The sequence below is a fragment of the Brachionichthys hirsutus genome, chromosome 20, assembly GCF_040956055.1.
Source record: "Brachionichthys hirsutus isolate HB-005 chromosome 20, CSIRO-AGI_Bhir_v1, whole genome shotgun sequence".
Classification (NCBI taxonomy): Eukaryota; Metazoa; Chordata; class Actinopteri; order Lophiiformes; family Brachionichthyidae; genus Brachionichthys; species Brachionichthys hirsutus.
Window position 1 is genome coordinate 10850910 of NC_090916.1, and position 70891 is coordinate 10921800.

At 46.1% G+C, this 70891-nt stretch overlaps 2 protein-coding genes across 3 annotated transcripts; both read left to right on the forward strand.

Moving 5' to 3' along the window:
* Window positions 1–2646: 2646 nt before the first annotated feature.
* Window positions 2647–13213, forward strand: nus1 (NUS1 dehydrodolichyl diphosphate synthase subunit). Its single transcript, XM_068753838.1, has 5 exons — window positions 2647–3061; window positions 3598–3699; window positions 4851–5003; window positions 12016–12115; window positions 12730–13213. Exons 1-5 carry the CDS (start codon window positions 2674–2676, stop codon window positions 12818–12820), a joined length of 834 nt encoding a protein of 277 aa, XP_068609939.1. The 5' UTR covers window positions 2647–2673; the 3' UTR covers window positions 12821–13213.
* A 591-nt stretch (window positions 13214–13804) lies between these two features.
* LOC137909007 (serine incorporator 1-like) lies at window positions 13805–44157 on the forward strand. 2 transcript variants are annotated; one of them, XM_068753408.1, is made up of 10 exons: window positions 13805–13930; window positions 16084–16245; window positions 17573–17766; window positions 18855–18934; window positions 24150–24287; window positions 29760–29929; window positions 32995–33085; window positions 34784–34925; window positions 35095–35319; window positions 42002–44157. In XM_068753408.1, the coding sequence occupies exons 1-10, from the start codon at window positions 13892–13894 to the stop codon at window positions 42138–42140; spliced, it is 1380 nt and encodes a 459-aa protein (XP_068609509.1). In that variant the 5' UTR covers window positions 13805–13891; the 3' UTR covers window positions 42141–44157. The 2 variants fall into 2 exon arrangements, with proteins under 2 accessions (XP_068609509.1, XP_068609510.1); XM_068753409.1 differs by lacking the exon at window positions 24150–24287.
* Window positions 44158–70891: the final 26734 nt, after the last annotated feature.

Genomic DNA, 70891 nt, shown 5'->3' on the forward strand with positions numbered 1-70891 from the left:
CCCCCTCCTCTACTGTCTCCTCTAGAGCCTGGTTGATCTCCTCAAAGCGCAGCACAAGAGCAGACATCATGGGCTGAAGGGACAATTGAGTCTGGGCAGCTTGGTCAAGCAATCCCAACAGAAGTTCGTATTTAGAGATGTTTGGGTTCAGGAAGGCATACGCTGCCTGGTGAGCCCTCACCATGTGTGGGGAGAAGTCCACCTTGTCTTGAAGAATGGAGGCCCTCTTCTTTGCTGAAGACCTCTGTTTGCCCTTTTTCACCTTCATTTTTTCTGTCTTTTTTACTTCATCAACAATTTTGTGGTCTGTCATATTCACCTCTCTTTCTGGAGTGTCCTTCATATTTTGTTGGTTGGATGCCATCTGCAGCCCTGGACTCTCCTCAGTAGGATGTCCGTCAGTGGCCACTGGAGTTTCTTCTTCTTTTTCATCAGTCTTCAGACATTTCCTTTCCTGCAGTTCGTCCGTCAAAGGAGCCTTTTGAGTCCCAGGGTTCTCTGGTTTTGAAAATAATTTTCCTTTAGATGGAGTGCAGCCCATTTTTTCCAAATTTTGCAATAAATATAAAAAAAGAAAGCAAAGAGAAGACTTAAAAACAAAAATTAAGGATTATTGGTTAAAAACAGAGACTAAAAAAAGAAAGAAATGCATTTTAAAATCCCCCCAAAAGAATCTACCCCCAATGCCATGTTCCATATGTTTTAAAATATTTTGCCTCAGACTTTCAGAGCCCTGCACCATGTTGAGCAAAAGGACTACCGCATGCACCTTGTGCTCGGGGAGCAGGGAGGATAAGACACACACAGATGGTCCTGATAAGCGCATCACCACACACACGGTCTCCATGGAAACCGTTAAGCTCATCAGGCTAATCGGAGTGGCGTCTGTCTGAGGTTGTTTTAAGCCTGATCCGCCGAGCTATTTACATCAGCACCTGCTGCAGTCGGAGGCGTGGCCACCGAACGTTACGCACGATGAGTTACGTCTGCATGGTCCGAATAATAGAATAAAGACATCAAAGAATGTTATGCCAATTAATTGATGTAAGTTGTTCAACATTTTTCATGAAAATTAAAACAGGAATCATAAGATAAAGGTCATTTATGCTTAATTTCATTGCATCACCGTGTAATGACAATAAAGTACTATTCTATTATATTCTATTTATCTGCCTGACCTATCCTCAATATAAATATGCTAGACAGATTTTGATGCCCTAACGGCCTCGTTATCACTAGATATATAATTTAATGGACTCACACATTTAGTACAGCTCTGTGAAGACACTGATAGAAAAACTTCTCAAATGAAAGATGAAATCTTAACACCTTAATTAAAGCTAAGTTGGTCAGGTGGCGTTTAAGCCTCCTCCGCTGCACGGTACGTCGACCGCTCACATAAATGCTTTATTTATCATTATCTGTCACACTTTCTACACTGCAACACACAACCAAATGGCGTTTCACCCCCGAAACGACCACACACTAACACGTGCATCGGCCGTCAGAAGATGGAGCCCTGCTGCCCCGTGCCCGGCCGTGCCCGTCCAGCGTCCCACCATGTTTATTCTAGTGCGATTTCTCCTGCAAAAAGTGACTGATGGGTGTCGGTAACTCACCATCAAAGGTAAAACCACTTTATAAAACCACATCAGCAGATGAAGATGGGAGGAACAAGTCCTTTTCAGGGTTCAAGGAAAGACGTGGCAAAATAGAATATACACTTTCAACATTTTCCGAATGTGACACTTGAAAGATAGAGAATAATGGCCTTGATTGTTGACTGGAAAACAACATGAATTTTATTTTGTCAGCATTTAAAACAAGTTAAACAAGGTTTGTCGTCACGTGTCTTGTAACGTGCAAACGGAGTTGCGGTTTTAAGGGGAGAGGGTGTCACGTGGGTGTCAAATTCACCTGTACCCTCTTAAATACTCTTTGGTGAACTACTGCGCTATGGCGACGCCAGTCCCCGGGTCACGTGACCGGGAACAGCCACTAGGATAGCTTTAACGCTCAGAGGCTCTTCTTCCGCTCGACCCTGTTTGTCTGGTTCCTCAAATATTGATCATTCTAAAATACAAACATCAGATTAATCATAATCATTAATCATCAATACACCACGTTAGAAAAATAATGTATGACACAGAGACAGCTCAGAAATGTATTGGATTAGTTCAAGGTATTACCTGGTACTTATACTTAATAGTACGTGTGTGAAACTTAACGGGTGCTTTCACATCAAAATATTATATTAGGAGAAATCCTCAAAAACAAAAATAATTACTTTTTGGTGAATAATCTCATGATTAGCCTGCTCTGAGGAATGAGCTGTCCCTGTTTCTGAGACAAATAAATAAACGGGTGTAATTTATTCAGCATTTACCCGTTTGTATTTATTTATTTTCTTATTAGTGGTTTTATATTCCTCACTGTTAGATGCGAATGTGAGTTTGTACTGTGAGTTATGTTAATAAAGTTTTACAAAAAAGCGCAACAATAACGTTGCATGACCTCAGCGGCACGAGAGGGTCGAAGGGGCGGGGCATGGCTTCCATTATCCAATCAAATCGCTACGTGTATCACGGTGAGGGTTCAAAGGTCAGGGGCTGCCAGAGAGCGCCGGAAGTCGGCGCTGATGCTAAAAACAGTGACGTAGAGCACCGGGCAGCGATGGCGCCGCCGCGCGGCTCGTTCTGGCGGCTCCTGCTGGTTCTGGTCCACATCAGCAGGGCGCTTCTCTTCTGGGTTCGTGTCCAGCTTCGCAGCCTGAAGGGCCGCCTGTGGGAGCGGGCGATGGGTGCTCTGCTGCTGCCTGCAGCCCTCGCTGGGTTCCCTGGTCCTAGTGCTAGTGCTAACGCTAGTGCTAGCGCTAGTGCTAACGCTAGTGCTAGCGCTCGCAGGGCGCAGTGGCTGTCTGACGGCGAAGCTCTGGACAAGCGGCCCTCCCACATCGGGCTGCTGGTCGCGGAGAAGGAGCTCAGCTACACGGACGTAGCGAACCTGGTGGTCTGGAGCACGGCGGTCGGGATCTCCTACGTCAGCGTGTACGACCATCACGGTAAGTCGGGGGGGGGGGGGGGGGGGGTTCATAGAACACGTATGTGCGTCTACACGCGCACACACACACACACACACACTCCCGTTCAAAGGTTTGGGGTCACTTAGAAATGTCCTTATTTCAGAAAGAAAATACAAAAAGAATACAAAGCTAACTTTAAACTAGTCAGAAAGACTCTACGCTGCTAACGCGGTGAACGACTGTTCCATCTCCAGATGTGTGGTTGTTGGTGCAGCATCTGCATCGGTGTCTGGAGGCCCGTCTCCAGCAGCACCACTGCAGGGTTCTGATGATGCAATCATGTTAGCACAGCTGGACTCAGGCTAGCTGCTCAGAAGTTCTGGGACTGACCTGGACGACCCGGAAGCAGGAACATGTGGAAGACGTGGTTTTCGTCCGTTTGGACTTTGTTGGTTTCGGTGGCTGTGCGTGTTTCGGAGACGTTGTTCGGCGTTGGTGATTGGCTCCGGGTTCGGAGGACACGCTGGGAGACGAGCTGCATGTAGTTTCACTTTCACTATTTTATTCCCCCCCAGGTTTCTTCCAGAAAAACAATTCCAGAATGCTTGAGGAGATCGTGAGGCAGCAGCAGGACCTGCTGGGCGTGGATGGATCCGGATGCAATACGAGTCACCAAGGTGAGGTCATCTGTACTACGCTGACATGCATGATACGCAGTACACACAATGAAAGTACTTTTACATCCGGCCCATCGAAACAATCATGCTGCTTGTATAATCAGAATATTGTCATTTATTTCAGTAATGCAGAAAGAAACTTGTATATTATGTTAATGGTGTGTGTGTGTGTGTGTGTGTGTGTGTGTGTCTGTGTGTGTGTGTGTGTGCTGTGTGTGTGTGTGTGTGTGTGTGTGTGTGTGTGTGTGTGTGTGTGTGTGGCTGTGTGTGTGTGTGTGTGTGTGTGGCTGTGTGTGTGTGTGTGTGGCTGTGTGTGGCTGTGGCTGTGGCTGTGGCTGTGGCTGTGTGTGTGTGGCTGTGGCTGTGTGTGTGTGGCTGTGGCTGTGTGTGTGTGGCTGTGGCTGTGTGTGTGTGGCTGTGGCTGTGTGTGTGTGTGTGTGGCTGTGTGTGTGTGTGTGTGGCGTCTGTGTGTGTGTGGCGTGTGTGTGTGTGTCTGTGTGTGGGTCTGTGTGTGTGGGTCTGTGTGTGTGGGTCTGTGTGTGTGGGTCTGTGTGTGTGGGTCTGTGTGTGTGTGGGTCTGTGTCTGTGTGTGTGTGGGTCTGTGTCTGTGTGTGTGTGTGTGTGGGTCTGTGTGTGTGTGTGTGGGGCTGTCTGTGTGTCTGTGTGTGTGTCTGTGCTGTGTGTGTGTCTGTGTGTGTGCTGTGTGTGTGTCTGTGTGTGTGTCTGTGTGTGGCTGTGTGTGTGTGTGTGGCTGTGTGTGTGTGTCTGTGCTGTGTGTGTGTGTGCTGTGTGTGTGTGTGGCTGTGTGTGTGTGTGTGGGGCTGTGTGTGTCTGTGCTGTGTGTGTGTGTGCTGTGTGTGTGCGTGTGTGTCTGTGTGTGTGTGTGTTTGTGTGGCGTCTGTGTGTCTGTGTGTGTGTGTGTGTGTGTGTCTCTCTGTGTGTGTGTGTGTGTGTCTCTCTGTGTGTGTGGGGCTGTGTGTGTGTGTGTGTGGGGCTGTGTGTGTGTGTGTGTGTGTCTGTGTGTGTGTGTGTCTGTGTGTGTGTGTGTGTGTGTGTGTGTGTGTGTGTGTGTGTGTGTGTGTGTGTGTGTGTGTGTGTGTGTGTGTGTGTGTGTGTGTGTGTGTGTGTGTGTGTGTGTGTGTGTGTGTCAGTGCTGTCCTGGAGGCCCACGGTGAAGGTCCTGTCTCCTGAGGATGGGAAGCTCAGCATCATCCAGGCAGCGCAGCAGCTCTGTCGCTCTGTGGAGAACAAAGAACGGACCTCCAAAGACATCAGCGTGTCCGTGCTGGACGTAACGCTCAGAGGTACCAGATATTTGATGTTTGATGTAACGCTCAGAGGTACCAGATATTAGATGTAACGCTCAGAGGTACCAGATATTAGATGTTTGATGTAACGCTCAGAGGTACCAGATATTAGATGTTTGATGTAACGCTCAGAGGTACCAGATATTTGACGTAACGCTCGGAGGTACCAGATATTAGATGTAACGCTCAGAGGTACCAGATATTTGACGTAACGCTCAGAGGTACCAGATATTTGATGTAACGCTCAGAGGTACCAGATATTTGACGTAACGCTCAGAGGTACCAGATATTTGACGTAACGCTCAGAGGTACCAGATATTAGATGTAACGCTCAGAGGTACCAGATATTTGACGTAACGCTCAGAGGTACCAGATATTTGACGTAACGCTCAGAGGTACCAGATATTTGACGTAGCGCTCAGAGGTACCAGATATTTGACGTAACGCTCAGAGGTACCAGATATTTGATGTTTGACGTAACGCTCAGAGGTACCAGATATTTGATGTTTGACGTAACGCTCAGAGGTACCAGATATTTGATGTTTGACGTAACGCTCAGAGGTACCAGATATTTGATGTTTGACGTAACGCTCAGAGGTACCAGATATTTGATGTTTGACGTAACGCTCAGAGGTACCAGATATTTGATGTTTGACGTAACGCTCAGAGGTACCAGATATTTGATGTTTGACGTAACGCTCAGAGGTACCAGATATTTGATGTTTGACGTAACGCTCAGAGGTACCAGATATTTGATGTTTGATGTAACGCTCAGAGGTACCAGATATTTGATGTTTGACGTAACGCTCAGAGGTACCAGATATTTGATGTTTGACGTAACGCTCAGAGGTACCAGATATTTGATGTTTGATGTAACGCTCAGAGGTACCAGATATTAGATGTTTGACGTAACGCTCAGAGGTACCAGATATTTGATGTTTGACGTAACGCTCAGAGGTACCAGATATTTGATGTTTGATGTAACGCTCAGAGGTACCAGATATTTGATGTTTGACGTAACGCTCAGAGGTACCAGATATTTGATGTTTGACGTAACGCTCAGAGGTACCAGATATTTGATGTTTGACGTAACGCTCAGAGGTACCAGATATTTGATGTTTGACGTAACGCTCAGAGGTACCAGATATTTGATGTTTGACGTAACGCTCAGAGGTACCAGATATTTGATGTTTGACGTAACGCTCAGAGGTACCAGATATTTGATGTTTGACGTAACGCTCAGAGGTACCAGATATTTGATGTTTGACGTAACGCTCAGAGGTACCAGATATTTGATGTTTGACGTAACGCTCAGAGGTACCAGATATTTGATGTTTGACGTAACGCTCAGAGGTGCCAGATATTTGATGTTTGACGTAACGCTCAGAGGTACCAGATATTTGACGTAACGCTCAGAGGTACCAGATGTTTGATGTTTGACGTAACGCTCAGAGGTACCAGATGTTTGATGTTTGACGTAACGCTCAGAGGTGCCAGATGTTTGATGTTTGACGTAACGCTCAGAGGTACCAGATATTTGATGTTTGACGTAACGCTCAGAGGTACCAGATGTTTGATGTAACGCTCAGAGGTACCAGATATTTGATGTTTGACGTAACGCTCAGAGGTGCCAGATGTTTGATGTTTGATGTAACGCTCAGAGGTGCCAGATGTTTGATGTTTGACGTAACGCTCAGAGGTACCAGATATTTGACGTAACGCTCAGAGGTACCAGATGTTTGATGTTTGATGTAACGCTCAGAGGTACCAGATGTTTGATGTTTGATGTAACGCTCAGAGGTGCCAGATGTTTGATGTTTGATGTAACGCTCAGAGGTGCCAGATATTTGACGTTTGATGTAACGCTCAGAGGTACCAGATGTTTGATGTAACGCTCAGAGGTACCAGATATTTGATGTTTGACGTAACGCTCAGAGGTGCCAGATATTTGATATTTGACGTAACGCTCAGAGGTACCAGATGTTTGATGTAACGCTCAGAGGTACCAGATATTTGATGTTTGACGTAACGCTCAGAGGTGCCAGATATTTGATGTTTGACGTAACGCTCAGAGGTACCAGATGTTTGATGTAACGCTCAGAGGTACCAGATATTTGATGTTTGACGTAACGCTCAGAGGTGCCAGATGTTTGATGTTTGATGTAACGCTCAGAGGTACCAGATATTTGATGTAACGCTCAGAGGTACCAGATATTTGATGTTTGACGTAACGCTCAGAGGTACCAGATATTTGACGTAACGCTCAGAGGTACCAGATATTTGATGTTTGACGTAACGCTCAGAGGTACCAGATATTTGATGTTTGACGTAACGCTCAGAGGTACCAGGTATTTGATGTTTGACGTAACGCTCAGAGGTACCAGGTATTTGATGTTTGACGTAACGCTCAGAGGTACCAGATATTTGATGTTTGACGTAACGCTCAGAGGTACCAGATATTTGATGTTTGACGTAACGCTCAGAGGTACCAGATATTGGATGTTTGACGTAACGCTCAGAGGTACCAGATATTTGATGTTTGACGTAACGCTCAGAGGTACCAGATATTTGATGTTTGACGTAACGCTCAGAGGTACCAGATATTTGATGTTTGACGTAACGCTCAGAGGTACCAGATATTTGATGTTTGACGTAACGCTCAGAGGTACCAGATATTTGATGTTTGACGTAACGCTCAGAGGTACCAGATATTTGATGTTTGACGTAACGCTCAGAGGTACCAGATATTTGATGTTTGACGTAACGCTCAGAGGTACCAGATATCTGATGTTTGACGTAACGCTCAGAGGTACCAGATATTTGATGTTTGACGTAACGCTCAGAGGTACCAGATATTTGATGTTTGACGTAACGCTCAGAGGTACCAGATATTTGATGTTTGACGTAACGCTCAGAGGTACCAGATATTTGATGTTTGACGTAACGCTCAGAGGTGCCAGATATTTGATGTTTGACGTAACGCTCAGAGGTACCAGATATTTGACGTAACGCTCAGAGGTACCAGTTGTTTGATGTTTGACGTAACGCTCAGAGGTACCAGATATTTGATGTTTGACGTAACGCTCAGAGGTACCAGATATTTGATGTTTGACGTAACGCTCAGAGGTGCCAGATATTTGATGTTTGACGTAACGCTCAGAGGTACCAGATATTTGACGTAACGCTCAGAGGTACCAGATGTTTGATGTTTGACGTAACGCTCAGAGGTACCAGATGTTTGATGTTTGATGTAACGCTCAGAGGTGCCAGATGTTTGATGTTTGACGTAACGCTCAGAGGTACCAGATATTTGACGTAACGCTCAGAGGTACCAGATATTTGATGTTTGATGTAACGCTCAGAGGTACCAGATATTTGATGTTTGACGTAACGCTCAGAGGTACCAGATATTTGATGTTTGATGTAACGCTCAGAGGTACCAGATATTTGATGTTTGACGTAACGCTCAGAGGTACCAGATATTTGATGTTTGACGTAACGCTCAGAGGTACCAGATATTTGATGTTTGATGTAACGCTCAGAGGTGCCAGATATTTGACGTTTGATGTAACGCTCAGAGGTACCAGATATTAGATATTTGATGTAATGCTCAGAGGTACCAGATATTTGACGTTTGATGTAACGCTCAGAGGTACCAGATATTAGATATTTGATGTAATGCTCAGAGGCAGAGCCGGCTCTAGGCATAGGCGAACTAGGCGGTTGCCTAGGGCGCCACCAGCTGGAGGGGGCGCCACTCCAAGCCTCGAAAAAAATTTATATATATATATATAAAAAAAAGAAAATAAACTAATAATAGTTATACTCTATTGCCCCAACGGGCGCCCTTTTCTCATGCTCTGCCCTAGAAAATAAAAAACAAACAAATACAGAAAAAATTAAAACCAACACCCCCCCCTCGTTGTTTGTCATTCTTGGTATGACCTGAAACACAATGCCTTGACCGTCCAAGGAGAAGGGGGGGGGGGGGGGGCGATTTATCAGTGCGCACCTCAGCTAGACCGAGACAGTTGCTGCTGCAGCATACCTGTCAACCAGTACGGTTTTATGCATTCTAAGACGTGTACGGCGTAGAAGAACATCTGTACGGGAAAACGCACACTTGTAGCGTCCGTCAGACGCTGAAACAAGGACGAGATGGGTCTCAGAACAAGCTTTTATTAATCGGTAACCCCGCCGCGAACAGGACAGATATCCCGTCCCGTCTCTCTCACCCCCTCCACGCTCACACACACCCCGCCCCTCCTCCCTGATGCCTTCACTGACTCCCTGCAGAGTAGGAATTACGATCACGAACACGAACTGTTACAGTACCATCCGGTACGCACCGAATATCAAGAAACGTGAAAAACATGTTTCCCAATCACAAGCCAGCAAAGGTTTGTATTTTCTGTCCCTGTTTGAAATTTAAATTACAAACATCATTGATCGATACTTAAGTTTGGTTTACAAAAATAAAAATGCTAACGATTTCCCCCCCAGAAATATCTGTTCCTTATTTAAAAATTTAAATTACAAGCATTATTAATGGTTATTTTAGTTTAGTTAAAATATCAAAATTAAACTGTATCCTAATTAATAATGTCCAACTATGTACATAAATAAACGCATTTGAAAAAAAATATATGGTGTAAGGTTATTTTGTATTTTGTAAGGAAAAAATCAACGGTTTGTAAGGCCATGGAGCCGTGGAGGTTGACAGTTGCTGCTGCAGAGAGGAGCTTCTCCAAACTAAAGCTTATAAAATCTGACCTGAGATCCACGATGTCACAAGAGCGTCTCAATGGACTCGCTTTAATAAGCATAAATCATGAGCTTTCAGACAGGTATCATTTGATGATACCATCGATGCCTTTGCTGCAAGGAAGTCCAGACGTGTAACATTTTAAATGTAAGCTATCATGCTAAAGTATTTGCTCTGTATCTGTTTTGCATTGTTTGTGTGGAAGCTGTCAGGACTTTTAATTTCCTCTTAATCTGAACAGTAACCCTGTTTTATTTCTGTTTGTTTATTTTATTATTATTTAATTATTATTTGTATTGTGTAGCGTGTGCTAGTTGTTTTGAAGAATAATTAAACTTTTAAGGTCCGTCATATGGCTGTTGTTATTAATGTTTTATATATATAATGTTTGCCGTTATGGGGGGGCGCAAAATCATAATCTCGCCTAGGGCACCAAAATGGCCGGCTCTGCTCAGAGGTACCAGATATTTGATGTTTGATGTAACGCTCAGAGGTACCAGATATTAGATGTTTGATGTAACGCTCAGAGGTACCAGATATTTGATGTTTGATGTAACACTCAGAGGTACCAGATATTTGATGTTTGATGTAACGCTCAGAGGTACCAGATATTTGACGTTTGATGTAACGCTCAGAGGTACCAGATATTTGACGTTTGATGTAACGCTCAGAGGTACCAGATATTTGACGTTTGATGTAACGCTCAGAGGTACCAGATATTTGACGTTTGATGTAACGCTCAGAGGTACCAGATATTTGATGTTTGATGTAACGCTCAGAGGTACCAGATATTTGACGTTTGATGTAACGCTCAGAGGTACCAGATATTTGATGTTTGATGTAACGCTCAGAGGTACCAGATATTTGACGTTTGATGTAACGCTCAGAGGTACCAGATATTTGACGTTTGATGTAACGCTCAGAGGTACCAGATATTTGATGTTTGATGTAACGCTCAGAGGTACCAGATATTTGACGTTTGATGTAACGCTCAGAGGTACCAGATATTTGACGTTTGATGTAACGCTCAGAGGTACCAGATATTTGATGTTTGATGTAACGCTCAGAGGTACCAGATATTTGACGTTTGATGTAACGCTCAGAGGTACCAGATATTTGATGTTTGATGTAACGCTCAGAGGTACCAGATATTTGACGTTTGATGTAACGCTCAGAGGTACCAGATATTTGATGTTTGACGTAACGCTCAGAGGTACCAGATATTTGACGTTTGATGTAACGCTCAGAGGTACCAGATATTTGATGTTTGATGTAACGCTCAGAGGTACCAGATATTTGATGTACTCTCTCTATTTAACTTCCTCTGCAGGCCAGCGTCTCAAAATGAATTTCATTTGTTTGAAATGCGCTGCTCCGATTTTAAGCTCTGAGGTTTTTCTAAACCGAGTAAATCCTTGTCGAGATTCTCTGACTGAATGTTTGCCTCTGTTAGTGCTCGACCAATGTATACTCAGTTTATATATAACTGAAATACTATTACCCATATTGCGTTCTGATCACCGGTTGTGTACTTCTCGGTGAAGGAAGCCGTTGCGTATGGCCGACAGAGTTGCATTGTGGGTTACTGTTACGAAAAGGACAAAGCCCTCTATACACATCTTGGAGTGGCACCGTTTACTTTGAACCAGTTTGATACGAGTTCTATTTAGTTATGTACCTTAGTGTTCCATTCAAGTACTATTACTATTACATTGGCCGCAGTATGCTGCCCAATACAAGTACTCGACAGAGAAATGCCGTTCACTGCCAAGGCGCGTCGTGAGGCGGGTGCTCGAGTGAACTCCATCAAGATGTTTGTCTCCGTTCCGTCTCTGGTCGTCTCCCTTGAGCTGGAGAGTCCGTTCCTCCTCCGACCATCACAGCAGATGCTCCTTCTCATGATCATTGATCCTTTCTCTGCTCCGAGGGCAAAGCGCCTCGAGCACCTTATCCCCTGAAGAATGTGCCAAATCCCTCTCCGCTATCTGCTGCTGAAAATGTTTCGCAATAAAAGCCTTGTTTGGAAATGCAGCGGATGTCGGGCGGATTGTTCGACAGCGTTGTGATTGTGCACAACTCCAGAAATCACAGCAAAACCGAGAAGCACCACAGGGTGGTGCTGCTGAGTTACCAGTTACCCGACTGGACTCCTCAATAATCACGGGAGAGATAGCATTTTTCTGGTGTACTTCAAACTGTTCTTCTGTTGCTGACGAGTCCACATTGTCTGTCTGCTCCATCCAGAGTTGAAGAACATCCCGGACCCGGAGCTGGTGCTGAAGTTCGGCGCCGTGGACAGCACGCTGGGCTTCCTGCCCTGGCACATCAGGCTCACGGAATTCATGTAAGCTCCTGTTTCTGAGAAAGTCCTGATCCAAAATAATGCGAACGCCACAGCATGGATCCAAGCGTCAAGCAGGAGAACTGTTTCACTACGTCCATGTCTCTTCTCCTGGGTCGTCCTCTAGCCCTGTCCTTTGCATCGTCCTCCCAACACCAGCCACTCTCATGTCCTCCCTCACTACGTCCATGTCTCTTCTCCTGGGTCGTCCTCTAGGCCTGTCCTTTGCATCGTCCTCCCCAACACCAGCCACTCTCATGTCCTCCCTCACTACGTCCATGTCTCTTCTCCTGGGTCGTCCTCTAGTCCTGTCCTTTGCATCGTCCTCCCCAACACCAGCCACTCTCATGTCCTCCCTCACTACGTCCATGTCTCTTCTCCTGGGTCGTCCTCTAGTCCTGTTCCCTGGCAGTTTTAGCCTAATATGGGAGAAAAAAGATACGACTCCCATCAAAAAGACGAGATGGATATTTAATACAATTATTCTAAAGCCTGTTTATTTTGGTTTTTTCTTCTTGGCGATCGCATGCGTGCTGTGAACCGTCTCGGTTCCTCTTTGTGCAGCGGATCGTTGTCGGCTGTGTGTCGGTTGACATTTGTCATGGCTGTCTCCTCAGCTCCTTGCCCACTCACTGGAATGTATCGTACCCGGACTTGTTGGGCGTCCTGCAGCAGTACGGAGCCTGTCGGCAGCGGCTTGGCCAGTGAGCGTCATCGCTCCGCTCCGAGCTGCCTCTCAGCAGCCTCTCCTCAACTCCGTCACGGAAGTTACTGGATCTATGGCAGGTTAAAATCTCAAAGAGCCAGGACTGCTGGAACCTGCTCGACAAGCCAAGAGAGAACAATGACTGGAACGAAGCGCTGCCATGAGGAGACCGGAGAGGTTCCGTAGGCCTGGTTTTATCCTTCAAAGAACTGGAACCCAGGGCTTGTTCTATATTCGTGGAGCAGCTGACATTAAGCTCAGAATCGTTAATGTGTGAATACGAGGCATTTATGCGGCTGTTTTATTTTTACATGTTCGGTGTGTTCAAACACATTCAGAGGTTTGTTCAAGGCTCCTGTGAAGCTGGAGAAGTGTTAAAATAAAATGCTCTGACACATGAAAGCCCCGTGTCCATTTTATGTCACGTCACGGATAAATTAATAACAAAATTATGTTAAACCAAATATCAATCTTGACTTAGAATTAACACATTTAATATATGAACATTTACCTTTTTGTACCAACTTGTTTTGGGGATAGATGACGAGCGTGGAATGGAATGCTTTTATCATCACAGGTTTGGTGAGTGGGCGTCGGCTGCAGCGGTTAAATCGCGCCGCTGACGACTTCCTTCTTGGAGGAGGTGCAGAGAGCAGCAGGTAGACGGGACAACGTGCTGGGACTGCTTCTCATCTGTTTCTATTTTACAACTTGGCTTCATATTCCAAGATGTAAATGTGAATGGTGTAAAATACAAGAACCCCCAAAGCACAGCTTCTAGTCACTCTTTGCAATATGCTGGAGGTGAAGGACAGAACCCCAAATAGTGTGCTCAGGTGATCCAATCAGATCATCCGTTATTCACTGGAGAAGGGAGACTACGGACGTGCTATAATCGCGTCGGAGACCGAGGGGTGATGTTGCAGTTGCCCTGTAGGGGGCAGCAAAATGCATGTGTGCATGTAAGTGATCCGAGTTGCGTCGAGAAGAAGTCGGGAAAGCTTAGCTTAGCTTCCCGTGGACGCGCATCTTCTGGGACGGTGCTCCGGCAGATTCACCGATAAGCAGCGAACATGGGAGCCGTGCTGGGGTTGTGCTCTATGGCCACCTGGGTAGGTCGCGCGCGTGTGTGTGTGTGTGTGTGTGTGTGTGTGTGTGTGTGTGTGTGTGCGTGGCGGTCCTGGTGTTTACTGGGTCGAGTTCACCACGTCCGTCATGACTGCGCAACAACACGAAGCAGCGGGCCGCCGGCGCTAGCCTGTTAGCGGGTGCGACATGCTAGCAGCGCAGCGGGCCGCCGGCGCTAGCCTGTTAGCGGGTGCGACATGCTGGCAGCGCAGCGGGCCGCCGGCGCTAGCCTGTTAGCGGGTGCGACATGCTAGCAGCGCAGCGGGCCGCCGGCGCTAGCCTGTTAGCGGGTGCGACATGCTGGCAGCGCAGCGGGCCGCCGGCGCTAGCCTGTTAGCGGGTGCGACATGCTAGCAGCGCAGCGGGCCGCCGGCGCTAGCCTGTTAGCGGGTGCGACATGCTAGCAGCGCAGCGGGCCGCCGGCGCTAGCCTGTTAGCGGGTGCGACATGCTAGCAGCGCAGCGGGCTGCCGGCGCTAGCCTGTTAGCGGGTGCGACATGCTAGCAGCGCAGCGAGTTAGCATTCGTTCCCGTATGCTGGAATTGTCTCGCGTAATTAACGCAAGCAACGAAGAGCTGAAAGAAACGGCTCGTCTCTGTTCCACGAACGTTGCTGTTGTTGGTGACGTCAGCATTAATGACGTAATGCATTCAGTGGCTAACTAAAGCAGGATTAGCCTGACTCGTATCGGTAAACATGCAGGTCGATGACGTCATCACTGCAAACACGGAGAGCGGAATCCGTAGAGACGCCGCGTCTCCTGAGGACAATGACAATTACTATTGTTATAATATTGTTACAATGACAATTACTATTGTTATAATAATGATGGTGAAATGTGATGACACAGGTAGCACCAGGGGCGGGTCTAGAAAATATTTCTGAGGGGGGCGGCCATTTTTAAGGGGTGGCAACATATGACTGAGGGGGGGCACTAGTAGGAGGTGAGTTAGAGGAGAAGGAGAAGTTCTTACGCTCCACAGGTAGGAGGTGAGTTAGAGAAGGAGAAGTTCTTACGCTCCACAGGTAGGAGGTGAGTTAGAGGAGAAGGAGAAGTTCTTACGCTCCACAGGTAGGAGGTGAGTTAGAGGAGAAGGAGAAGTTCTTACGCTCCACAGGTAGGAGGTGAGTTAGAGGAGAAGGAGAAGTTCTTACGCTCCACAGGTAGGAGGTGAGTTAGAGGAGAAGGAGAAGTTCTTACGCTCCACAGGTAGGAGGTGAGTTAGAGGAGAAGGAGAAGTTCTTACGCTCCACAGGTAGGAGGTGAGTTAGAGGAGGAGGAGAAGTTCTTACGCTCCACAGGTAGGAGGTGAGTTAGAGGAGGAGGAGAAGTTCTTACGCTCCACAGGTAGGAGGTGAGTTAGAGGAGGAGGAGACATTAGCAACACTCCGGTGGCTAGTGATCAGGTGAGAGGTGATTGGAAGCTGTTAAATGATGTGTCTGCTCGGTACCGCCGATCCGTCCTCTGGTCCGTCCGTCTGGTCCGTCCGTCTGGTCCGTCCTCTGATCCGTCCTCTGATCCGTCCTCTGGTCCGTCCTCTGGTCCGTCCTCTGATCCGTCCTTTGATCCGTCCTTTGATCCATCCTCTGATCCGTCCTCTGATCCGTCCTTTGATCCGTCCTTTGATCCATCCTCTGATCCGTCCTCTGATCCGTCCTCTGATCCGTCCTCTGGTCCGTCCTCTGGTCCGTCCTCTGATCCGTCCTTTGATCCGTCCTCTGATCCGTCCTCTGGTCCGTCCTCTGGTCCGTCCTCTGATCCGTCCTTTGATCCGTCCTCTGATCCGTCCTCTGATCCGTCCTTTGATCCATCCTCTGATCCGTCCTCTGATCCGTCCTCTGATCCGTCCTTTGATCCGTCCTCTGCCGGGAGAGAGACAGAATGAATGACAGGAAACCTGAAACCCTGACGCCGCCACGCCCCATATCACAATAACGGCGCCATGCTGGGTTTGCGCCGCAGGATGGGCCCAGAGGAAACCATCGTCCGGCTTCTGCTCATGTAGAATTTAATTCGGTAAACATTTGGGTATTAAAAAGTAAATGAGTAATTTTTCTCTTTTCTAAACGCGTCTGAGTGATGGTTCAGTCGGATGTTGCCTGCTATCCGTCGTTCTGATGGATGTGTGTCTGCAGGTCCCCTGCCTGTGTGGCAGCGCCCCCTGCTTGCTCTGCCGGTGCTGCCCCAGTGGAAATAACTCCACCGTGACCCGCCTCGTATACGCCTTGTTTCTGCTGCTGGGAGTGGGCGTGGCCTGCATTATGTTGATGCCTGGAATGGAAGAGCAGCTGAAAAAGGTTCGTTCTTTCAATGACGTTCATGCAATTGACCAGATTATGTATGAACTGTGACAGAAAATGTAAAGGAATGACGAGAATGTGAGATGGTCTAAACCCAAATATAAAGTATTACGATGAAATTACATAATACGCTTGTTTTACACTGTCTATAAGGTTCTGAATAAATTCATTCTGTAAATATGACGGATCTAGTTAGCTCAGATTTTACGTAGTACGATTGTACGAGCTTTAACTCAAATTGCTTGTGTCAAATCCTATTTTCATACACACACACAAAATGATATAATACATGAGATACAGTATTACTGTGATATAAAATGTAGTGATCTTTATTTTATTTTAGTTATTATCCATGTACATAAATGTTTTAAGGCTGTAAAACCCCTCACCACACACTTTATACACGTTTAACAGGCAGGCATTAATCTAAATAGATTGTTTCAGTATTATAGAATGAAACCAAAGATCAAAACCTTTTCAGAACTAAACATTTGTTTGAGAAATATAAATATATAGTACGTACAGTAAACGTTTTCCTGTTAATAATGTTAAGGCGTGCAGGTCGAGGAAAGAGCCGCTTGGAGTGCAGAAGAACAAATATTCTACTCGTGCTGTCTTTAGCCTCTCATGCTGCTTTATTGGATAGCTTAGCACAGCGGAACGGCAGCGGCTACATGTATCAACAGGAAGAAACAAAACCCAAAAGGGATGTGACGTTTATGCTCCTACAAAATAAAAGCCTCTTTTTACACAGAGAATAAGAGCGCTATTAAACAAACGCTTAACAAATAAACATGATAGCTTTTAGAAATAACGAATTCAATTTTAATGATGAACCTACGAGGTTGAACACATAAGAAGTTATTAATAGCGACTCTCGCGTATTTCACAGTTCCTCCGACCGCACCCTTTCGTCTTGCGCCGTTTCAATGCGCGTTCAAGTGCAAAAATAAAAGAAATCTGAAAAATTGCATTAAAACTCCACGAAGTGGCGGAAGATGAACCGCATTATATCGAGGGACGACTGTATTCACAGAATACTCAGATACAGCCAAAATCAGTGAATGAATGAAGTGTGATTGGAGCGTGCACAGCGCTCGGCCAGCCAGCGTGCGCACGCTCGGGTCTCAAAGCAAAATATTTCTCGCAGGCTTGCTTGTATCTCTGAACACTCATGTCAAAGCAGTAGTATGTTGAGGTATTACTGCATATATGTATATAATGTGACAGTCTGAAGCCATTTCTGCACAGAAGAAGCTTAAATGTATTTATTTGTTAGATGATGGTTAGAAACTAACATTGTGGCTCCTTCTGTATGCTGTAGATTCCAGGTTTCTGTGAAGGAGGAATGGGTTCAGCTTTTCCTGGTGTGGAGGGTCGTGTGAACTGTGACGTAATCGTTGGCTACAAGGCTGTGTACCGTGTCTGTTTTGGCATGGCCATGTTCTTCCTACTCTTCTCTCTGCTCATGATCAAAGTCAAGAGTAGCAAAGACCCCCGAGCTGCGCTGCACAATGGGTGAGCTACATTAGCTGAACGTCTAATAGAGCCTTCGGGCCGGCCGGACAGTAATGCATTTCAGTAATCCAGTCGGGAAGTTACAAAATCACGGGCAACCTTCTCTGCATCTATTTTGGTGAATGGTAGGGATCGGCCCATATTCGGAATTTTGACACATATTTTTATTAATCCGATGGCCGATAAGAGATCAATGTAAAACTGTCTATTCTGGCTCTGCTGCAGCCACGCCTCTCCGTCTGCGGTCGCTGCTCTGTGTCCAGCATTGTCCCACCCACAGCACCGTCTGATTGGTTACAAGCAGAGCCATGGCCCGGGTAAAACAGCCAATCAGCATTGAGCTAACCCTAACCCTCATGGAAACTCCGGAGAGCACGAATACTGAACTCTATGAGCGCAGGAGAAGCGGAACTTTCCTTTATATATCCCAACTAATAAATGTGACTCACATTTCTGTAATACATTTATATAACTTTGTTTTATTTACTTTGTAACTTTATTTTATGTAACATTTCAGGAAGCTTTTTATTTGTTTCATGTTTCATTTAACTTTATTAGACGTGCTGCTGAGCTCCCGGCACTTTGTTACAAGTTTCAAACAAAGATTTGTTGATTATTGTCTAAGATTAAAAAAAAGCTGTTAATAAACATAATGCTTAAAGGCGTTTAAACGAAGTTAAGTGTTGGACTTCCTATTATTCTAAATTTTAACGCCAATATTTTCACTTTTACTGCAAATAAATATCGGCTCCAAATATCGTTATCGGCCTCCTTGACTACTAATAATCGGTATCGGTACCGGCCATGAAAAGCCATATTGGTCGATCACTAGTTAATAGGTGCCTGATTTTTAAAATGTTGCGGTGAAACAACGCAGGCCTTGAAATATGCTTTACCTGGGACTGAAGGGAAAGGTCCCGATCAAAGATAACCCCTGATTCTTGATGGTGATCTCACCTGAAGCCAATTCGGTAGTTCAACACAACACTCAGGATCCTTCCGTTTGTATTAGACTGATTATAGAAATATTGGAAGTGACTGCTTACTATTTTACTTTGTTTTGATTTCTATTTTTGTCTTTATTGCAGGTTTTGGTTCTTTAAGTTTGCTGCTGCTGCTGCAATGACAATTGGATCATTTTTCATTTCCGATGGTCCCTTCACAACTGGTAACCATACCTCTCTATTGTTGTCCTTTATCTCTGAAATGTAACTGGAAGTGCTTGTACATCTTGGAAACTGAATACCAGGTCTAATATGAATTAATCTGCGTATTACCGTATTGGCCCGAATATAACACGATGTTTTTTGCCTTGAAATTAGGCTGAAAAACTCGGGTCGCGTTATATTCGGTATCTAGACATTATACCCATTCAGAACGCTAGATGGCGCCAGATATCTTTACAGCGAATGCTGAACACTATCTAGGCCACAGAGCGAACGCCTGTCACGAAGAAGAATATAAAATAAAAATAGCTGTAGCACGAAGAAGAAAAATAAAAAATAGCGGTAAGAAAGAAAAAAGAAGAAAATAAGAGAGGAGATAACAGAAAATGGAAACGTAGCGACAATCTGGAGAAAAGTGGGTCGAAGATCGGCCAGGTTAACCGGCAGCTGAGGAGAAGTTACGATGCCAACTTCAAGATGATGGTGATGAATGAGGCAGAGTCCTCAAACAATTGCAAAGCGGCTGTGAAATATGGTGTCACAGAGTGTACTGTACGGGATGGAGAGCTCAAAAAGATCAGAGAAAAGCTTCCCGTGGTCCTCAAAGCGGCCGCTTCCAAGAGCTCGACAGGAGGGTGTGTGCGTACGTGGACGAGAAACGAGAGGACGGGATGCCCATCAGCAGAGCTGTCATTCGGCTCAAGGCCGTGGAAATAGCCAAAGAGCTAAAGATACCCGCCGCTGACTTCAAAGCAAGCCTCGGCTGGTGTAGGAGAACGATGCGGCGTAACGGACCTAGCCCAGCGCCTGCCCTCTGACACGGAGAGAAGCTGGTGGCTTTTCAGCGCTGTGTGATCAGCTTACGGAAAAAGCACTCTTACCCACTGGATCAGACACCTGTGTGTTTTAACATGCCATCATCTGTCACTGCACACAATAAAGGTGAGAAATCTGTTATGATAAAATCCACTGGAGATGAGAAGAGCCGCGTTAGCGTCATGTTAGCCTGCCTCGCAGACGGAACCAAACTCCCTCCGTATGTGGTTTTAAAACGTAAGACATTACCTGAGGAGGCGATGCCCAGGAGAAGGGCTGGATGGATACCGAGCTTGTAGTGGACTGGCTCAAGGTTCTGTGGGCAGACGGCGTGGGGGACTCAGAAAAAAGAGGAACATGCTGATTTTGGATGCATTTTGCGGACACTTGTCTGATCCAGTAAAAAAAGAAGTGAAGGCGATGAACGGCGACTTGGTGATCATTCCGGGGGGGGTGACAAGTCAGCTGCAGGTGTTGGATGTTGTGGTCAACAAACCATTCAAAGAGCATCTGCGAAAGAGATACACAGAGTGGCTCCTGTCTGGTGATCAGGCACTCACGCCGACAGGAACGGTTCAGAAGCCTCCGGTACGTTTGCTCTGAGTGGATCCTCAAAGAACGTCATCCACGGCTTTAAAAAATGCTGCACATCAAACGCCCTGGAGGCAGTGAGGATGACGCGGAGCCAGAGGATGGGAGTGAGGAGCAATGTTCTGATCTCAGCTCCTCTCAACGTTAAACCAGTCTGCATTATTGTTCCATATTCATATTTGTTTCAAGACTACAGTTACAGTTATATATTGTTAGAATCATTTGTTTCAGATGTACTGTAATTCTTTTCTGTATAAAAATTAAATTTGTTGTTCAAAAAGTCTTTTTTCAAACTTGAGTCTTGAAAAAGAGGGGGTCGTATTATATCCGGGGTCGTGTTATATTCGGGCCAATGCGGTACGTCGTTGAATGGAATGTACATATTATGCTACCTCAAAGTACTTATGCAGCCTCTCTTCACTATGTCGAGCTCAAAGCTTGTCCTCTGCAAAGATGTGATGCATCCAAAGAGAAAACCAGGCCTGTGCTCAGCTCGTGTTCAGACCGTGAGGTTGTTCATGTGGGGCAGCGCTGGTTGTTCTTTCATGGAGGATTGGGAGCTGGCAGTCAGGGTCATCAATAACTTTTACTTTATAATGCAATTTAAGTGTTCAATTCAAAACTCACATTTTGTCAAATTGATTATTTTTTCATTCATCTACTTGAAGACAAGACGGTTACGGTTGTCTCGTCTTCAGCCGCTTATCTGTAGTTACTGGTCAAGGGTTCCGCTGGAGCCAGAGCTGAGGTACACCCTGGATGAGACGCCAGCTCTTTGAAGGGATCATTTTCATCTGCAGTTAAAACAACAGAAAGCAATAATAAATGAGATTTTGATGCAAGGCAGGTGACGGAAGTTAGAGAAAAGTATACTTCAACACAAACACACACATAATGCAGTACTACATAATCACAATACAAGCTCACAGCCACACAACATGATGATTGCTAAGGTTAGAGTCACAACAATCTGTGGCTATAGAGTTGATCGTCCTTCAGCAGGTTTATCGGGGAATGCCGTGAACTCTTTTCTGTCTGCTGCAGTGTGGTTCTATGTTGTGAACTCTTTTCTGTCTGCTGCAGTGTGGTTCTATGTTGTGAACTCTTTTCTGTCTGCTGCAGTGTGGTTCTACGTTGTGAACTCTTTTCTGTCTGCTGCAGTGTGGTTCTACGTTGTGAACTCTTTTCTGTCTGCTGCAGTGTGGTTCTACGTTGTGAACTCTTTTCTGTCTGCTGCAGTGTGGTTCTATGTTGTGAACTCTTTTCTATGTCTGCTGCAGTGTGGTTCTACGTTGTGAACTCTTTTCTGTCTGCTGCAGTGTGGTTCTACGTTGTGAACTCTTTTCTGTCTGCTGCAGTGTGGTTCTACGTTGTGAACTCTTTTCTGTCTGCTGCAGTGTGGTTCTATGTTGTGAACTCTTTTCTGTCTGCTGCAGTGTGGTTCTACGTTGTGAACTCTTTTCTGTCTGCTGCAGTGTGGTTCTACGTTGTGAACTCTTTTCTATGTCTGCTGCAGTGTGGTTCTACGTTGTGAACTCTTTTCTGTCTGCTGCAGTGTGGTTCTACGTTGTGAACTCTTTTCTGTCTGCTGCAGTGTGGTTCTACGTTGTGAACTCTTTTCTGTCTGCTGCAGTGTGGTTCTACGTTGTGAACTCTTTTCTGTCTGCTGCAGTGTGGTTCTACGTTGTGAACTCTTTTCTGTCTGCTGCAGTGTGGTTCTACGTTGTGAACTCTTTTCTGTCTGCTGCAGTGTGGTTCTACGTTGTGAACTCTTTTCTGTCTGCTGCAGTGTGGTTCTACGTTGTGAACTCTTTTCTATGTCTGCTGCAGTGTGGTTCTACGTTGTGAACTCTTTTCTGTCTGCTGCAGTGTGGTTCTATGTTGTGAACTCTTTTCTGTCTGCTGCAGTGTGGTTCTACGTTGTGAACTCTTTTCTATGTCTGCTGCAGTGTGGTTCTACGTTGTGAACTCTTTTCTGTCTGCTGCAGTGTGGTTCTATGTTGTGAACTCTTTTCTATGTCTGCTGCAGTGTGGTTCTATGTTGTGAACTCTTTTCTGTCTGCTGCAGTGTGGTTCTATGTTGTGAACTCTTTTCTGTCTGCTGCAGTGTGGTTCTACGTTGTGAACTCTTTTCTATGTCTGCTGCAGTGTGGTTCTACGTTGTGAACTCTTTTCTGTCTGCTGCAGTGTGGTTCTATGTTGTGAACTCTTTTCTATGTCTGCTGCAGTGTGGTTCTACGTTGTGAACTCTTTTCTATGTCTGCTGCAGTGTGGTTCTATGTTGTGAACTCTTTTCTGTCTGCTGCAGTGTGGTTCTACGTTGTGAACTCTTTTCTGTCTGCTGCAGTGTGGTTCTATGTTGTGAACTCTTTTCTGTCTGCTGCAGTGTGGTTCTACGTTGTGAACTCTTTTCTATGTCTGCTGCAGTGTGGTTCTACGTTGTGAACTCTTTTCTGTCTGCTGCAGTGTGGTTCTACGTTGTGAACTCTTTTCTGTCTGCTGCAGTGTGGTTCTACGTTGTGAACTCTTTTCTGTCTGCTGCAGTGTGGTTCTACGTTGTGAACTCTTTTCTGTCTGCTGCAGTGTGGTTCTACGTTGTGAACTCTTTTCTGTCTGCTGCAGTGTGGTTCTACGTTGTGAACTCTTCTGTCTGCTGCAGTGTGGTTCTATGTTGTGAACTCTTTTCTGTCTGCTGCAGTGTGGTTCTACGTTGTGAACTCTTTTCTGTCTGCTGCAGTGTGGTTCTACGTTGTGAACTCTTTTCTATGTCTGCTGCAGTGTGGTTCTACGTTGTGAACTCTTTTCTGTCTGCTGCAGTGTGGTTCTACGTTGTGAACTCTTTTCTATGTCTGCTGCAGTGTGGTTCTACGTTGTGAACTCTTTTCTATGTCTGCTGCAGTGTGGTTCTACGTTGTGAACTCTTTTCTGTCTGCTGCAGTGTGGTTCTACGTTGTGAACTCTTTTCTATGTCTGCTGCAGTGTGGTTCTACGTTGTGAACTCTTTTCTGTCTGCTGCAGTGTGGTTCTACGTTGTGAACTCTTTTCTATGTCTGCTGCAGTGTGGTTCTACGTTGTGAACTCTTTTCTATGTCTGCTGCAGTGTGGTTCTACGTTGTGAACTCTTTTCTGTCTGCTGCAGTGTGGTTCTACGTTGTGAACTCTTTTCTGTCTGCTGCAGTGTGGTTCTACGTTGTGAACTCTTTTCTGTCTGCTGCAGTGTGGTTCTACGTTGTGAACTCTTTTCTGTCTGCTGCAGTGTGGTTCTACGTTGTGAACTCTTTTATGTCTGCTGCAGTGTGGTTCTACGTTGTGAACTCTTTTCTATGTCTGCTGCAGTGTGGTTCTACGTTGTGAACTCTTTTCTGTCTGCTGCAGTGTGGTTCTACGTTGTGAACTCTTTTATGTCTGCTGCAGTGTGGTTCTACGTTGTGAACTCTTTTCTATGTCTGCTGCAGTGTGGTTCTACGTTGTGAACTCTTTTCTGTCTGCTGCAGTGTGGTTCTACGTTGTGAACTCTTTTCTATGTCTGCTGCAGTGTGGTTCTACGTTGTGAACTCTTTTCTGTCTGCTGCAGTGTGATTCTATGTTGTGAACTCTTTTCTGTCTGCTGCAGTGTGGTTCTACGTTGTGAACTCTTTTCTGTCTGCTGCAGTGTGGTTCTACGTTGTGAACTCTTTTCTGTCTGCTGCAGTGTGGTTCTACGTTGTGAACTCTTTTCTGTCTGCTGCAGTGTGGTTCTACGTTGTGAACTCTTCTCTGTCTGCTGCAGTGTGGTTCTACGTTGTGAACTCTTTTCTATGTCTGCTGCAGTGTGGTTCTACGTTGGCATGGCTGGAGCCTTCTGCTTCATCCTGATTCAGCTGGTTCTGCTGATTGACTTCGCCCATTCCTGGAATGAATCCTGGGTGGAAAAGATGGAAGAGGGCAGTTCTCGCTGCTGGTATGCAGGTATGGTGACGGTGTGATTGGGAAAACTTTATATAATGGCAATCTGCTGCATTAGGGCTGCACGATATGGCCTAAAACCAATAACGCAGTATTTTTAGGCTTTATCGCGATACACAATATATATCTCGATAATCTGATTGCTCCTCTAAATCGATATATAAATGTTAAATTCAACCCTTTGATGCGTAAAATGGCACGAGTCTAATGATTGTGGCAGGCCCTTCTGTTGGATTGGAGATTCACATTGAAAAAGGGAGAACAGAATCCCAATCAAATGAAGTTCAGTGAACCTTTGACTTCAAAGCGGCTGCTTCGCTCACGAGCTTTTAAATCACCGATGGCACCAAGTCCTCCGTCTCCGCCTTCAGTGGGGGTCCCCTGGGGGTCTTAACTTTTCTCTCTCCACGCTCCGATGTGATCATTTCATACATGTCGGTGGAACAACATCGCGTATAATCGATATATCCCCCCGCTCGATGCTGCATATCTACCTTTTTCCCTGAAATGGAGATTGTTTTCAGCAAGGGGATTTTAATTCCAGTGGTTTTTTTGTTCTTATTTTGTTTATCTGTTTTAAATGGCTTGCTTCCTCTTTTTTGGAGGAAGTGTTTCTATATTTTTTCATAATTATTCTTTGCTTAGTACTATTACTACTAGTCCCCAAACTACGGCCTGCCTCCACATTTGGCCCGGCCCCTGAACAATACCAGACAAAAAAAACATTTTTTTTTCTTGTTATTTTCCTTTCCATACAGCACGAGTAGCCGGTGGGGGATCAATAATGGTACGGGATGCATTTAAGAGGGGTCATTAATTTTATCTTTTGTTTCCTAAAAATAATATTGATAGTGGAGAATATATTAATATTCTGAAGAAAAGCATCCTTCCTTTTGTTCGGGGCAATTTTAATGATGATCACATACGACCGGAAAGTTAATGTTCCCAGAAAGGGTTATTTAGTTATTATTTATTTTATTAATAGTGTTATTAATTGTTATCAGATTGTTCCATGTTTTAGCACAGGGGTCCCCAACCACCGGGCCGCGGCCTGGTACCGGTCCGTGAGGCATTTGTTACGAAAGAACAGATAATGTATACAATTTCCATTGTATCGATTATTAGCGTCTAAAAGGTGTTTTATTTTGAAAAACTACCGGATTTTCTCCAACGTAACAATCGCGTCTTGATACGTTGCTAAAAAAACAGCCGTGAACTCGCTAAAATTAATAAAAAGAAACAAAAGTCTTTGGAGAGCTTCTTTGCTAAGGAGAAAAGTCCTACTGAGGAGGAAGAAGAGGAGGAAGAAGAGGAGGTGATGACCTCCAAGAAGAGAAACCAGGACTAAGACTTAAAACTCGGGTTTTAACAGCTGATTAGCTCCGTTAACGAGCAATGAAGGGTTCAAACCTGCTTCTGCACATTGAGACCAGAACCCAGATTAAAAAACAAGAACCCGGATTAAAAGACAAGAATGTGGAATTTATGAAACAAAAAACCATGAAGGACGGAAGTAATTATTGGGACTACAATTTATGGGGAGTAGATATTGATATTAAATATTTATTTAATAGTTATTACAAGTGCATAATATAAAGTTTATTGGTAAGATTATATTCCTCTTTCTAAATTTAATTACCCCTCCCGGTCCGCAAAAGAATTGCCCGGCATGAATCCGGTCCGTGGCAAGAAAAAGGTTGGGGGGCGCTGTTTTAGAGGATTGTTCCATGTTTTAGAGGATTGTTCCATGTTTTAGAGGATTGTTCCATGTTTTAGAGGATTGTTCCATGTTTTAGAGGATTGTTCCATGTTTTAGAGGATTGTTCCATGTTTTAAAGGATTGTTCCATGTTTTAGAGGATTGTTCCATGTTTTAGAAGATTGTTCCATGTTTTAAAGGATTGTTCCATGTTTTAGAAGATTGTTCCATGTTTTAGAGGATTGATCCATGTTTTAGAAGATTGTTCCATGTTTTAGAGGATTGATCCGTGTTTTAAAGGATTGTTCCATGTTTTAAAGGATTGTTCCATGTTTTAGAGGATTATTCCATGTTTTAGAGGATTGTTCCATGTTTTAGAGGATTATTCCATGTTTTAGAGGATTGTTCCATGTTTTAGAAGATTGTTCCATGTTTTAAAGGATTGTTCCATGTTTTAGAGGATTGTTCCATGTTTTAAAGGATTGTTCCATGTTTTAGAGGATTGTTCCATGTTTTAGAAGATTGTTCCATGTTTTAAAGGATTGTTCCATGTTTTAGAAGATTGTTCCATGTTTTAGAGGATTGATCCATGTTTTAAAGGATTGTTCCATGTTTTAGAGGATTGTTCCATGTTTTAAAGGATTGTTCCATGTTTTAGAGGATTGTTCCATGTTTTAGAAGATTGTTCCATGTTTTAAAGGATTGTTCCATGTTTTAGAAGATTGTTCCATGTTTTAGAGGATTGATCCGTGTTTTAAAGGATTGTTCCATGTTTTAAAGGATTGTTCCATGTTTTAGAAGATTGTTCCGTGTTTTGGAGGATTGTTCCATGTTTTAGAGGATTGTTCCATGTTTTAGAGGATTGTTCCATGTTTTAGAGGATTGTTCCATGTTTTAGAGGATTGTTCCATGTTTTAAAGGATTGTTCCATGTTTTAGAGGATTGTTCCATGTTTTAGAAGATTGTTCCATGTTTTAAAGGATTGTTCCATGTTTTAGAAGATTGTTCCATGTTTTAGAGGATTGATCCATGTTTTAAAGGATTGTTCCATGTTTTAGAGGATTGTTCTGTGTTTTAGAGGATTGTTCCGTGTTTTAGAGGATTGTTCCGTGTTTTAGAGGATTGTTCCGTGTTTTAGAGGATTGTTCCGTGTTTTAGAGGATTGTTCCATGTTTTAGAGGATTGTTCCATGTTTTAGAGGATTGTTCCATGTTTTAGAGGATTATTCCATGTTTTAGAGGATTGTTCCATGTTTTAAAGGATTGTTCCATGTTTTAAAGGATTGTTCCATGTTTTAAAGGATTGTTCCATGTTTTAGAAGATTGTTCCATGTTTTAGAAGATTGTTCCATGTTTTAAAGGATTGTTCCATGTTTTAGAGGATTGTTCCGTGTTTTAGAGGATTATTCCATGTTTTAGAGGATTGTTCCATGTTTTAGAGGATTGTTCCATGTTTTAGAAGATTGTTCCATTTTTTAGAAGATTGTTCCATGTTTTAGAGGATTGTTCCATGTTTTAGAGGATTATTCCATGTTTTAGAGGATTGTTCCATGTTTTAGAAGATTGTTCCATGTTTTAAAGGATTGTTCCGTGTTTTAGAGGATTGTTCCGTGTTTTAGAGGATTGTTCCATGTTTTAGAGGATTGTTCCATGTTTTAAAAGATTGTTCCATGTTTTAGAAGATTGTTCCATGTTTTAAAGGATTGTTCCATGTTTTAGAAGATTGTTCCGTGTTTTAGAGGATTGTTCCATGTTTTAGAGGAATGTTCCGTGTTTTAGAGGATTGTTCCATGTTTTAGAAGATTGTTCCATGTTTTAGAGGATTGTTCCATGTTTTAGAGGATTATTCCATGTTTTAGAGGATTGTTCCATGTTTTAGAGGATTGTTCCATGTTTTAGAAGATTGTTCCATGTTTTAGAGGATTGTTCCATGTTTTAGAGGATTATTCCATGTTTTAGAGGATTGTTCCGTGTTTTAGAGGATTGTTCCGTGTTTTAGAGGATTGTTCCATGTTTTAGAGGATTGTTCCATGTTTTAGAGGATTGTTCCGTGTTTTAAAAGATTGTTCCATGTTTTAGAAGATTGTTCCATGTTTTAAAGGATTGTTCCATGTTTTAGAGGATTGTTCCATGTTTTAGAGGAATGTTCCGTGTTTTAGAGGATTGTTCCGTGTTTTAGAGGATTGTTCCGTGTTTTAGAGGATTGTTCCGTGTTTTAGAGGATTGTTCCGTGTTTTAAAGGATTGTTCCGTGTTTTAAAGGATTGTTCCGTGTTTTAGAGGATTGTTCCGTGTTTTAAAGGATTGTTCCGTGTTTTAGAGGATTGTTCCGTGTTTTAGAGGATTGTTCCATGTTTTAGAGGATTGTTCCATGTTTTAAAAGATTGTTCCATGTTTTAGAAGATTGTTCCATGTTTTAAAGGATTGTTCCATGTTTTAGAAGATTGTTCCGTGTTTTAGAGGATTGTTCCGTGTTTTAGAGGAATGTTCCGTGTTTTAGAGGATTGTTCCATGTTTTAGAAGATTGTTCCATGTTTTAGAGGATTGTTCCATGTTTTAGAGGATTATTCCATGTTTTAGAGGATTGTTCCATGTTTTAGAGGATTGTTCCATGTTTTAGAAGATTGTTCCGTGTTTTAGAGGATTGTTCCGTGTTTTAGAGGAATGTTCCGTGTTTTAGAAGATTGTTCCATGTTTTAAAGGATTGTTCCATGTTTTAGAAGATTGTTCCGTGTTTTAGAGGATTGTTCCATGTTTTAGAGGAATGTTCCGTGTTTTAGAGGATTGTTCCGTGTTTTAGAGGATTGTTCCGTGTTTTAGAGGATTGTTCCGTGTTTTAGAGGATTGTTCCGTGTTTTAAAGGATTGTTCCGTGTTTTAGAGGATTGTTCCGTGTTTTAGAGGATTGTTCCGTGTTTTAGAGGATTGTTCCGTGTTTTAGAGGATTGTTCCGTGTTTTAGAGGATTGTTCCGTGTTTTAGAGGATTGTTCCGTGTTTTAGAGGATTGTTCCGTGTTTTAGAGGATTGTTCCGTGTTTTAAAGGATTGTTCCGTGTTTTAGAGGATTGTTCCGTGTTTTAGAGGATTGTTCCATGTTTTAGAAGATTGTTCCGTGTTTTAGAAGATTGTTCCGTGTTTTAGAGGATTGTTCCGTGTTTTAGAGGATTGTTCCGTGTTTTAGAGGATTGTTCCGTGTTTTAGAGGATTATTCCATGTTTTAGAGGATTGTTCCGTGTTTTAGAGGATTGTTCCGTGTTTTAGAGGATTGTTCCTTGATGGAGGTCCTTCATGCGTCGCTGCAGCCATAAATCAAATGACTGAATGAGGATCGGTGCAAGTGGCCGATAAACGATCATTTCCTGCGGCGTGAGCGGCTTTGTTTGGAGGCGGGACGCAACAATGTTGTGGGAAAGTGGACGCTCATGCAGTGAACGATGACAGGCAGCTGTCAATCAAACCGGAAGGACAGAGCATCCAATCAGAAACGACCTTGTTTGTGTTGCTTGGGTGAAGGAGAGAAAGACCGAGAGAGAAAAGAGAGGAGCAGTTAACCCCATGCTGGTGTCGCTATGACTTTAAGAATTAAAATAAAATATGTAGCGGTGAGATATAAATGCAGGCACAGCCTCAATTTGCGTGATGCCGGATTTGAGATAAAAATGCGGTGCAATCCCGCACAATGTGGGACGCCTGGTCACCCTAAACATGAAGCCATCTCTGAACCTTAAATAGAGCGTTTTCTGCGTATCAGTGAAATGAAGTTCTGTTGTGTCTCCACAGCGCTGCTTTTGGCCACCACTGTGAACTACGCCTTGTCTCTGGTGTCTCTGGTCATTTTCTACATCTACTACACCCACTCTGATGGTTGCACTGAGAACAAGGTCTTCCTCAGCATCAACATGCTTTTGTGCATCACTGCCTCCATCGTGTCCGTCCTGCCTCAGATTCAGGTTCGGTGAGACACACACACACACACACACACACACACACACCTGTCTATAGACCAGTGGTTCTCAGATGGTGGGGGGCGCGGTGCGATGTCAGGGGGGGGCGCCTGTGACCACGGAGAAAATGTTTTTTTGCATTACGAGAGTAAAGTGTAATTGCACATCCACTCCAGTAGTTGGCAGTGGCGCCCTGATTGTCAGAGTGCGCGCAGGGAGGATTAACAGAAGGAGAGCGGTTGTAAACAATCTACGGTGGGAGAAGAAGAAAGACCTAACTTCCTCATTTTCTGTTGCAGACTAAAAAAAATGGTAATAAAGTTATTCTTTGTTGTAAGTTGATCTATATTTCTTTCTTTTTCGTATTTCTTTGTATGTTAATAAGGATACAAGAGTGTTTGTTTTTTTCGGGGGGGGGGGGGGGGGGGGGCGCGAAATGTTTTTTTCTTCCTAGGGGGGGCGCGACAGAAAATAATTGAGAAGCACTGCTATAGACAAAGCGTAGAACACAAACGGATAAAGCATGACTTGACACAAAACCATCTCAGACTTTCTAGTTAGCATCCTGATTACAGTTTTGACTAATTTCTAACTAGGTTATGACTGCAGAATGATTAAAATGCCTTAATCGATTTTAAATTGACAAGTAGAGAATAAGTAATTTGTACTTCTTCAGAATACTACAATGGTAAAATATTGTTTTCCCAAAATAATATCTCCCAGATATCACTTTTGCCAGACGATTTGACGACAGGTCTACAGACATTGAAAATGTTGTTTTGGAAAACGTGTGCATTAATTACAGATTTGCTTTGCAACTTGATGATTCCACGGATATTAGCAGACTTTCACAACTCTTGGCCAATGTGTGTTTTGTGGAGACGCGATCAGAGAAAACTTCCTATTTGGCAAGTAACTACCAAGTTACGACCGCAGCACCAGCACCACCCGCTGGTCAATGTTGGTGTCTTCGACCAAATAAACTGGAGAACAAGTCTGTGACAGACAAGCTGACAAATGTACTCGCCAAGTGGTTAGCGATGACCTGCAGGCCGGTAAGCATAGTGGAAGACGAGGGGTTAACAGGAAGTGCTGCAACCTGCGTTCATCATCCAAGCCTCCGTGCAGGACGGTGACAAACAAAACCAGAAATAACAAATACATTCGGCAAGTACTGCAGAATATAAATGATAGGACTGCGTCTGTCGGAACGGAATCTTCCTCTGGGATTAATACAGTTTTGTGATTCAAATAAAACAAGAATTGACTTTACTGTTTGTTATATATTAATCTTTTGATCTGCCACGATAATGTAATGAATTTAAATGAAAATGCATCAAGTTGAGGGCTTTTCTCTGCAATTTTCTGCTGAGATAAAAAAAATAGATTCATTAGATTCATCAATTACAGATGATGATTCATTAATTGCTCAGATGTTTTAATCGCGTTACAGCACTGCTGTGGTCGTGGAAAGAGAGTTAAAGGCTACGTCGTGGTTACGTGATGAGTGGTGTGCGACATCTCAGCTGAAGACAGAGCTCTGTGGGGGAGGAGCTTCGTGTGTGCATCTAAGCTGGGCCTGTGTGGAAGCTTTTTGTCCTGTAAGCTGTTCCAAGTTATTTACATAGAAAGCGTCACAAAGCTGCTGCATTTGGGCGTTTTGGCTTTTTGCAAGCTAAAACTCAGGACACCTCGCTGATGGTTTAGGTCGTTTTGTTAATTTGTCCTGTAGATAGTTATTTTATTAACGACCTCAAACCTCGTCATTTCCTTTTATCTGTAAAAGCTAAACGCTGCTGAGAACTTTATTTTGCCGAGAGGCTCACAACATTCCAGGTGGACAGGAGCCTGATGATGTTTTATTGTGCCTTCATTGAATCCGTCCTCACGTTCTCGGCTGTCTGTTGGCATGGTAACCTCGCCATCAAGAACAAAACCTGCCTGAGGAACATCGTCCGTGTAGCGTCGAAGGTAGCCGGGGTGAACTTCAGCAGTCTGGATGAAGAAAGCCAAGTCGATCCGCAGGAACACAAATCATCCCCTAAATCCGGAATACGAGCTGCTTCCACCGGGGGCTCGACTGGCACTCCCCCCGGTTACTAGAAACAGATACAAGTTCTCCTTTGTCCCGCTCTCCATCAGGGCCCTGAATGCCACAGAGGAGGCGACCCTGCCTGTGTTTGTGTGTGGACGTAACCGGTTTGATCTGTTTTCATCAGATAGAGTATATACCTTTACAAATGATGCTGCTCAGCTCGTTGTGTCTTGTGTGTCCCTTAAATGTTGTGGAATGTGTGTAACTGCTGTAAAACAAATTGCCCTCCGAGGGACAGGCCAATAGCAGTGAGGTGAACAGGTCTGCAGGTAACCTGTGGCACAAGTTTTGTTTGTGTTCAATAAAATAAGATTGGAACATTAAAGGTGTTGCTGTCAGTTACGGTAATTATAAAATCGGTATCGGCCGGTCAGGATTCAAAATTGGTGATTGAACAGAAAAGTTCAATCGGTGCACCCCTAGTATTTTGACAAAATAAGTTGATCGGACCAGAGTCTCGTTGATTTCATGGCCGCTGCCATCTTGTGAACGGAAATAGAGGATAACTTTCTTTAAAATGTCAAAACAACATAAATGATTGTATTTTGGCATGACAGGGAGAAAAAAGAAAGAGAGTCTAAACGTTGATGTGAATCACGCAGGAAAGTCTCATCTTGGTCAGAAACATGTTCAGGCCTTTGTGAATCCCGGCGATCATTAGTCCCTCGTCTACTAGATACACGACAAAAAGTAAAGTATTTGTGGGGTTTTTCTTTATAAATAAAGATAAGTTTTAATGCAGTACCTTCCTTTCTTTAAGTTCGAAAGGTTAGGAAAATTAAAATTAGATGCATTAAAACCAGCAATAACATTAAAAGTTTAGTTAAGAAAAAGTTGACAATCAGAAACCAGAGGACTGCGTTTGAGATGAAAGGCTTTGCTATCCTGAGGCTAATGGGTTAGCCAGGTTCTCTTCCCCTCTGTCCTAATACGTCTCAGGAAGTGTTCACTAATGATGAATGTCTTCTCTGTGAAGGAGTCCCAACCCAGGTCTGGCCTGCTGCAGTCCTCCCTGGTTACCCTTTACACCATGTACCTGACCTGGTCTGCCATGACCAACGAGCCCGGTAAGACAACGCTCGCGTCCTATAGTGTGGGTTTTATTCCTTTCTTTGTGAGTAGCAGTGAAGGTGCTGAAGTTACGTTGGGTTTGGCGTGAACCTTGCGCAGTGGTGTGTGTTTACTTGCACACGAGAAATCAAGATGGCGCCTCCTGCAGTCACCCTGGTTCCGTCATGCGCTCGGTTGTGTTTGCTTTTGTTCATTAACGTGCATCCGGCTCTTTTACCATTTGCTTTAGTTTCTGTTGCTGAGTTAGTCGGTTTTTTGGCCAAAAGAGTGAGACACCGGAGGAGAGGGACGCACGCCGGAGTGCTCGCACACGCCCTTACCCGCTGTCTTCCTCTCCAGTGTCCGCTCTCTCAGCAACAAGTTGGAAGCGCTGGCACTGCTGATGAGGAGAAACAAGGACTTTTCATCCTCTTGTGTTTCGTGCTTTGCGGAGGCGTGGCAGGTCCCGGGCGACGCCCTACACCACCTGGAGGGTTTTCGGCTCTTCCGTGTGGATTGTGACTCGGTGCTCTCTGACAAAACCAAAGGCGATGGAGTCTTTTTCTACATCAGCGACGGCTGTTCACCTGCTCTGGAATACTTCTTCTACACTGTAGGGGCGGCAGTGATCAGTAAATCGGTGGTTTGAATCCCGGCTCTGACTGTCCTTGGGCAAGACACTGAACCCCAAATGTCTCCCGGTGGGTCTGGCAGCACCTCGCATGGCAGCAGTCGCCCACTGGAGTGTGAATTTGAGCACCGCAAAGGTGGAAAAAGTGCTATAAGTGCCGTCCATTTAGCATTCACTGTAAACCGTTTTACTCCCTGCGTGAGTTTGCTTCGTTCATCCCGCCGGCCGACGTGCACGAGGCTCAACGTGCGCTCGCGGATGAGATTTTGTGTTTGGAGCGGACTTTCCCTGATTCTCTTGTTATTGTTCTTGGTGACTTTAACAAGGGAAATCTGAGCCAGGAACTACCCAAATACAGACAGTTTATTAAAGCCCCACCAGAGAGGAGAACACAACGGTGGGCGGGGCCTATCGCGCTGTACCACGTGGTCATCCACCTCATCCCAGCATACAGAGACTGAAGCTTGCTGAACCAGTAGCAAGCACAACCAAGATCTGGACCGGTGAGGCTGTTGAGGAGCTCCGCTCGTGTTTGGAGACGGCGGACTGGGACATATTCAGGGTTGCTACGGACAACCTGCACGAGGACACGGACACGGTGACCTCATGGATGATGAAGAATATATTTATTAGATCAAATGTATTACAGTACAAGTACAGTCAAACATCCTGTCTAAGAGGATGCGCTCTTCAGCCCTTGTTTCTTGTTTCCGTTGAAAGTCTACTGGTTTAGCAAGCTTCAGTCTTGTGACAACTGCCATCTTAAAAATTAAAACACTTGTTTTTATTTTCCTGAAGACATTTACCGAGTACTCTGTATGGTAAATAAGTCTGAAACGTCATATTATATCCATCACTCGTAAGGAAGCAGTCGTTGCTGCCGGTCGTTTTGAGAAATGGATGCCATGGGCGGCGTGTTTAACGTTTACGATGAAATCTTTTCGGACTGCCTTTGGCTATAAGTGTACCAAATGTCATGCTGGTACCACAAAATGCAGGACTGCTGTACTATTCGTCTTTGTAGAGCCGTCAGTCATTATTTACAACATTCGGTTTTCAGGTTTTTTCTCTCCTTGTGTCTCAGACAGGAGGTGCAACCCGAGCCTTCTTGGTATTGTTGGTCTGAATGGTACTAGTCCTGTTGCTCAGGACGCTGCAGTGCAGTGGTGGGACGCCCAGGGCATTGTGGGATTGCTTCTCTTCCTCATGTGCGTCCTCTATTCCAGGTAAGGCGAGCCCTTTAATTCTTCATAAAATGTGTATATATTTTTTATTAATAATTGTTTCTCCTTCATGAATATTAATGATAAACCTGCATGCTCACCGTAATTGTTTCATAAGAAAGTTCATAGTACCAACTCGCCTCTATTCTTCCTTTTACAATTTCTCCGTCAGTATTCGTAATTCATCCGCCACCCAGGTGAGCAAGCTGACTCTGACCAGTGATGAGTCGGCGCTCATCGAGGACGGGCCGCAGAGCGACAGCTCTGACCGGGGAAGTGGTCTAAGCAGAGCTCTGGATAATGAGAAGGATGGGGTCACGTACTCCTACTCTTTCTATCACTTCATGCTGTTCTTGGCCTCGCTCTACATCATGATGACACTCACCAATTGGTACAGGTAAGCTCCGTAAGTCAGAGGGCCTGCTGCTGTTACATTCCAGTACTGACGTAGTGGAAAACACAACCAAAGCCCTTAAATCGTAGTAGGAGAACAGTATAAGTGGTCCGAGGTACTCCGATGACAGGTAAAAAAAATCCTTTATTTGAAACGGGGTCTTCATCAGGTCATTCATGATCACTAAAACCTCGCAGGTGTGATTAAATACCTGAGACGGAATCACATGAATAAAAAGAAGAGCTACTGCAATGTGAAAGTTTCTGGAAAGATCAAACATCAGAGAGCACATATAGAGTGAGTCGTAACCAGGGCCGTCAGCAAACCGGGACAAGCAGGAACCACGTGTGCCGCTCCCGACCCACGCCGGATAATCCTCCACAACATCTATCTAGGCCGCAGCTCGATGATCGACTTTGTAGTCGTCTCACCGGACTTGCGGCCGCATGTCTTGGACACTCGGGTGAAGAGAGGGGCGGAGCTGTCAACCGATCACCACCTGGTGGTGAGTCAACTCCGATGGTGGGGGAGGATGCCGGACAGACCCGGCAGGCCCAAACGTATTGTGAGGGTCTGTTGGGAACGTCTGGCAGAATCTCCTGTCAGAAGGAGTTTTAACTCCCACAGTTTTAACTCCCACCTCCGGGAGAGGACCATGTACCGGGGGAGGCAGGGGACATTGAGTCCGAGTGGACTATGTACCGGGGGAGGCAGGGGACATTGAGTCAGAGTGGACCATGTACCGGGGGAGGTAGGGGACATTGAGTCAGAGTGGACCATGTACCGGGGGAGGTAGGGGACATTGAGTCAGAGTGGACCATGTACCGGGGGAGGCAGGGGACATTGAGTCAGAGTGGACCATGTACCGGGGGAGGCAGGGGACATTGAGTCCGAGTGGACCATGTACCGGGGAAGGCAGGGGACATTGAGTCCGAGTGGACCATGTACCGGGGGAGGCAGGGGACATCGAGTCAGAGTGGACTATGTACCGGGGGAGGCAGGGGACATTGAGTCTGAGTGGACCATGTACCGGGGGAGGCAGGGGACATTGAGTCTGAGTGGACTATGTACCGGGGGAGGCAGGGGACATTGAGTCTGAGTGGACCATGTACCAGGGGAGGCAGGGGACATTGAGTCCGAGTGGACCATGTACTGGGGGAGGCAGGGGACATTGAGTCTGAGTGGACTATGTACCGGGGGAGGCAGGGGACATTGAGTCTGAGTGGACTATGTACCGGGGGAGGCAGGGGACATTGAGTCTGAGTGGACCATGTACCAGGGGAGGCAGGGGACATTGAGTCCGAGTGGACCATGTACTGGGGGAGGCAGGGGACATTGAGGTGGTCGGTGCCTGTCGTGGCGGGAATCCCAGAACCTCTTGGTCGCCTTACCACCATGCAGGCAGCAGCATTGACGAAGGCGCCCTTCCCTCCTGTGACAAACGAAGCAGGCAGGGTCAAAACACGGGGAGGCGGGTGCAGGAGTGCTGGAGAGCAGGAAGCATCACTGACAATCTGGCAGTGAGCTGTGGCATGAGCAGAGGCTAAATGGAGTGCTGGTGCTCACAGGAGCACCGGGAGGTGAAGACGGGGAGGGTCAGTGGGGGAAGGACACCGGCCCGCCTCCAGGCGTGACACGTCTTGAGAATAAGTTGAATAAAGTTTGACTTATCTGACCGTTTCGTTTCACTTAATGCGCCTTTTGTATGAAAAAAGACGCGTTCATTGATGTTGTGCGAATTTGCGTCTTGTAACCAGGTCCGCCCTACGGTCGTGAAAATACGGTAATACCAACAGTCCGCTGAGGGGCTGGAAGTCAGGTGCTAATTAGTCGACTAGAAGTAATCGACAGAGTTCCCACCGTGGAGGTTTGAGTTGATGTTAAAAGTGCGTTATTCGTGGGTGACAAATTTAAAGTGTTAAACTACTTTATCGGGAGCTCCTGACGTAACCCTAAAAGCTTGGCAGGGTCAGCCTGCAGTTGCCCTCTCCACTATGAACCCTAAAAAACTAACTGAGGAGGTGCAATTCACGCTTCTCGGCTTTTACAAATAACTTATTCCCCAGCAAGCGTTGGAGCACTAATCAAGCGTGTTGAACGTGTTCATCTAAATCATAAGGAGATTAGAATGTCATGGATTTGGACTATTTGGAATCGTATGCGTATAATTAGTGCCGGTGATGTGCAGCGTTCCTCAGAGCAGCGTTCCTCAAAGCAGCGTTCCTCAGAGCGGCGTTCCTCAGAGCAGCGTTCCTCAGAGCAGCGTTCCTCAGAGCAGCGTTCCCCTAGAGCAGCGTTCCTCAGAGCAGCGTTCCTCAGAGCAGCGTTCCTCAGAGCGGCGTTCCTCAGAGCGGCGTTCCTCAGAGCAGCGTTCCTCAGAGCAGCGTTCCTCAGAGCGGCGTTCCTCAGAGCAGCGTTCCTCAGAGCAGCGTTCCCCTAGAGCAGCGTTCCTCAGAGCAGCGTTCCTCAGAGCAGCGTTCCTCAGAGCAGCGTTCCTCAGAGCAGCGTTCCTCAGAGCAGCGTTCCCCTAGAGCAGCGTTCCTCAGAGCAGCGTTCCTCAGAGCGGCGTTCCTCAGAGCGGCGTTCCTCAGAGCGGCGTTCCTCAGAGCAGCGTTCCTCAGAGCGGCGTTCCTCAGAGCGGCGTTCCTCAGAGCAGCGTTCCTCAGAGCAGCGTTCCTCAGAGCGGCGTTCCTCAGAGCGGCGTTCCTCAGAGCGGCGTTCCTCAGAGCGGCGTTCCTCAGAGCGGCGTTCCTCAGAGCGGCGTTCCTCAGAGCAGCGTTCCTCAGAGCAGCGTTCCTCAGAGCAGCGTTCCTCAGAGCAGCGTTCCTTTCAGAGCAGCGTTCCTTTCAGAGCAGCGTTCCTCAGAGCAGCGTTCCTCAGAGCAGCGTTCCTCAGAGCAGCGTTCCTTTCAGAGCAGCGTTCCTCAGAGCAGCGTTCCTTTCAGAGCAGCGTTCCTCAGAGCAGCGTTCCTCAGAGCGGCGTTCCTCAGAGCGGCGTTCCTTTCAGAGCGGCGTTCCTCAGAGCGGCGTTCCTCAGAGCGGCGTTCCTTTCAGAGCGGCGTTCCTCAGAGCGGCGTTCCTCAGAGCGGCGTTCCTTTCAGAGCGGCGTTCCTCAGAGCGGCGTTCCTTTCAGAGCGGCGTTCCTTTCAGAGCAGCGTTCCTCAGAGCAGCGTTCCTCAGAGCGGCGTTCCTTTCAGAGCAGCGTTCCTCAGAGCAGCGTTCCTCAGAGCGGCGTTCCTTTCAGAGCAGCGTTCCTCAGAGCAGCGTTCCTCAGAGCAGCGTTCCTCAGAGCAGCGTTCCTTTCAGAGCAGCGTTCCTTTCAGAGCAGCGTTCCTCAGAGCAGCGTTCCTCAGAGCAGCGTTCCTCAGAGCAGCGTTCCTCAGAGCAGCGTTCCTTTCAGAGCAGCGTTCCTCAGAGCAGCGTTCCTCAGAGCGGCGTTCCTCAGAGCGGCGTTCCTTTCAGAGCGGCGTTCCTCAGAGCGGCGTTCCTCAGAGCGGCGTTCCTTTCAGAGCGGCGTTCCTCAGAGCGGCGTTCCTCAGAGCGGCGTTCCTTTCAGAGCGGCGTTCCTCAGAGCGGCGTTCCTTTCAGAGCGGCGTTCCTTTCAGAGCAGCGTTCCTCAGAGCAGCGTTCCTCAGAGCGGCGTTCCTTTCAGAGCAGCGTTCCTCAGAGCGGCGTTCCTTTCAGAGCAGCGTTCCTCAGAGCAGCGTTCCTCAGAGCAGCGTTCCTCAGAGCAGCGTTCCTTTCAGAGCAGCGTTCCTTTCAGAGCAGCGTTCCTCAGAGCAGCGTTCCTCAGAGCAGCGTTCCTCAGAGCAGCGTTCCTTTCAGAGCAGCGTTCCTCAGAGCAGCGTTCCTCAGAGCAGCGTTCCTTTCAGAGCAGCGTTCCTCAGAGCAGCGTTCCTCAGAGCAGCGTTCCTTTCAGAGCAGCGTTCCTCAGAGCAGCGTTCCTTTCAGAGCAGCGTTCCTCAGAGCGGCGTTCCTTTCAGAGCGGCGTTCCTCAGAGCGGCGTTCCTCAGAGCGGCGTTCCTTTCAGAGCGGCGTTCCTCAGAGCGGCGTTCCTTTCAGAGCGGCGTTCCTTTCAGAGCGGCGTTCCTCAGAGCAGCGTTCCTCAGAGCGGCGTTCCTTTCAGAGCAGCGTTCCTCAGAGCGGCGTTCCTCAGAGCGGCGTTCCTCAGAGCGGCGTTCCTTTCAGAGCAGCGTTCCTCAGAGCAGCGTTCCTCAGAGCGGCGTTCCTTTCAGAGCGGCGTTCCTCAGAGCGGCGTTCCTCAGAGCGGCGTTCCTCAGAGCGGCGTTCCTTTCAGAGCAGCGTTCCTCAGAGCGGCGTTCCTCAGAGCGGCGTTCCTCAGAGCGGCGTTCCTCAGAGCGGCGTTCCTCAGAGCGGCGTTCCTCAGAGCAGCGTTCCTCAGAGCAGCGTTCCTCAGAGCGGCGTTCCTCAGAGCGGCGTTCCTCAGAGCGGCGTTCCTCAGAGCGGCGTTCCTCAGAGCAGCGTTCCTCAGAGCAGCGTTCCTCAGAGCGGCGTTCCTCAGAGCGGCGTTCCTCAGAGCGGCGTTCCTCAGAGCGGCGTTCCTTTCAGAGCGTCTATCTGCCCTGAACTCTGTTCTTACTTTGCCATTGCAATGCCACAATTCATGCACATTTAATACAAATTCAAGTATACACTGCGTATACTTTGATTTTTGTTGTGGACTGTATATTATACTAATATACAATGTACTGTACATAATATATGGTGTAACCTTTACTTGTAAATGAAGTCTGGACTCCGATCCGTCAGAACAAAGGTCTCAATGACTTTGTTGTTGAAGTCTTCCTGATCTTCTCTGATTTTGAAAAGTCTCTCCGTCTCAATGGACGTAATCGTTGTTTGAATGGAGCGGCTTGTCTTCCGTCCCGCGTTTGAAGCAGCATCGGTCTTCCGTTATTGATGATTTCTTTCTTGTTTTGGCTGAAAGTGCGGTTTTGAGAGGTTCTTTAGCTTTGATAGCATCTGCATCTTCCGTTGTTCCGGTGAAAACACTTCCTCGTTTTGAACTCGCGTATTTCTTCTTAACTCGCATATTTAGTTGATGGAATAGTACCTCTTCCTCTGTCTTCAGGAAGAGGTACTGTAATGTTTCACTCTGGATTTATATCATCCGGTCTTTGACGAGAGCAGACGTTCTTTTTTCCCTCCCTGCTCCTTTCGTCCCTGCTTGCATTCTTTGTCTCGTCTGTCTGCTTTCCAGGACCCGCTGCGTGCTGACCTCTGGTCACTAAATCATGGAATTGATTAGCTGGTCTCATAGTGCGATTGATCACATTTCTTCACCCAAGCATGGGACTCTGAGGGGGGGGGGGACCCATCTGTCCAGACGGGACCCACGCAGCAGGCTACACCATCCCTGGAGAAATGGAGAGTGGTCTGTCTCACGGTCCTCTCTGTAGAGGACACTGAAGATATTTGGCTGTTTGGCTTATTGGTGGGGGCGGGGCATCTGCTAATTGGGATGGGAGTTGCCCTGGTGTACCTGAAAGTCTCCAAGATGGCGGCCTTCAAAGTTCTGGATGAATTGACCATGGATCTAAAAGTGCTCTTCGGTGCTCTGGGGGACCGTGTGGTGGCTCGAATCGAGGACCTGGGCCAGAGCTCAGGGATCGATCCGGGGAGGACCGGCAGAAACTGGATCCCATCCTGCCCCAGCAGGTAGAACTGTATCACAGATCTCCGGACTGAGTCCTGTCTTGGAGGGACTGAAGTCTCGCCTTGGAACATGAAACGAGGACTAACTGAGGACCAGTTGTGTATTTGGATTAAGCTAAAGTTTCATTTGGGCTGAATATTGGATCTATTGTGTCTCCGGCGCCGGCATCGCCTCACCTCTCATCTTTCGCTTGTATTTGAACAGGAAATACTAAAACACTGATTCAGTGATTTTCTTACCGGTAAATGATTAAAGAAATTTACAGATCAGACAAATTGTACATCAAATAATATTTACTTTATCATTTGATTTTTTTACTTCTCATGATGACACAGGTGAACAACAGTAAACACAAAGTTCCCAAAAGGAGTATGCAGCAGCAAAAGGCTGATTAACGCCTACCCCCTTTCAGAATAGTATGTGATCCGATACCATCTAGCAATCGGTTTCACAGAAATAGGACAAATACGCATTTAATACTACAAGTCATGTTCACGAGAGATGCAGACAATTCAACCAATCAAACGGAAGCAAGACGCAAGGGCTTCTTAGAAATGCTCCTCTTAGACAGGATGTGTGACTGTACTTGTACTGTTATACACGCTACTGTGTGACTGTACTTGTACTGTTATACACGCTACTGTGTGACTGTACTTGTACTGTTATACACGCTACTGTGTGACTGTACTTGTACTGTAATACATGCTACTGTGTGACTGTACTTGTACTGTTATACACGCTACTGTGTGACTGTCTAATAAATATATTCATCAAAAAGAAACAAAAACAGTGTCAAGGCTGTCTGCACAACGAGGTAGCATCCGATCATCTGAACTCACGGAGGACAGGGAGTGTCCAGTTCTGAGAACACTGAGTTCAAGGTCAAATGAAGACAGCAAACCAATCATGATCAATCATAATACACGTGTGGGTGACTAATATGTGGATCAAAGACTTTCTTTCATCTGACGTGTCTGCCTGTTGTCTGTGCTCTTTGTGCTCTTTGCAGCTCCGATGCTGACTACGACGCCATGACCAGTAAATGGCCGTCGGTGTGGGTGAAGATCTGCTCTAGCTGGATCTGCATCGCCCTCTACGTGTGGACGCTGGTGGCTCCACTGGTCCTGGTCAACAGAGACTTCGACTGAGAACACAGTTCGGCTCACAGTCACGTTAATGTTCTCCTTCAGCTGCGAGTTGTTGTATCGCTCAGTAGGCCAGTAGGGGGCGAACGTAGAACTCCTACTTGGTACCATTCTTTTCTGGAGGAACATCATTATTAGGAATGTCCCGATCAGGTTTTCTTTGCCCCCCGAGTCAGAGTCATTTCATTTTCAACCCGTCCCGATCCGATACTTCTATAATACATAAAAAAAATAAAGACGAGTGAAACACGGATCCAGGATGTCCCTTACTTTTTATTTTAATCATCTTATTTCAACGTTTAACTCTTAAACAGAGCACTTCTGTGGTGTCGCTTGAACATTAAACAAATCAAATACTTTGTTCACTTTGGACTTGGACTAGTGCAACAGGAAATACTAAATAAGAATATTTAAAATAAAATGAACAGCAGCTCAATCGCAGGTTGTTGTCGTTCGCTTCAGAATGCTTCCACAGCGCAGACAAAGTCGCACGACGAGCTTCAAGCCGCTTCCCTGTTTAGCATCATCCAACCAATAGCGTCACAGGAAGTGATGTCATGCAGCAGTAGAGAGGTCTCACTCTGTGCCACAGCGTAACTCCAGATCTGATAAAAACAATCATGACTATAACGATCCATAAATATCCTGAACGGGAGATAACGTCCGATTCAAGAGCTCTGATCACGAGATCGGATCGGGACATCCCTAATCATCATGTAGCGGTTATCCATACTTTTGCTGTTTGTAAATATATTTATGTGTATTCCTAAAGAATGGTAATGTGTTTCTCTTCTAAACAGTGTTGCATGCTTTTCCTTTATTGATATATTTATATACAGTGGAACCTTGGTTCTCAAACGACTCGGTAGTCGAACAAGTCGTTTTTCGACCCAAAAAATGATGTTTAATTGCCTCGGAAGTCGAACAGATTTTCGGAATTCCAACACGAATGGAGCAGAGACGAATCGAAGACGCGCAGACAAAGGCGGAGTCTACCCGAGCAGGTTCAGGGCGAGCTGACCTGCCGTCGGAGAAGGACTGGGAAGATTGTTCGCTTCGTGTGCGTGTTGTTTCAGATGTATTATTTTTAGCTCTTTAGGATTAGGATTAGCTTCTCCTTAGTCATAGATCCAAAGAAAGGCAGCAGTAACACGACTGGAAAAGAAAAGAGGAAAGCAGTGAGAACAACGTTGAATTAAAGAAGGAAATAATCACCAAGTATGAAAATGGCGTCCGTGTCGGATCTGCTGCAGTGCGGGATGGAGGAATCAACCATTACTATAGAAAACTGACCTGAGGAGAAAGAGCAGGAGTAAAACCCAGGAGGGCAGTTACCCAGTCATTTGATGGAGGAATAGCCCCTCCCCTTCCTTCTGTCCCTCCCGGCACGCAGCCCGTTCGCGTGTGAGTGTGCTTTTATCCGGTGCGTGGGAACGGATTCGTCTAGTTTACACTATTTATTGTGGGAAATAGACTTTCGGTTTTCAAACAGTATTACGGAAGGAGTTATGTTGAGCGGAGGTTCCGCTGTATCTGTGCTATTGATCGTGGCTTTGGCAGTGAATCTGTGCTATTGATCGTGGCTTTGGCAGTGAATCTGTGCTATTGATCGTGGCTTTGGCAGTGAATCTGTGCTATTGATCGTGGCTTTGGCAGTGAATCTGTGGTCAGCAGCGGTGAAGTTGAGTTCTTTATTAGCAGGACTGAGAGATATGACGAGTACAGCGACTCACTCAGGAAAGCAGTGCTGTGTAGTGTCAGTGATATTACATTTACTATTAGATATATTTGTTTAGTCGTTACATAAGCCAGAACATGTACACAACAAACACTCTGCTGTTGTGACTTGGAAATGAAAATAGACTAGTAAACTTAAATTAGTCTGGCATTTATAAGCATTGCATGTAGTTTATTATGGGCATGTGGCTGTACATGTATTCTCATCTGTGTCTGTCGTGAGCTTTTATTAATGTGTTAAAGTATTGGAAATCCTTCAATAAAATTGATTAAAGAAACGGTCTGTTTTGGCTCATGGGTCGTGTTCTGTAGCAGAGAGTTTTTCAACCATCGTTGGTTGAGCGGGTCGTCTCACGACTCCAATCGGCTCTGACTGTCCACATCTCGAGGACATCTCTCAGGAACTGGGGACAAGAGGTAGTTCAGACCGTACGCATACCCGTCAACCTCCAAGGCTCCGTGGCCTTACAAAATACAAAATAATCGTACAGCATATATTTTTTTCAAATGCGTTTATGTACATAGTTGGACATTATTAATTATGATACAGTTTAATATTTGATATTTTACACTTGTTTCGTTATATTCTTCTATACACACGAAGTACATGCTTAATAAATGATGTAAAGGAGCAAAATGAGCATCCATTGATCGATAGGTGGCTCTTTGTATCAAAATGTGTCTTTAGATCATAGAAACCGGAGGCAGCTATTTCCACGTCTTTTTTGCAGCAACACAATCTGAATATTTCACACCTTTCTTTGAAGCTTGTATCGATCCCTCGTATCGTCCTGACATTTGCTCCCACTCTTTGTGATGTTTGCTTCTTCCACATAACTTAATTCAGGTTCGGACATCGCGACTTGATTGTATCCAAAAAAAGATTCAAACCACGTTGTACTGCGCTTTCGTGGTGATGAAATATATTCATCATATTATAACGGTGGGAGAAGAAGACCTGACTTCCTCATTTTGCTAAAAGTACAATTCTTTTTTCATTTTGGTTTTTGAGGTTAAAGTGTTTTATATTTTGTGCTCCCTAGTTAATGTTACTGATCAATTTTGATTTATTATTATTTATTGATGTTATTTAATTGTATAAATTGTAGTTTAAGGATTAAAATGTCAGGCAAATTGATGCACTTCATATATTTTCTGTTGCAGACTAAAAAAATGGTAAAGTTATTCTTTGTTGTAAGTTGATCTATATTTCTTTCTTTTTCATATTTATTTGTATGTTAATAAGGATACAAGAGTGTTTTTATTTAATTATTTATTTTGGGGGGGGCGTGACATAAAATAATTGAGAAGCACTGCCGTACAGAGATGATTATCCCGTATTGCCCCACTAGAACCCTGCGGTCCCAAAACGCTGGCCTGCTCGTGGTTCCAAAAATGTCCAAGAGCAGACAGGGGGCGGAGCTTATAGTTAATCAATACAATAATCAATCTGCTGTCATTAGGCAGCACTGGTGGCTTAACATCATGACACACTAAGCTCCTCCCCCTTTATCTGGTTATTCATGTTATAAATATATGTCAGTAATCTCTCTCTCTCTTCCTGTAGTCTTGTTCGCTCTCTCCCTCTGTTTGTCCCTCTCTCTCTTTCAGGTCCTTCTGTCCGTGGTGCTGCAGAACCTGGACCTGTGTCCCTCACCGCTGATGTCCATATCGCTAGCATTAGCATTTATAGCTTTATATCGCTAGCATTAGCATTTATAGCTTTATACATTTAGTTTTTGTCTGCTCCTGCTCTGTCTCGCCCCCCCCCCCCCCCCCCCCCCCGCCGGTCAGACAGATGGCCGTCCACCATGAGCCTAGGTTCTGTCCAAGGTTTCTTCCTGTAAAGGGAAGTTTTTCCTTGCCTCCATCTCCAGAGTTCAAGTTGGGTTCTGTGTTTCCCTGCTGATCCTGTAAAGCCTTGAGATGAGAGAAGGACAGACAGAGAGACAGAGACAGGAAGGATGTTCAGCATGTTAGAGTGATGAAGAGTAGAGACAGGAAGGATGTTCAGCATGTTAGAGTGATGAAGAGTAGAGACAGGAAGGATGTTCAGCATGTTAGAGTGATGAAGAGTAGAGACAGGAAGGATGTTCAGCATGTCAGAGTGATGAAGAGTAGAGACAGGAAGGATGTTCAGCATGTTAGAGTGATGAAGAGTAGAGACAGGAAGGATGTTCAGCATGTTAGTGATGAAGAGTAGAGACAGGAAGGATGTTCAGCATGTTAGAGTGATGAAGAGTAGAGACAGGAAGGATGTTCAGCATGTTAGTGATGAAGAGTAGAGACAGGAAGTATGTTCAGCATGTTAGAGTGATGAAGAGTAGAGACAGGAAGGATGTTCAGCATGTTAGAGTGATGAAGAGTAGAGACAGGAAGGATGTTCAGCATGTTAGAGTGATGAAGAGTAGAGACAGGAAGGATGTTCAGCATGTTAGAGTGATGAAGAGTAGAGACAGGAAGGATGTTCAGCATGTTAGTGATGAAGAGTAGAGACAGGAAGTATGTTCAGCATGTTAGAGTGATGAAGAGTAGAGACAGGAAGGATGTTCAGCATGTCAGAGTGATGAAGAGTAGAGACAGGAAGGATGTTCAGCATGTTAGTGATGAAGAGTAGAGACAGGAAGGATGTTCAGCATGTTAGTGATGAAGAGTAGAGACAGGAAGGATGTTCAGCATGTTAGAGTGATGAAGAGTAGAGACAGGAAGGATGTTCAGCATGTTAGTGATGAAGAGTAGAGACAGGAAGGATGTTCAGCATGTTAGAGTGATGAAGAGTAGAGACAGGAAGGATGTTCAGCATGTTAGAGTGATGAAGAGTAGAGACAGGAAGGATGTTCAGCATGTTAGAGTGATGAAGAGTAGAGACAGGAAGGATGTTCAGCATGTTAGTGATGAAGAGTAGAGACAGGAAGGATGTTCAGCATGTTAGAGTGATGAAGAGTAGAGACAGGAAGGATGTTCAGCATGTTAGTGATGAAGAGTAGAGACAGGAAGGATGTTCAGCATGTTAGTGATGAAGAGTAGAGACAGGAAGGATGTTCAGCATGTTAGTGATGAAGAGTAGAGACAGGAAGGATGTTCAGCATGTTAGAGTGATGAAGAGTAGAGACAGGAAGGATGTTCAGCATGTTAGTGATGAAGAGTAGAGACAGGAAGGATGTTCAGCATGTTAGAGTGATGAAGAGTAGAGACAGGAAGGATGTTCAGCATGTTAGAGTGATGAAGAGTAGAGACAGGAAGGATGTTCAGCATGTTAGTGATGAAGAGTAGAGACAGGAAGGATGTCCAGCATGTTAGTGATGAAGAGTAGAGACAGGAAGGATGTTCAGCATGTTAGTGATGAAGAGTAGAGACAGGAAGGATGTTCAGCATGTTAGAGTGATGAAGAGTAGAGACAGGAAGGATGTTCAGCATGTTAGAGTGATGAAGAGTAGAGACAGGAAGGATGTTCAGCATGTTAGAGTGATGAAGAGTAGAGACAGGAAGGATGTTCAGCATGTTAGAGTGATGAAGAGTAGAGACAGGAAGGATGTTCAGCATGTTAGAGTGATGAAGAGTAGAGACAGGAAGGATGTTCAGCATGTTAGAGTGATGAAGAGGAGAGACAGGAAGGATGTTCAGCATGTTAGAGTGATGAAGAGTAGAGACAGGAAGGATGTTCAGCATGTTAGAGTGATGAAGAGTAGAGACAGGAAGGATGTTCAGCATGTTAGAGTGATGAAGAGTAGAGACAGGAAGGATGTTCAGCATGTCAGAGTGATGAAGAGTAGAGACAGGAAGGATGTTCAGCATGTTAGAGTGATGAAGAGTAGAGACAGGAAGGATGTTCAGCATGTTAGTGATGAAGAGTAGAGACAGGAAGGATGTTCAGCATGTTAGAGTGATGAAGAGTAGAGACAGGAAGGATGTTCAGCATGTCAGAGTGATGAAGAGTAGAGACAGGAAGGATGTTCAGCATGTTAGTGATGAAGAGTAGAGACAGGAAGGATGTTCAGCATGTTAGAGTGATGAAGAGTAGAGACAGGAAGGATGTTCAGCATGTTAGAGTGATGAAGAGTAGAGACAGGAAGGATGTTCAGCATGTTAGAGTGATGAAGAGTAGAGACAGGAAGGATGTTCAGCATGTTAGAGTGATGAAGAGTAGAGACAGGAAGGATGTTCAGCATGTTAGTGATGAAGAGTAGAGACAGGAAGGATGTTCAGCATGTTAGAGTGATGAAGAGTAGAGACAGGAAGGATGTTCAGCATGTTAGAGTGATGAAGAGTAGAGACAGGAAGGATGTTCAGCATGTTAGAGTGATGAAGAGGAGAGACAGGAAGGATGTTCAGCATGTTAGAGTGATGAAGAGTAGAGACAGGAAGGATGTTCAGCATGTTAGTGATGAAGAGTAGAGACAGGAAGGATGTTCAGCATGTTAGAGTGATGAAGAGTAGAGACAGGAAGGATGTTCAGCATGTTAGAGTGATGAAGAGTAGAGACAGGAAGGATGTTCAGCATGTTAGAGTGATGAAGAGTAGAGACAGGAAGGATGTTCAGCATGTTAGTGATGAAGAGTAGAGACAGGAAGGATGTTCAGCATGTTAGTGATGAAGAGTAGAGACAGGAAGGATGTTCAGCATGTTAGTGATGAAGAGTAGAGACAGGAAGGATGTTCAGCATGTTAGTGATGAAGAGTAGAGACAGGAAGGATGTTCAGCATGTTAGAGTGATGAAGAGTAGAGACAGGAAGGATGTTCAGCATGTTAGAGTGATGAAGAGTAGAGACAGGAAGGATGTTCAGCATGTTAGAGTGATGAAGAGTAGAGACAGGAAGGATGTTCAGCATGTTAGAGTGATGAAGAGGAGAGACAGGAAGGATGTTCAGCATGTTAGAGTGATGAAGAGTAGAGACAGGAAGGATGTTCAGCATGTTAGTGATGAAGAGTAGAGACAGGAAGGATGTTCAGCATGTTAGTGATGAAGAGTAGAGACAGGAAGGATGTTCAGCATGTTAGAGTGATGAAGAGTAGAGACAGGAAGGATGTTCAGCATGTTAGTGATGAAGAGTAGAGACAGGAAGGATGTTCAGCATGTTAGTGATGAAGAGTAGAGACAGGAAGGATGTTCAGCATGTTAGTGATGAAGAGTAGAGACAGGAAGGATGTTCAGCATGTTAGAGTGATGAAGAGTAGAGACAGGAAGGATGTTCAGCATGTTAGAGTGATGAAGAGGAGAGACAGGAAGGATGTTCAGCATGTTAGAGTGATGAAGAGTAGAGACAGGAAGGATGTTCAGCATGTTAGAGTGATGAAGAGTAGAGACAGGAAGGATGTTCAGCATGTTAGAGTGATGAAGAGTAGAGACAGGAAGGATGTTCAGCATGTTAGTGATGAAGAGTAGAGACAGGAAGGATGTTCAGCATGTTAGTGATGAAGAGTAGAGACAGGAAGGATGTTCAGCATGTTAGAGTGATGAAGAGTAGAGACAGGAAGGATGTTCAGCATGTTAGAGTGATGAAGAGTAGAGACAGGAAGGATGTTCAGCATGTTAGTGATGAAGAGTAGAGACAGGAAGGATGTTCAGCATGTTAGTGATGAAGAGTAGAGACAGGAAGGATGTTCAGCATGTTAGAGTGATGAAGAGTAGAGACAGGAAGGATGTTCAGCATGTTAGAGTGATGAAGAGTAGAGACAGGAAGGATGTTCAGCATGTTAGTGATGAAGAGTAGAGACAGGAAGGATGTTCAGCATGTTAGTGATGAAGAGTAGAGACAGGAAGGATGTTCAGCATGTTAGTGATGAAGAGTAGAGACAGGAAGGATGTTCAGCATGTTAGAGTGATGAAGAGTAGAGACAGGAAGGATGTTCAGCATGTTAGAGTGATGAAGAGTAGAGACAGGAAGGATGTTCAGCATGTTAGTGATGAAGAGTAGAGACAGGAAGGATGTTCAGCATGTTAGTGATGAAGAGTAGAGACAGGAAGGATGTTCAGCATGTTAGAGTGATGAAGAGTAGAGACAGGAAGGATGTTCAGCATGTCAGAGTGATGAAGAGTAGAGACAGGAAGGATGTTCAGCATGTTAGAGTGATGAAGAGTAGAGACAGGAAGGATGTTCAGCATGTCAGAGTGATGAAGAGTAGAGACAGGAAGGATGTTCAGCATGTTAGAGTGATGAAGAGTAGAGACAGGAAGGATGTTCAGCATGTTAGAGTGATGAAGAGTAGAGACAGGAAGGATGTTCAGCATGTTAGTGATGAAGAGTAGAGACAGGAAGGATGTTCAGCATGTTAGAGTGATGAAGAGTAGAGACAGGAAGGATGTTCAGCATGTTAGAGTGATGAAGAGTAGAGACAGGAAGGATGTTCAGCATGTCAGAGTGATGAAGAGTAGAGACAGGAAGGATGTTCAGCATGTTAGTGATGAAGAGTAGAGACAGGAAGGATGTTCAGCATGTTAGAGTGATGAAGAGTAGAGACAGGAAGGATGTTCAGCATGTTAGAGTGATGAAGAGTAGAGACAGGAAGGATGTTCAGCATGTTAGTGATGAAGAGTAGAGACAGGAAGGATGTTCAGCATGTTAGAGTGATGAAGAGTAGAGACAGGAAGGATGTTCAGCATGTCAGAGTGATGAAGAGTAGAGACAGGAAGGATGTTCAGCATGTTAGTGATGAAGAGTAGAGACAGGAAGGATGTTCAGCATGTTAGAGTGATGAAGAGTAGAGACAGGAAGGATGTTCAGCATGTTAGAGTGATGAAGAGTAGAGACAGGAAGGATGTTCAGCATGTTAGAGTGATGAAGAGTAGAGACAGGAAGGATGTTCAGCATGTTAGTGATGAAGAGTAGAGACAGGAAGGATGTTCAGCATGTTAGAGTGATGAAGAGTAGAGACAGGAAGGATGTTCAGCATGTCAGAGTGATGAAGAGTAGAGACAGGAAGGATGTTCAGCATGTTAGAGTGATGAAGAGTAGAGACAGGAAGGATGTTCAGCATGTCAGAGTGATGAAGAGTAGAGACAGGAAGGATGTTCAGCATGTTAGAGTGATGAAGAGTAGAGACAGGAAGGATGTTCAGCATGTTAGTGATGAAGAGTAGAGACAGGAAGGATGTTCAGCATGTCAGAGTGATGAAGAGTAGAGATGAAGGTGTTGTCAGAGACCAGCATTTAGAGGAATTAATGAATGAGGAAGATGAGAGAGAACAAAGGGGAGTAGAGGAACCTGTTGTGGACCAGGAAGTGATGAAGATGAGCACCACCTGCAACCTGGTAATGAAGGATCTAGACCAGCAACATTCTACTATCGTCATCGTAGAATACACACCTGTGTGAATACAAGGTACAAGTACAAGGAACAGCCTTTTACCTCCGATAGATGTACTTAAGAAGAGCAGAGTGTCGTTAAATACTAGACGTGCAGCACGGTAAGGGTTAAGCAGCGACTCATTTTCAAGCTCCTGACTGCAGGTGAGTTTGACAAGTATTGGCTGATTGGATTTAGGGGGTAATTGTACATCAAAGTGCAAAACTTGTGGTTTTAAAATGGTTGTAATTAAGGAATATTGACGATTGTGAGGAAGTGGGCCGGACCGTCACACGGTCCTCTCCGGTCCTCGTGGTTCTGATTAGGGACGTCCCGATCGATTAGGATGTCCCATTGGAATCGGACGTTAGCTACCAATCCGGACTCAGGTAGATATGGATTGTTATTTTCAGAGTTAAGCTGCGGCACAGAGTGAGACCTCTCTACTCCAACAGGATCGGCAGCGCCAGCAGCATGACATCACTTCCTGTGACACTATTGGTTGAACACTGGCTAAACCTGTTAGCAGCTTGAAGCTAGTCGTGCGAGTTTGCCTGCGCTGTGGAAGTATTGAGCTGCTGTTCATTTTATTTTAAATATTGGTATTTAATACTTGCTGTTGCACTAGTCCAAGTCCAAAATCAAAAAAGTATTTGATTTATTACTTGAATGTTCAAGCTACGCCACAGAAGAGCTCTGTTTATGAGTTAAATGTTGAAATAAAAAAACCCTAAAAAATAAGGGACATCCTGGATCCGTTTCTTCACTGTTCTTTTATTTTTTTTAAATGTATTATAGAAGTATCAGATTGGGACTCGGTATCGGTTCAAAATCGGGGGCAAAAGTACCAGAACGGGACATTCCTAGTTTTCACACGCTGATGCACCTATTCTTAGATAATAATTTTTGGCTAATGTAATGTAAACACCTCGCCTGCATTAATAGTGTAACTTTTCACAAACCAATACATAATAAGATCACGGGAGCAGCAAAATACGTTGGAGTAGCATGAATTACATTAATGATCTAACGTATCATGTTGTGCTGACTGCACTCCTCTGGACTGAACTTCAGATAGTGTTCCTGGATCCACTTGGGGGTCACCGTCCCAAGTGACCTTTCAACCTTCCACATCGGTTTCAGCTGTTCTCTCAAGCCTGGGTAGTTCTCAGCCTTTTGTGTTCGTCCTTCTTGATGTTGCTCTCAGCTGGGATTGTGTGTCACCAGTAACAAGTCACATGAGTACAGTACATGTGTACTGCAGTAATGTGTCTACAAGTCACATGAGTACAGTACATGTGTACTGCAGTAATGTGTCTACAAGTCACATGAGTACAGTACATGTGTACTGCAGTAATGTGTCTACAAGACACATGAGTACAGTACATGTGTACTGCACTAATGTGTCTACAAGTCACATGAGTACAGTACATGTGTACTGCAGTAATGTGTCTACAAGACACATGAGTACAGTACATGTGTACTGCAGTAATGTGTCTACAAGACACATGAGTACAGTACATGTGTACTGCACTAATGTGTCTACAAGTCACATGAGTACAGTACATGTGTACTGCAGTAATGTGTCTACAAGACACATGAGTACAGTACATGTGTACTGCACTAATGTGTCTACAAGTCACATGAGTACAGTACATGTGTACTGCAGTAATGTGTCTACAAGACACATGAGTACAGTACATGTGTACTGCACTAATGTGTCTACAAGTCACATGAGTACAGTACATGTGTACTGCAGTAATGTGTCTACAAGACACATGAGTACAGTACATGTGTACTGCAGTAATGTGTCTACAAGTCACATGAGTACAGTACATGTGTACTGCAGTAATGTGTCTACACGTCACATGAGTACAGTACATGTGTACTGCACTAATGTGTCTACAAGTCACATGAGTACAGTACATGTGTACTGCACTAATGTGTCTACAAGTCACATGAGTACAGTACATGTGTACTGCAGTAATGTGTCTACAAGACACATGAGTACAGTACATGTGTATTGTACTAATGTGTCTACAAGTCACATGAGTACAGTACATGTGTACTGCAGTAATGTGTCTACAAGTCAAATGAGTACAGTACATGTGTACTGCAGTAATGTGTCTACAAGACACATGAGTACAGTACATGTGTACTGCACTAATGTGTCTACAAGTCACATGAGTACAGTACATGTGTACTGCAGTAATGTGTCTACAAGACACATGAGTACAGTACATGTGTACTGCACTAATGTGTCTACAAGTCACATGAGTACAGTACATGTGTACTGCAGTAATGTGTCTACAAGACACATGAGTACAGTACATGTGTACTGCACTAATGTGTCTACAAGTCACATGAGTACAGTACATGTGTACTGCAGTAATGTGTCTACAAGACACATGAGTACAGTACATGTGTACTGCAGTAATGTGTCTACAAGTCACATGAGTACAGTACATGTGTACTGCAGTAATGTGTCTACAAGTCACATGAGTACAGTACATGTGTACTGCACTAATGTGTCTACAAGTCACATGAGTACAGTACATGTGTACTGCACTAATGTGTCTACAAGTCACATGAGTACAGTACATGTGTACTGCAGTAATGTGTCTACAAGACACATGAGTACAGTACATGTGTATTGTACTAATGTGTCTACAAGTCACATGAGTACAGTACATGTGTACTGCAGTAATGTGTCTACAAGTCAAATGAGTACAGTACATGTGTACTGCAGTAATGTGTCTACAAGACACATGAGTACAGTACATGTGTACTGTACTCATGTGTCTACAAGTCACATGAGTACAGTACATGTGTACTGCAGGTGTTTCTAGACTATCCAGCAACTTGGTTTTGCCTCGCGACGCTGTACGTCCATGTCTCTTCTACTGGGTCGTCCTCTAGTCCTGTCCTTTGCATCGTCCTCCCCAACACCAGCCACTCTCATGTCCTCCCTCACTACGTCCATGTCTCTTCTCCTGGGTCGTCCTCTAGTCCTGTCCTTTGCATCGTCCTCCCCAACACCAGCCACTCTCATGTCCTCCCTCACTACGTCCATGTCTCTTCTCCTGGGTCGTCCTCTAGTCCTGTCCTTTGCATCGTCCTCCCCAACACCAGCCACTCTCATGTCCTCCCTCACTACGTCCATGTCTCTTCTCCTGGGTCGTCCTCTAGTCCTGTCCTTTGCATCGTCCTCCCCAACACCAGCCACTCTCATGTCCTCCCTCACTACGTCCATGTCTCTTCTCCTGGGTCGTCCTCTAGTCCTGTCCTTTGCATCGTCCTCCCCAACACCAGCCACTCTCATGTCCTCCCTCACTACGTCCATGTCTCTTCTCCTGGGTCGTCCTCTAGTCCTGTCCTTTGCATCGTCCTCCCCAACACCAGCCACTCTCATGTCCTCCCTCACTACGTCCATGTCTCTTCTCCTGGGTCGTCCTCTAGTCCTGTCCTTTGCATCGTCCTCCCCAACACCAGCCACTCTCATGTCCTCCCTCACTACGTCCATGTCTCTTCTCCTGGGTCGTCCTCTAGTCCTGTCCTTTGCATCGTCCTCCCCAACACCAGCCACTCTCATGTCCTCCCTCACTACGTCCATGTCTCTTCTCCTGGGTCGTCCTCTAGTCCTGTCCTTTGCATCGTCCTCCACAACACCAGCCACTCTCATGTCCTCCCTCACTACGTCCATGTCTCTTCTCCTGGGTCGTCCTCTAGCCCTGTCCTTTGCATCGTCCTCCCCAACACCAGCCACTCTCATGTCCTCCCTCACTACGTCCATGTCTCTTCTCCTGGGTCGTCCTCTAGTCCTGTCCTTTGCATCGTCCTCCACAACACCAGCCACTCTCATGTCCTCCCTCACTACGTCCATGTCTCTTCTCCTGGGTCGTCCTCTAGCCCTGTCCTTTGCATCGTCCTCCCCAACACCAGCCACTCTCATGTCCTCCCTCACTACGTCCATGTCTCTTCTCCTGGGTCGTCCTCTAGTCCTGTCCTTTGCATCGTCCTCCACAACACCAGCCACTCTCATGTCCTCCCTCACTACGTCCATGTCTCTTCTCCTGGGTCGTCCTCTAGCCCTGTCCTTTGCATCGTCCTCCCCAACACCAGCCACTCTCATGTCCTCCCTCACTACGTCCATGTCTCTTCTCCTGGGTCGTCCTCTAGTCCTGTCCTTTGCATCGTCCTCCCCAACACCAGCCACTCTCATGTCCTCCCTCACTACGTCCATGTCTCTTCTCCTGGGTCGTCCTCTAGCCCTGTCCTTTGCATCGTCCTCCCCAACACCAGCCACTCTCATGTCCTTCCTCACTACGTCCATGTCTCTTCTCCTGGGTCTTCCTCTAGTCCTGTCCTTTGCATCGTCCTCCCCAACACCAGCCACTCTCATGTCCTCCCTCACTACGTCCATGTATCTTCTCCTGGGTCGTCCTCTAGTCCTGTCCTTTGCATCGTCCTCCCCAACACCAGCCACTCTCATGTCCTCCCTCACTACGTCCATGTCTCTTCTCCTGGGTCGTCCTCTAGTCCTGTCCTTTGCATCGTCCTCCCCAACACCAGCCACTCTCATGTCCTCCCTCACTACGTCCATGTCTCTTCTCCTGGGTCGTCCTCTAGTCCTGTCCTTTGCATCGTCCTCCCCAACACCAGCCACTCTCATGTCCTCCCTCACTACGTCCATGTCTCTTCTCCTGGGTCGTCCTCTAGTCCTGTCCTTTGCATCGTCCTCCACAACACCAGCCACTCTCATGTCCTCCCTCACTACGTCCATGTCTCTTCTCCTGGGTCGTCCTCTAGTCCTGTCCTTTGCATCGTCCTCCCCAACACCAGCCACTCTCATGTCCTCCCTCACTACGTCCATGTCTCTTCTCCTGGGTCGTCCTCTAGTCCTGTCCTTTGCATCGTCCTCCCCAACACCAGCCACTCTCATGTCCTCCCTCACTACGTCCATGTCTCTTCTCCTGGGTCGTCCTCTAGTCCTGTCCTTTGCATCGTCCTCCTCAACACCAGCCACTCTCATGTCCTCCCTCACTACGTCCATGTCTCTTCTCCTGGGTCGTCCTCTAGTCCTGTCCTTTGCATCGTCCTCCCCAACACCAGCCACTCTCATGTCCTCCCTCACTACGTCCATGTCTCTTCTCCTGGGTCGTCCTCTAGTCCTGTCCTTTGCATCGTCCTCCCCAACACCAGCCACTCTCATGTCCTCCCTCACTACGTCCATGTCTCTTCTCCTGGGTCGTCCTCTAGTCCTGTCCTTTGCATCGTCCTCCCCAACACCAGCCACTCTCATGTCCTCCCTCACTACGTCCATGTCTCTTCTCCTGGGTCGTCCTCTAGTCCTGTCCTTTGCATCGTCCTCCCCAACACCAGCCACTCTCATGTCCTCCCTCACTACGTCCATGTCTCTTCTCCTGGGTCGTCCTCTAGTCCTGTCCTTTGCATCGTCCTCCCCAACACCAGCCACTCTCATGTCCTCCCTCACTACGTCCATGTCTCTTCTCCTGGGTCGTCCTCTAGTCCTGTCCTTTGCATCGTCCTCCCCAACACCAGCCACTCTCATGTCCTCCCTCACTACGTCCATGTCTCTTCTCCTGGGTCGTCCTCTAGTCCTGTCCTTTGCATCGTCCTCCCCAACACCAGCCACTCTCATGTCCTCCCTCACTACGTCCATGTCTCTTCTCCTGGGTCGTCCTCTAGTCCTGTCCTTTGCATCGTCCTCCCCAACACCAGCCACTCTCATGTCCTCCCTCACTACGTCCATGTCTCTTCTCCTGGGTCGTCCTCTAGTCCTGTTCCCTGGCAGTTCCATCCTCAGCGTCCTTCTACCGATATAGTCCCTGTCTCTCCTCTGACAGGCGTTTTTACGCAGCTAATCGACGTCATGGACGGGAGCCCTCATGCGCCCTCATGCGCCGTCGCCACAGGTGTTTGAGTGAACAAAGCGGCGTGGCCGACGTGGAGGGAAGACGCGCTTATGATGCGACGCTTTATAATGATGACAAGACGAACGGGCGGTGACGTCATCTCAGCACGCCAGAGTGGAAAGGAGACGCGATTCTGTTTAGCTGGAGCAGAAGAAGAAACGGTGAGACTGGGGGAGAAGTGTGAGGCTGTTCTGCAGAACCCACATTCTGGAGGTCATTAAAGTGAGGCTGTCCTGCAGAACCCACATTCTGGAGGTCATTAAAGTGAGGCTGTCCTGCAGAACCCACATTCTGGAGGTCATTACTGTGTGAGGCTGTTCTGCAGAACCCACATTCTGGAGGTCATTACTGTGAGGCTGTTCTGCAGAACCCACATTCTGGAGGTCATTACTGTGAGGCTGTTCTGCAGAACCCACGTTCTGGAGGTCATTAAAGTGAGGCTGTTCTGCAGAACCCACATTCTGGAGGTTATTACTGTGAGGCTGTTCTGCAGAACCCACATTCTGGAGGTCATTAAAGTGTGAGGCTGTTCTGCAGAACCCACATTCTGGAGGTCATTAAAGTGTGAGGCTGTTCTGCAGAACCCACATTCTGGAGGTCATTAAAGTGTGAGGCTGTTCTGCAGAACCCACATTCTGGAGGTCATTAATGAGAGGCTGTTCTGCAGAACCCACATTCTGGAGGTCATTAAAGTGTGAGGCTGTTCTGCAGAACCCACATTCTGGAGGTCATTAAAGTGTGAGGCTGTTCTGCAGAACCCACATTCTGGAGGTCATTACTGTGAGGCTGTTCTGCAGAACCCACATTCTGGAGGTCATTACTGTGAGGCTGTTCTGCAGAACCCACATTCTGGAGGTCATTACTCTGTGAGGCTGTTCTGCAGAACCCACATTCTGGAGGTCATTAATGTGAGGCTGTTCTGCAGAACCCACGTTCTGGAGGTCATTACTGTGAGGCTGTTCTGTAGAACCCACATTCTGGAGGTCATTACTGTGAGGCTGTTCTGCAGAACCCACGTTCTGGAGGTCATTACTGTGAGGCTGTTCTGCAGAACCCACGTTCTGGAGGTCATTACTGTGAGGCTGTTCTGCAGAACCCACGTTCTGGAGGTCATTACTGTGAGGCTGTTCTGTAGAACCCACATTCTGGAGGTCATTACTGTGAGGCTGTTCTGCAGAACCCACGTTCTGGAGGTCATTAAAGTGTGAGGCTGTTCTGCAGAACCCACGTTCTGGAGGTCATTAATGTGAATGTGTTGAATTCAAGTCCATAATGAGGCTAGAACTCAAACGTGGATCAATCAGCACCTTCTCAGACGTGGTTCTGCAGCACTAAAATCTAGGAGCTGGAACATCTCAGCTGTTTGTGCTGCATCTCAAGCATCCAGAGCAGAATGAGAAAGAGAACTTAGTTTAATGAAGCGTATTAAAATAGCATCCAGAAATGCTCCTGAAGTGTTTGGAGCAGCCGATGCATAAAGTCAAAGCTGCAGGAGACGAGGACGTCAACCTGGACAACGTGAGAGGGACACAGGACACATGAGCTTATACTGTATTTAGCAGACGAGGAGTTCCACATGAATGAATGAATGAATGAATTTTCGAACATGTATAAAAATATGTAAGTATTTGTACATACAAAGGAAAGAAATACTAATAAAAAAAACAAAAGACATAACAAACACCTTTCCTCTTCTGTACACTTGTTTAGAAAAAACATTTTATACCTCCCTTGCTTGTTAATTTTATGTTTTATTTGTTGATTTTATCTCTTGTTTTTATGTTTTTTTATACTCTTGTGCACTTTGAGGTTTGCTTTCAAATATAAAGTGCGTTCAACATGAACTTTATTGTTCTGATGTTGCTCACATTGGTCTGCTCAGGGAGTTTGTGTTTGCTCAGACACACGGAACGTTAGAGGGAACGTAAACTACACCTCAGTGAAGGAGGCAGAGGAGAAGCTCAACATTCGACACGCTGAGCAGGACATGTGGAAAGATCTTCCGCTCTCTCTGTTGACACTTTAAAAGACAATTTGAACCCGTTTTTGTCCAAGCCTTTGCTTAGATTCTTCGGGCTGCTATGATTTGATGTTGTCATAGACAGCATCTAGTCTGCCTTCTCTATAGAAGCAGGTATCCCCATGATATCCTGTGCATGACACACATGGTTTCATCCTCTTATTTCAACTATACTAACACGTTTTGATGGAACTGCAGCTAGGTTGAGTGGATGGCTGTGTTTTCAGGCTGACTATTGACTAATACTACCAAAAATGCTAAGCTGTCATCATCAGATCATCACATAGTGAAAAGGTCCATTTAGTTTTTAACCTTCAGCCTCGAAATCCATCTTGTATTTTGTTTGTCTCATCAGGAGTTTCCAGCACCTGGCTAAATTGTCCTTCATGACAGGCAGTGCCGTTTTACTACAGTTTTGTCTGAGATGAGCTTGAAAAGAGTCGCCAGACATACAGCATGACAATCACATTGGAGAGAAAATCATTTATGACACAAAGACGTAAGCATGGAACAAGGCTGATGAAATGTGTTTTGTTACTGCTGTTAGTAATATGTGCATACTGTGAGAGTGGCAGTACAGAGTGTAGTGTACTTTCCTACACTCATACAGTACAATTGTTGGAAAGTACAATGATCTAATTGAACTGACCAAGAGTAGCATTCATTGAGAGGATGCACATCAGAGGAAGGAGACAGGCTGAGAGCCTTGGTTTATTCTCTGGTTCTGGCCACCAGATGGCACTCATTAGCAAATCATTCGACATTAAACAAGTAAAATACGCTGCTAACTTCAGAGCAGCAACTTTAAAAATTGACACACAGTCTAGTCGGAGCTACACATTTGTACTGTCTTCATCAGTGTGCTGTTTGAAACCATTTTCATGGCATCTGAGAAAATGTGTCTGCTTCCTGTGAACATGACCCCATGTTAGGATTATTTAAAAAGTTAACGGTGAATCATCAACATCCCCTTGTCGTTCGTTAGCAAGCTCTGTGGCGCTGCAGCTGAGAGACCCATCAAGGCAGTTATTACGCACTTAAATGACTGAAAATAAAGGATTAGCCTGAAATTAATAGCTGAAGCTGCATGTGTGTGTGTGCATGTGTGTGCGTGTGTTCATACACGTGAGTCTATAGTACTGTATGTGCCCATGAATAAGCCTTTGGCCAAATCATGACGTATCTTGTGGGTGACAAGTGCCTGCAATATTTCAGAAGCCTGGTCAGAGGGCCTCTGCAGGGAATTCCCGTATTAGATGGGATTCCACAACGTGATTACACGCCGACACCACTAGGAATACGCCACATTTTTAGTCTGGATTTATAATGACTGATTTCAATTGAATGCATCACGCCAGTGATGTCACACACAACACAGATTACATGGGCTTAGATTGGCTGGGGCACAATCCCCACCCCTTCAGGGGACGGACTCGGACTCATGGATGTATGAAGACACAGAAGCAAAGGACGGGCCCTTTCGTTCTGACCTGAGACACACACACGAAACGGGATCGAACCTCAGCGCTGATATCCGAACTAATCGTACTGATCTGTTAATTATATAAATGTCTTAATCTTAACCCACATTCTCCTCATTGACTACGCACCCACTACGGAGAACAAGAACTGGAAGAGGGTTTGGTAAAACCCTACAGCCTCCAAGCCTCATTAAGGGTCTGACTGCCATTATCCTTTGGACACACGCACACACACACACACACACACGCACACACACACACCTTCAACTATTATTACACATCCATGTATACACTATGTTCTATGATTCAAAACTAAGGCCTGTCCTTAACTAAGTTGAATTTCAGCTCCTCTGGTCCAGCACTCTGTTTAGGGTGCCAATGTTCACGGCATCACTGGGGAGGCGGCACACAAACGAACCCACAGCAACACTGCATTTCTTCAGCAGTGAGACGTCCAGCTTAGCAACAGCTTTGTCCCTACCCTCTTGGCCAAACTCAAACAGCACAATCACCCACATTAATTCGGAGTAAACACAAGCTATAACACTTTCCATGATTGGCTGGCAGCTGATGCCATCAAGGACAGGAAGTAGAGTTTACTAAAAGCTACCACAAAAATACATGAGAATTCCTTGCAGCAAACAAGAACGCTATAACAGTTTTCAGTTCACTGTCACTGTGTGTCGGTGGCGCAGACCTTTATCTTTTTTCGTTCGGTCCGATGCAAAGGACCCTGTACCTGGCTGGTTCTCCTGCAGGTGTTTTGTCAAGTGAAGGTTGAAAGGTGAAGAAGGTAGTTCAATTCAATTCAGTTTTATGTCTCTAGCTTCAGATCATAACAGGAAGTCATCTCAAGGATTAGCAGGGAAAGACAGAACCAAACCTGACCCACAAGAGCAAGAACTCTGGAGACGGAGGCAAGAAAAAACTTCCCTTTAACAGGCAGAAACCTTGGACAGAACCTAGGCTCATGGTGGACGGCCATCTGTCTGGACCGCCGGCGTGGGGGGTATATGTAACATATAGGCTGCTGAACGAGATACTGACTAAAGATCTGCTATATAAAGCTATAAATGCTAATGCTAGCGATATAAAGCTATAAATGCTAATGCTAGCGATATAAAGCTATAAATGCTAATGCTAGCGATATAAAGCTATAAATGCTAATGCTAGCGACGTGGACATCAGTGTTGAGGGACACAGGTCCAGGTTCTGCAGCACCACGGACAGAAGGACCTGAAAGAGAGAGAGGGACAAACAGAGGGAGAGAGAGAACAAGACTACAGGAAGAGAGAGAGAGATTACTGACATATATTTATAACATGAATAACCAGATAAAGGGGGAGGAGCTTAGTGTGTCATGATGTTAAGCCACCAGTGCTGCCTAATGACATTATATTGATTATTGTATTGATTAACTATAAGCTCCGCCCCCAGTCTGCTCTTGGAAATGTTTGGAACCACGAGCAGGCCAGCATTTTGGGACCGCAGGGTTCTAGTGGGGCAATACGGGATAATCATCTCTGTAAGGTAAGGAGGGGCCTGGCCAGTGAGGGCTTTAAAAGTGAGTAGAAGGATTTTATATTCAATCCGTTCCCTAACAGGAAGCCAATGCAGAGACGCCAGAACAGGGGAAATGTGTTCTCTCAGTCTGGTTCCTGTTAGAACACGAGCTGCTGCGTTCTGGATCAGAACACGAGCTGCTGCATTCTGGATCAGAACCCGAGCTGCTGCGTTCTGGATTAGAACACGAGCTGCTGCATTCTGGATCAGAACACAAGCTGCTGCGTTCTGGATCAGAACCTGAGCTGCTGCGTTCTGGATCAGAACACGAGCTGCTGCGTTCTGGATCAGAACCCGAGCGGCTGCATTCTGGGTCAGAACCCGAGCTGCTGCATTCTGGATCAGAACACGAGCTGCTGCGTTCTGGATCAGAACCCGAGCTGCTGCGTTCTGGATCAGAACCCGAGCGGCTGCATTTTGGATCAGAACCCGAGCTGCTGCGTTCTGGATCAGAACACGAGCTGCTGCGTTCTGGATCAGAACCTGAGCTGCTGCGTTCTGGATCAGAACACGAGCTGCTGCATTCTGGGTCAGAAGCTGAGCTGCTGCATTCTGGATCAGAACCCGAGCTGCTGCATTCTGGATCAGAACACGAGCTGCTGCATTCTGGGTCAGAAGCTGAGCTGCTGCGTTCTGGATCAGAACCCGAGCTGCTGCATTCTGGATCAGAACACGAGCTGCTGCGTTCTGGATCAGAACCTGAGCTGCTGCATTCTGGATCAGAACACGAGCTGCTGCATTCTGGATCAGAACACGAGCTGCTGCGTTCTGGATCAGAACCTGAGCTGCTGCATTCTGGATCAGAACACGAGCTGCTGCATTCTGGATCAGAACACGAGCTGCTGCGTTCTGGATCAGAACCTGAGCTGCTGCATTCTGGATCAGAACACGAGCTGCTGCGTTCTGGATCAGAACCTGAGCTGCTGCATTCTGGATCAGAACCTGAGCTGCTGCGTTCTGGATTAGCTGGAGATGTTTAATAGACCTTTTTGGGCAGCCGGACAGTAAGGAGTTGCAGTAGTCCAGTCTGGAAGTCACAAAAGCATGGACTATTTTTTCTGCATCTTTTCGGGTTAGTAGGTGCCTGACCTTTGAAATATTCCGAAGGTGAAAGAACGCAGTCCTTGAAATATGCTTTATCTGGGACTGAAAGGACAGGTCCTGATCAAAGATTACCCCCAGATTCTTGGACGTGGTGCTGGTGGACACTGAGACGCCATCTAGTTCAACTACAACACTAGAACAAACATTTCTGAGATGCTTTGGCCCAAGAACCAGAACCTCAGTTTTATTTAGGTTTAATAACAGGAAGTTCTCGGTCATCCAGGAGTTAATGTCCTTAAGGCACGTCTGAAGTCTAACCAACTGATCGACTTTGTCTGGCTGAACTGACAGGTATAATTGTGTATCGTCTGCATAGCAGTGGAAATTTATGCTCTGTTTCTTAATAATGTTACCTAAGGGAAGCATATACAGCGTGAACAGAATAGTAACTATCAAGAGTAACAGCCGTATCTCTACTTCCATCACTCAGGGAGGGGTCAATGCCACACGAAGGCAGACGCTGATGAATTACGTCCCTAATAGATTAGATTTTGGTGCTGAAGAAGTTCATGAAATCTTCACTACTGAGACCTGTCGGAACAGAAGGGTCAACAGAGCTGGAGCTTTGTGTTAGCCTAGCTACGGTATCAGAGAGAAACCTTGGATTAGATTTGTTCTCTTCTATTAGAGATGAGTAATATGCTGCTCTAGCTTTGTATTAGCCTAGCTACGGTATCAGAGAGAAACCTTGGATTAGATTTGTTCTCTTCTATTAGAGATGAGTAATATGCTGCTCTAGCTTTGTGTTAGCCTAGCTACGGTGTCAGAGAGAAACCTTGGATTAGATTTGTTCTCTTCTATTAGAGATGAGTAATATGCTGCTCTAGCTTTGTGTTAGCCTAGCTACGGTGTCAGAGAGAAACCTTGGATTAGATTTGTTCTCTTCTATTAGATGAGTAATATGCTGCTCTAGCTTTGTGTTAGCCTAGCTACGGTGTTAGAGAGAAACCTTGGATTAGATTTGTTCTCTTCTATTAGATGAGTAATATGCTGCTCTAGCTTTGTGTTAGCCTAGCTACGGTGTCAGAGAGAAACCTTGGATTAGATTTGTTCTCTTCTATTAGAGATGAGTAGTATGCTGCTCTAGCTTTGTGTTAGCCTAGCTACGGTGTCAGAGAGAAACCTTGGATTAGATTTGTTCTCTTCTATTAGAGATGAGTAATATGCTGCTCTAGCTTTGTGTTAGCCTAGCTACGGTGTCAGAGAGAAACCTTGGATTAGATTTGTTATCTTCTATTAGAGATGAGTAATATGCTGCTCTAGCTTTGTGTTAGCCTAGCTACGGTGTCAGAGAGAAACCTTGGATTAGATTTATTCTCTTCTATTAGAGATGAGTAATATGCTGCTCTAGCTTTGTGTTAGCCTAGCTACGGTGTCAAAGAGAAACCTTGGATTAGATTTGTTCTCTTCTATTAGATGAGTAATATGCTGCTCTAGCTTTGTGTTAGCCTAGCTACGGTGTCAGAGAGAAACCTTGGATTAGAGTTGTTCTCTTCTATTAGAGGCGAGTACAGTAGTCCCTCGATATAATGCGGTTCATCTTCCACAACTTCGCTGCTTCGCAGAGTTTTAATGCAATTTTTCGATATTCTTTTTTGCATTGAACGCGTCTTGAAACAGCGCAAGGACGAAGGCGCGGTCGTAGGAACTGGGAAATACACGCGAGTCCCTATTAATAACTTCTTATGTGTTCAACCTCGTAGGTTGATCATTAAAATTAAATTTGTTATTTCTAAAAGCTATCATGTTTATTTGTTAAGCGTTTGTTTAATAGCGCTCTGTTAAACCTTTCCGGTCCTGGTCTCCGAACCTTGGTTGGGAGACACCGGGGAGACGTCTTCTCCAGGGCCGGCGGAGCTCGTCCTCCGGGGTTAACCTCCCGACTTCTTCACGCTGGGGGAGAGGGCTGAATTGCAGCAATACAGGACGCCAGACGTGCTGAATTACTGATGCTCTTTATTCTTAATTGCACTCAAAAACAAGCCTCCCTTTTCCTCTATCTATATATCTCCGTCTCTCTCCTCATTCTGTCCCTCGCTTCCTCACACACGCCCCCTCTCTCTCTCTCTCTCTTCCACTCACTTTCCTTTCGCCCCGGCTGCGCGCGCACACACACACACACATCCACATCTCACAACACTACCCCCACCATGGACTGGCAACATGTAATAAAGCCATTCCATCCAACCAACTGGTACACAAGCTCTATATATTTAGGCCTAACACCTGAAGAGCTAGCAGTGTCCAAAGGGACTGTATAGGCCTATACAGATGGGCAGGTCACAATATGGCAACATGTCTTCAAAAATGGAAAGTGCAATCATGTAAAAGCATTGTTGCTTCATTTTTTTTTTTTTCTCTCTTGAACAATGAACACTGAAAAAGGTAATTTAGAAAACTAGACTAGAGGATATATAAAAAAAATATATAAACCGTAAATCTCTAGTGCTGAAACATCTTCGGTAACTCATTCAGTGACCCAGTCTCCGTACCGGTTCGGTGCTCTGCGCTGACGTCTGGGCCGAGACACGTGATGAGTCTGATTGTGTGGCTCTCCCACCACACCCCCACCATGGTCAAGCATCGCATGGGAAGGAGTGGATGGAAGAGACCCGAGCAAAAGGGAGTCGTTGGCAGGTGACGCGGACGGCCGGGCGTCCCTGGAGCTGTCACTGGAGACAGCAGAGAAAAGGCTGTGCAAGCCGAGGTCCTCGTCCGCTGGGTTGTTGTCGACAGCTGGTGGGACGATCTCAGCAGGTGTCCAGCCCTGGGCTTGATCCAGGGCCCAGGCGTTGTCCAGCGGCTCACGGCTGCGGTAGTGTTTCAGTTGATCATGATGGACGACTTTGACTCTGGCTCTGGGGCTCTTCTGAATCCGATAGACAAGATCGTCTAACTGGCCCATGACAAAGAATGGTCCTTCATAGGAGGGAAGGAACTTTTTGACTTTGTTTTTAACATGCCGTGTTCCTTTGATGAGGTACCACACTGCGTCTCCAACGTTGTAATGGGTGTGGCAAGCATTTTTGTCATATTGTCTTTTCGCACGCGTAACTGACTCACCGAGGGCTTCTCTGGTGATGTTATGAGCCAGCTCCAGCCGCTCGCGCATCTGTTGCACAAACCCTGGGGCTGAAGGTGCACGGTCACAGTCCGGGGGCAAACCAGCCACAAGGTCCACTGGCTCACTTATCTCGCGGCCAAACATCATGTAGTTGGGTGTGAAACCGGTAGCACTGTGCTTGGTCGCTCTGTAGGCCATAACTGCATATGAGATCATCAGGTCCCAATCCCAATGACAGCGTTCAGCAGTCGCGGCCAGGATCTTTTGAAGGGTGGCGTTGAAACGTTCGACTTGGCCGTCAGACTGCGGTCTGAAAGGCGTCGTGTGAGTCTTCTCAATGCCGAACAGACGACACATCTCTTGAAATACCCCTGATTCAAAATTGCGCCCTTGGTCGCTGTGCAAAGAGTGAGGCATTCCGAAGCGACACGCCCATTCTGTTGCGACAACCTGCGCCACAGTCACTGCCTTCTCATCTGGAAGTGGAAACGCTTCCGTCCATTTTGTAAAGTAGTCCTGTATTACTAGCACATAACTGTTTTTGCGCTCTGTCTCATTGAGCGGGCCCATAATGTCCAGTGCAATGCGCTCCATGGGGGCCCCGACTCTGACTGTGCCCATGGGTGCTTGTGGAGTTTTGTGGGGTCTGGCTCTGCATGCGCAGTTAGTACAAGTCTGGCACCAGAGGGCGACATCTTCTCTCATGTGGTACCAGTAATATCTGGTCTGAAGCCTGACAACAGTCCTTTCAATACCAAAATGCCCACCTACTGGCCCCTCGTGCATGTGGCGCATAACATCAGGTTGCATTTTGCGAGGCAGAACAATTTGGGGATAGAACTGTGTGCCGTCTAAGCAGTAAAACCGACGAACCAGAACTCCATCTCTGAAATACAGCCTTTTCCATTGACTCCAGTATGTTTTGGTGGCTGGGCTGCATGGGGAGACTGTGGTCCAGGACGGGCGCTCACTGCTGGCCTCAAACCAAGCTCTGATTGGTGCAATGTCTATATCAGTGGCTTGGGCCTGGCGCAACTCCTCCATAGTCCAGCCAGGAAAAAGTGTTGTCTCGTTAGTGTTTGCCACATAAATAGTCTCTGTTTTGGGTTGGTTGTCTGCGCTTACCCCCACCGGACTCACAACCACGCTTGCTTGAGCTGTCTCCACCCCCACCGGACTCACAACCACGCTTGCTTGGTCTGTCTTCACCCCCACCGGACTCAGCAACAGGGAACTGGTAGCGGAGTCCAAATCACACTGGATAGCTTGGTGCCTGGTGGCCCTCGGCGGTGAGACGGGGTCCTGCAGATTACAAGGACAGGACTGGCGGCAGGGCCTGCGGGAGAGACTGTCAGCATTAGTGTGCAAACGACCAGGGCGATGAATGATCTCAAACTCATACTCCGCCAGCTTCTCCAGCCACCGGGCCAATTGTCCTTCTGGCTCCTTCATGCGCGTCAGCCAGCGCAGGCTGCTGTGGTCAGTACGTACTTTGAACGATCGGCCAAGCAGGTACTGTCGAAAATGTGATGTGAAATCAACAATGGCCAGCAGCTCACGTCTCGTAGCGCAATAGTTCTGTTCGGCTTTAGCTAGTTTGCGGCTGCCATATGCCAACACGCGTTCTGCTCCATCCTGCATCTGTGAGAGGACAGCACCAATGCCTGTGTCACTAGCATCTGTGTCCAGGATCAGTTCACCATGGTCCAGTGGATAGCCGAGGACAGGGGCTGCAGTGAGGCGTTGCTTGAGGGCGTCAAAGGCGGTTTGGTGTTCAGCGTGCCACTGGAAGAGTGCGTTCTTCTTTGTCAGGTTGTGTAATGGTTCGGCAATGGAGGCGAAATCTTTCACAAATCTCCTATAGTAGGACGCGAGACCGATAAACCGTCTCACCTCTTGGACTGATGTGGGAGCGGGCCAAGCTTGCACTTTCTCAACTTTCTTGGGATCAGTAGCCACGCCGTGCTCGGATACAATGTGACCCAGATAGGAAACTTGGCGGCGAAACAGGCAGCATTTGGCTGGTTTAAGTTTGAGGTTTGCCTGTTTAAGCCTCTGGAAAACTTGGCCCAGTCTTGCAGCATCTCAGTCCCATCCTTGGCCAGCACGATGATGTCGTCCAAGTAGACGAGGCAGGTCTCCCACTGCATGCCAGCCAGAACGCGGTCCATCAGACGTTGGAACGTTGCCGGCGCATTGCATAAGCCGAACGGCATGACATTCCATTCAAATAGTCCACTTCGCGTGCAAAAGGCAGCTGCACGACGAGCTCGTGGCGTTAGCTCTACTTGCCAATAACCGGAGGCCAGGTCCAAGGTGCTGAACCATTTGGCGTTGGCGAGAGTGTCCAGTGTGTCTTGGATACGGGGCAGCGGGTACGCGTCGGTGATGGTGCGTTCGTTGAGCGCCCTGTAATCAACACAAAGGCGGTAAGTTCCATCTTTCTTACGCACCATCACGATCGGTGAGGCCCAGCTGCTGTGGCTGCGGGTGGCGATGTCGTTTTGCAGGCCCTCGCAGATCTGCTGGTCGGCGTGCTGCTGCTTTTCTCCAGCCATCCGACGCGGGGGCTGCTTCACTGGAGGTCCAGGCCGGGTGATGATGTCGTGCTGCACAAGACTGGTCCGGCCCAGATCACCAGCTCCCTTAGAAAAGACACTTTCATAGGCACATAGCAGGTTAGACAGTTCCATTTTTTCATGGGCACCAAGTTCTGCGGAACTCTGAGCATAGAGCTCCTGGAGGTGCTGGGGAACCGCAGGGGAACCAGCTGTAAAGTCCGCTGCAGCAGGTTCACTGGATGGGAGCAGAACTTCGGCTGGCTGAAGGAGGCCTGCAATGGCGCCTTCTCTTATAGTGACAGCTTTGTTACCAGGGTTGAAAAGGCGTAGCGGGACAATGCCGGAGTGCTGAGCGTTGACCAGAACTCTTGCAATGAGGACTTTGTGCTTCTCCACGAAGCCTTTTGTGGGGCTGAGCATCATATCTCCGTGCGTAGTTTTGGTTTGCACAGTTCCTTTGACTAAGTACTCTTGTCCAGGTTCAACTATGACCGTTCTGGCTAGTCTCACAGCTCGCGACTTTGGGGCAGTCTCTGGGTGAAAGTAAGGCACTTCTTCCCCAAACAGGACGATACGATGCCCGCCAAAATCAAGGCGGGCTTCAGCTTGGGTCAGGAACGGGTGGCCAAGAAGTACTTCATTGCTCGCTATGTCTGCAACAAGGAAGTCCACTTCAAATTGACGGTTGTGAATATTGACAGGTATTTTGACCTCGCCAAGCACCGGCACGTCTCCAGGGCCCACCCCAAGCAAAGTCTCAACCCTGGATGACAGAAGCGGGGGTCTCATGTCCTGATGAACGGCATTATAATAGTGAAGGGGCAGTACACTCCTCCGCGCTCCACTGTCCAAGACTGCGCACACCTCTAGTTCACATATGCTCAGGTGGATGCTCATTTCACGGTTCTGGCCTTTAAGGTGGAGCACAGTGGAACCTCCCGGGGGGGTGCTTGGCACAAAAGTCTTTGCATTTCTCAGAGGGGACAAGCACTGGCTTTGCTTATGACCCCAACGATTATAGTTATGGCAGCGGATATCATCCCTTTTAAAGTTCTTTCGATGCTTTGGCGTCTTTGTAAACGTGGACGGAACGAAGCTGCTGGGTAAGTGGCGGGCTGCAGGTGTAGCACTGGTTACTGTCTCTTTCTCATCACTTTCTCTGACAACAGCTGTGTGGGACCTCTGAGCAGTGAGGTTGCGGGCGGGCTGCATGGCGCTAGTGACGTAGAATGCAGCTCTCTTTGTGGTTTCATGGCGGTGGGCTATCTCATAAGCTCTGGCTAGCGTAGCTGGACGTTTTTCCAACAGTCTTTGGACAAGCTCTGCATCGCCCAGGCCATTCGTGAATACTTCAACAGCTATAGCATCTTGTTCAGCCTCAGACCAATTACCATAAGCCACAGCTACTTTCCCATAAATATCGTCTCTGAACACATGAAGAGCCTCACCCGACTTGCGAACTCTTCGCCTCAGCTCCACCGCCACGACCGCTGCGTGATCTGAAGAGGGGCCGTATGCAGTTTCGAGTTCCTCCAGCAGGCGGCGGTAGTCCCATTTGGATGAGCGAGGGTTTCTGTAGACGATGGCGCCTGCAGCTCCAACAAGGTTAAATTTCAGCTGAATGGCCATTGTCTTTATTGACCAGCGATTCGCCTCGGCGCAGCCCTCAAACCTGTGCAGAAACTCTCTCCATGGCGTGCTGCCGTCATACTGGCCAGGATGGAGAGTGGGAACTCTCTCTCTGGAGTCGTAGTCCTCATCACTGTCTGATGGAGGAGACTGATGGGGCACATAGCGACTTTTATGTGGAGATAAATCATGGGAATGGCTCGATGGGGAATGTCCATGTTTAACCCTCTCTTCTGGGTATATCAGGGGGAGCGTGCTAGCATCTGGCTTGGAGGTAGCTGGTGTGCTATGCACAAAACTTCCCATGTGGGCACTGGCAAAGGGGTTTCTAGGGGAAAACTGAGCGGGACTGACAACGGGAGCGAACAGGTCTTCT

What these genes read in the sequence shown, in the direction of transcription:
- nus1 (XM_068753838.1), top strand. Translation starts at nt 2,674, where the DNA reads ATGGCGCCGCCGCGCGGCTCGTTCTGGCGGCTCCTGCTGGTTCTGGTC. An exon ending in ATGCAATACGAGTCACCAAG is followed by an intron (nt 3,700 to 4,850) that starts GTGAGGTCATCT and finishes TGTGTGTGTCAG; the next exon opens with TGCTGTCCTGGAGGCCCACG. An exon ending in GCTGGACGTAACGCTCAGAG is followed by an intron (nt 5,004 to 12,015) that starts GTACCAGATATT and finishes TGCTCCATCCAG; the next exon opens with AGTTGAAGAACATCCCGGAC.
- LOC137909007 (XM_068753408.1), top strand. Translation starts at nt 13,892, where the DNA reads ATGGGAGCCGTGCTGGGGTTGTGCTCTATGGCCACCTGG. An exon ending in CCGTCCTGCCTCAGATTCAG is followed by an intron (nt 29,930 to 32,994) that starts GTTCGGTGAGAC and finishes TTCTCTGTGAAG; the next exon opens with GAGTCCCAACCCAGGTCTGG. An exon ending in ATGTGCGTCCTCTATTCCAG is followed by an intron (nt 34,926 to 35,094) that starts GTAAGGCGAGCC and finishes TTTCTCCGTCAG; the next exon opens with TATTCGTAATTCATCCGCCA.